At 39.6% G+C, this 72089-nt stretch overlaps 1 protein-coding gene across 1 annotated transcript; it reads left to right on the top strand.

The window, feature by feature from the left end:
- Positions 1-30875: 30875 nt before the first annotated feature.
- On the top strand, positions 30876-32942 carry LOC125379194. Its single transcript, XM_048395416.1, has 4 exons — positions 30876-30909; positions 31624-31754; positions 32110-32482; positions 32803-32942. Exons 1-4 carry the CDS (start codon positions 30876-30878, stop codon positions 32940-32942), a joined length of 678 nt encoding a protein of 225 aa, XP_048251373.1.
- Positions 32943-72089: the final 39147 nt, after the last annotated feature.

Genomic DNA, 72089 nt, shown 5'->3' with positions numbered 1-72089 from the left:
CTACTGTTAAGGTAGGTGATGTTGTGTTGGTCCGCAATGTCAACATTCGTGGGAAACAGAAGCTTGCCGACCGATGGGAGAAAGATTTCTATGTGGTGGAATCACAGCCGAATTCTAATGTTCCTGTGTTTAAAGTCCGCAAGGAAGGCACTAGGGAGCATCGTGTACTTCACCGCAATTTACTCCTTCCCATTGGTTCGGATGGCCGTCCCATTCCTAAACCTCGGAGCCCTCCGCCTTCTCTAGGAGCTTCCGCTGTACCTGGTGATACCTCCAACACCGCTTTGGAGATTTCTACAACCGACCTGGATGTGGAAATTCCTTTATCTCCAGTGCCTGGGGGTTCTCCATTGGGTCAGCCGGTTGAAACTCCTTCGTTTCCAAGGTCACCACCAGCTCAATTATCTGGTGTTCCCTCTTCAACGACGCCATCTATGATGTTGCCGTCACTCGAGTTGCCTGGAGGAATTTCGACTTCCCCAGTGCCTTCCAGCCCTTCCACTTCTGTTGTTCCAGAATTATCTTCTGTCACCCCACCAGTGGTTACAAGACCTGGCAGGTCACGCCAGAAACCAAAGTGGATGACTGACGGTCAATGGGTGGTGAAACAGAACATGGTTTGGGTATAGTTCTCTACTTAGTCCATTGTATATATGTTTGAGCACATGTTATTGCTTTCTCAGGTTTAATTTTCTGCAACCTTTTGTTATCCTGCTCCTTTCCTTGGCTGTTCGTCTGTTTTCAGCTGCGTATGGTGAGGGCACCATTCCCAAAAGGGGGGTGCGTGTAGCAGGGTACCTTATATTCTTCCTATAGTTATATCATTATTCATACATCATCATCATAATCATCTATATGTTCAATGTTTGTCTTGTCTACAGTTGAATATCAGTATCTAACTCTTTAAACAACTCAACACCCTTATTTTCAGTCTCTGGGAATCTCTCACCAGATCTTCCCCTTCAACCTTCTGTCTATCTTTAGACATTTTTTACACCTGTAGGGTTTCCCTCAGTCTATTTATATCTTGCATTAAGCACTTCCTTTGATGCTTAATGCAATCTGTCTTCTAATTGGCCACCCTGGTCCTCTACAGGTAGCTTCCTTCCATACCTGACTTCCTCCTCACTTCATGTGCTGCTGTTGAGGAGGAAGGACATTTTCTTTTCTTCAGGTATGGAATGGCCATATTTCAATCTGTTTTCATCTGCTTCTGTCAGAAATTAATATCTATGTTAGGGTGCTGAATTAAATTGAATAATATATATATAATATCATTTAAAGTAATATTAAATTAGTAAATGGAATATTGATATTATAAAACTTGCTTGTAAAATAATTAACCACATGGTCCATTTTGGACCATGTGCTTTCCAAGTATCCTATAATGAACATATAACAGTAATTTAACATTAAAGTTAGTTTTAGTATAGTTTATCAATGGCTTTTGTACTTTTATATTTAAGATAAATAATACCTGTAAACTTGCAAATATATGACTTCATGTGCTGCTGTTGAGGAGGAAGGACATTTTCTTTTCTTCAGGTAGTTCTTCAACAGCAGCCACCCCCCTTGAAATAAATCCATTATCACCATCTGCCTGTGTCTGTGTTTCCCAACGGCCCGAGCCGGATAAATACCACTACCCCGGCTACATACGTAAGAAACAACTAACCTTAAAAACTTCCGGGCCGCGTCTCAATCCAACCCTCCAATCCAAAACCTAATAAACAAAAAATATCTGCTTAGAAACCAAGCCCTAGCTCGGGAACACCCTCTTCTTACTCCAATATCCCAAAGAATAATCAATTACTTAAATGAACACCAAATAAACAATCTTAAACAAACCTTATAAACATTCAAATATCTTCACCCCAAAACTTAAAACACCCCAAATAGACATAACACTAGCTGGTACAATAAATAAGCCGACCCAAACATGGCTAAATCCACCACACTAGCACACATACACGAAAAATTGGCCAAATTGGTGTCTTATTTACACAGACGGATCCTCAGACCTGATCTCAAAACACACAGGTTTCGGAGTCCACATCGCACAAACAACTAAAACCACTCAATCCTAACGACTCCCAAACAATCAATCAATATTCGCGGCCGAACTAATGGGCATGGCCTCACCCCTTCATAATCAACAAAGGGAAGCGTGACTGGGTATGGCTGTGGAGTCAATTGGTGTAACAATAGGGAGGACAGGGGTAGCTTGGGCTTTGGGATCAGTTTAAATAGAGGGGCAAAGATCACAATACGCCAAGATAACTAACCGTCTCACCTGGGGAGCCTCCAAAGATATCCTAGTCTCACTCTATATATCCCTAATTAGGCTCTTAATTAATACCAGGCTCTAAATCTAATTACACGAACCCAACATGGCACCTCCTACACTTCACTCCAGGCCTTAACAGGAGAAATGCCACTAAATCTACGTAAGAAACAACTAACCTTAAAAACTTCCGGGCCGCGTCTCAATCCAACCCTCCAATCCAACACCTAATAACCAAAAATATCTGCCTAGAAACCAAGCCCTAGCTCGGAAACCCCTTCTAATTAACTACTTCAATGAACACCAAATGAACAATCTTAAACAAACCTTATCAACAATCAATTATCTTCACCCAAAACTTAAAACACCCAAAATAGACATAACACTAGCTGGTACAATAAATAAGCCGACCCAAACATAGCATAAACCACCACACTAGCACACATGTACATGGCCAAATTGGTGTCACATTTACACAGACGGATCCTCAGACCCGATCTCAAAACACACAAGTTTCGCAGTCCACATCGCACAAACATCAGAGATTCTTGAGTGTTTTGTATACAGCTGATGTGACAGTGGAGTGGCTTGTTTTTTTAGGGGTGTGTTTTTTGCTGTATATATGTACACCCACGAAGTCATTAATGTGTATTAGTTGTGCTATTTTTAGAACACTTGTATCCGTGTTGTGTTAGTATTGTTAGTAGAAGATATTTGTATTGTTAGTAATAAGATATTAGTATTAGTAGCAATAAGATATTAGTATTAGTAGTAGATGTTAGTACTGTTAGTAGTAGGACATTTTTAATAGAAGTAGGATAGGATAAGTTAAGCAAGTTTAGTTAGTTGTGTTAGTTAATTTGGTATTAGTTACTTTTCATTTAGATATTGTTATTGGGTTTTAAAGTATAGGTTGTATGATAATTCCATTGATATTGCTAATATTCTCAATAACTTCTTAGTGGACCAATCTCGCATGTTATCCTGATATGCACCTTCCACCCGAAGAATTATATAAAGTTGAAAATCCATTAGTAAATATAATTTTGATGGAAGATGAAGTTAGATATATACTACTGTCCGTGGACACCACAAAGGCAACTGGCCCTGATGGGATTGGAAATAAAGTACTTAAAACACAGCTAACAGTTTAGCCCCAATCCTTACTAAACTATTCAATTTCTCTCTTAAACGAGCAATATGTCCATCACTTTGGAACGAAGCTCTTATCATTCCTATTCCTAAGAAGAATAGCGTGAATGAATGTACAAATTACAGACCGGTTGCGCTCACAAGTTGTTTAGCAAAGATATTTGAAAAATGTATATTTAAACATGTGTACAGCACTTTATATTAAAATCTGGCAGATTTTCAGTTAAATGATTGTTTAAAATAAACTGCAAATAAATTTATTATATATGCACAACTAGCCTGGCATGTACAATTTATTTGTTACATGTACCCTTCATTTATGTATTCATTGTAAAATGTCCTATGTGTAATGGAGCAGTATTAACATAAGCGCTTCGCTTCTTTACCAATCCATATTCACACTTTTTTGAGTGAGTGAGTTGGTTGAACGCCGCTTTTAACAGTATTCCAGTTATATCACGGCGTGTCAGCTTAATGTGGGAGGAAAGCCCGAAGTGGTGCAGGTCTCGGACGTTTACCACATTCGGTGAAACCCACGGGCACGGGTATGGTGCTGACAAACCTAAAAACATAATCGGGGCGAACCGGGATTCGAAACCACAATCATAGGTTTCTGGCGTGCCCAAGGGACGCAACTCTGCACAGCGAATCGCGGCGCCTCAGACGACTGGGCCACACTCACACTTTTGTGAAAATAAATATGTTTAAACCAGATATTTGGGGATTTTACGAGCGCTTCAGCCGTTGGCTATGTCGCAGTCGTTGCCAGACGGGTTAAGTACAAAAATAATAGTTGGGGATAATAGGTAATCGGCTGGCCCCCAAAAATATAAATTAGGGGGGATAAAGGTAGAAAATAGTAAAGAGGGTTGAGTGGGATAAGACAGTTTAGTGGCAGTTGAGAGCTGTTGAGAGGCCTATTCTGTAACATAAGAAGCATAAGTAAAAAGAAGTGAGGTGAAATTGGGTTTAACGTCGCGTCCAAGATTATTGCACTTATATAGCGACGTACATGCACGTGTGTGTGTGTGGTTGCTTGTACTAGACCGGACTGGTGCCGATGTATAGTGCTAGCCCACTGAGATACTATGCCGCAGTTAGACATGAACACCCAACTCAGACACAGTATACTGACTCCGAACCGACCAGTCCTTGTTGCCGAGCGCCAGACGGGGTAACAACAAGTACCATCTTTTAACGTCTTTTGGTATGACACGGCCAGGGAGCTCTAGCACTAGCTATACTGCCAAAAATTAACTTTATTCTTGAAAATGTATAACAACCAATTCCCTTTGTGATTTGATCCCAAACTTTATCTCCGAAACTACAAACTATAATTTAAGAAACAGTTCTGAAATACAAGGAATATATAGCCGTACTTCCTCTTACGCCAAATCCTTTTTACCAGAAACAATACACTTATGGAATGCTCTACCAAAGTCCAAAGAGTCAAGTTGTCTGTCAGAATTTAAAAACCTAATTACAAAAACCGAAAATAAGACTTATTTTGACCTTAGCTATGACACTCGATTCTGTCAAATCGTTCACTGCCGCCTCAGACTCGGTTGTAGCGACCTAAACGCCGATAAGTACTTAACAGACATTAAATTGACAGTCCGTTTTGCTCCTGTGGATATCAGAGTGAAAACGCCCTACATTATTTTTTTTACTTGCTGTAACTTTACTCAGATAAGACTTAATATGCACTTTTACACTACCGGTTATAACCTGGATACTATTATGAACGGAAACAATGAACTTGCTCACTCTGAAAACCAGAAATTAGTTGAATCCGTCCATGATTTCATCATCAAGACAAAACGTTTCAGCTCTTCACAAAATAATAATTAAATTAACCGGACAATAACCTCATGATTGACTATTACTTTTGTTACAAACGACTTGTTAGACACACACAAGCTGTAACTTTCTATTTATGTTCACTTTGGATTTGTATTTGATGTAATATGTACAAACATAATAATGTCTATATCGATGACGTCACATCCTTCATTTCAATATGTAATATATGTTGTATAGGAGTGGTGTTAACATAAGCTGTAAAGCTTGTTCACCAATCCCAACCCACTTCAATGAATAAACATATGTTTAAACCACTATAAATTGGCATCAGTCCGGACTAGTACAAGCACGCACGCACGCACGCATGCATGCATGCAAGTGCAATAATCTTGGACGCGACGTTAAACCCAATCTACCTCACCTCACCATCTTCAGTTTGTACTCCAAGCTAACAAGACCTCTCCAGTCGCTGACCAGCCATCCAAGCCTCCGGAAGCCGGACACAGCATCGCTGATAGCCAGCCCAAGGAGAACCTCTAGGTAATTATCAAAACACACCCCAATCCTTTCATACATGTCAATTCACTACACAAACACCCAAGCCAAGCTCAAAACCTAAATCCTCTAAAACAAATACCCCACTCTCACCCCCAAAAAACTTAAAACAACAACACACCTAAATACCCATGCTCTCTTAAATCGCTTTAAACAAAACTCACAACTAAGCAAACCAAACCAGCTCCACCCAACCCCTAAAAACAACACTCTATTCACCCACAACTAACCACCACTCACTCCATCCAAACACAGGTCAGCCGAAATTGCTTAGGCAGAAGGCGACCTCTTAAACACTTAATGCAACAACATAGAAACCCCAACACCTGCAGAGGCCCACAACACCTCCCTCATTCAACACTGCATTGTCCCCCTGACAGGATATCCTAAGTCCCTGTCATTCAAAGAAAATTTACTTCTACCACGTGTTTAAACGTAGAATGTTTGTCATTTTAATTATAGCTAAAACTTGCGTACAATCGCCAATGACTGAAGAGATGGTGTAAATCCTGCTGGGGTCCATGCAGGTAGCAAAGGCACTGTAAGTCCCCATGGACCCTAGTATGGTGATCTACCTTCAGTGGTTGGCGATCTATAGCTCATTTTTATCTTGTATTGTTCGGTATGGTGTTCTATTTTTATGGTTATCTGCTAGTTTTACATAAAAATCTGTGATCAATCTAGTTATTTTACTGTCCTTTAAAGTCAGGCTTTTATAGTCTAAGCATATCTAATTTGAATATAGTACTTTCTCGCCACGATATGTCTGAAATAATGCCAATGTGACGTTAAATTTTAACTCACTCACTCACTCCTCACCTGCAGCCCTCATCACCACATGGACCCTTTACTTCTTTTCTGCCACCCCGGCAACCAGCCTAGCACCCACCCTTTCGGCCAACAAAATAGGAATTTGGTTAAGGCAACGCAAAATCCACTTCAATAACATCAAAAGCGCCTACAAAGGCTACCAAATTATCTTTCCAAATCAGGAATCATACATAGCAGCTACCAAAATTAAATAACCTTTTCAAATAACCGTAAATAGTACTATCCCAAACTGGCAAAATTCACTAGAGGCGTCATTCGAGTACACCCAAGGGAAACCGACAAGGATCTTGAATTATACGCCAATGGAGCTAACTCCAACAACTCTCAAACAGAAATAATAAGCACCTGTAGAATCAAATCAAATAGAAACGGAAAAACTACCCCTATCCCCATTGTAATAGTAAACATAAAACAATAACAAACTAAGCTAAAGCTAAACACACAGAAGCCCCAAAAACAATCACCTTCGGCGCACACTCTAACTTAGAAGACAAACCGTACATAAAACACGTAAAACAATGCTCAAATTGCCTTCAATACAATCATATCGCTAATCAATGCAAATTCCTAAAAAACAAATGTAAAAAATGCGCCCAAACCGACTGCCCAGGCACATGCTCACCCTGGTGCATCCACTTCAAAACCATAAACCATTCGTCACTCTCCAACCAATGCCCACACAGGCATACACTCACCCAACAGGCCAACAAACATATAATATTAAACACGGCCAAAATCCAAACCAAAAGACACATGCCGCAACCACCAAAACCACTCCTACCTACACCACAACCAAACAACAACCGCAGAAACACTCCTCCAAACCCCATATTCTGTATGGGCCATAACCCAGCAAGTCGCACCCACCGCACTCGAAACACCCCACATCCCCCGACGCTCCCTACCAACACACAACCACAACATCTACACCCGCAGGCAAAACCCAACGCAAAACAATCACTACACCACAAACCAGCAAACAAATCACCACAGCCTCCAGACCCGTGAAGATTCCGGGGTAGAATAGGTCTTCAGCAACCCATGCTTGCTGTAAAACGTGACTATGCTTGTCCTAAAAGGCGACTAACGGAATCGGGTGGTCAGGCTCGCTGACTTGGTTGATGCATGCCATCGATCCCAATTGCGTTGATCGATGCTCATGATATCAATCACTGGATTGTCTGGTCGTATGTGTGAGGGACACTACACTTACAAAAGTGTACCGGAAGCATTTTAGGACTGACATGTTAATGGAAGTTAAAAAGACAATATTTTGGTTTTGCTGATGAGCCTCAACAAATGCATAAGTATTCAATGAAACTACCACTAAAAGCTCAGGACAGCTAATTAAGAGCAAATGGTTGATTGATTACGCAACACATACGTAACTGCAGTTACAACAAGGGGCAATTAGGCAAGCTGAGTACAGGTCTAATTTTGGATTAATTTCACACTTAACGTGCATTTCACAATTTAAATTCAGTGTAATCGAATAATAAAATTAGCGTATTGTAAGACATTAATTTTTTTACATTTCTTACAAACTCAAAACACGTTTAACTAGATCATAGCTTATGACACCATATAAACATGCAAAAACGTCAACACATTTTACCTGTTGTTGAAATAGGCAGTTTAAGTTACTATTTATTCAGCAAAATAGATGCTAAACGTACACTACAACAAGATGAAACAATACATACAAGCTTTTATTAATCTCGTGAATGGGGAAGTCAAAGGCATTTACTCACTGAATTTGGGATGATGAATATAGTAATACTAATAACTTCAGGTTGGGCAAAGAGGGATGCGTTTGTTGTAAAACATGAAGTGGAATGGCATGTAGGAAATACATTGTACTAACAGTGTCACAATTAGAAGCCAACAACTTTTATGTTTTGTCCGGTCATCTCCCAAAACGCCTACATGCCAAAAAACCTACAACCCAGTACCCCTACACGTGGTAAAAACAACAAAGGGATTTCACCTGCTTATAATGGAACAGTCCCAAAGACGTATTCCTGGATCTACGCCAAAACATATAACAATAAATTACTGGGCCTCAACCCAACAAAACCAAAAAATCCAACATATCCTTAAAACTAACATAAGCCCCAGACTCCAAGCCCTAGCTCGCAAAAATCCTCAATTAACACCAATATCTCTCAACGTATTAAAAAGTACCTAAATACACACAACCTAAATAATTTACAATTAAACACAGCAGCAAATAACACATTCACACCCAAACTCCAAACCCCCAAAATCGCCATATCCCTCTTCACCAGACTATATAAAGAAAGTGATCCAAATACCGCTAAATCCATCACACATGCATACATTCACGAAAAATGGCCAAATTCGTGTCACATTTACACAGACGGGTCCTTTGACCCAGGATCAAAACGCACAGGATTCGGCATCCATATCAACAAACTCCAAAAAGAACCACAATCCTATAGGCTCCCAAATAATCAATCAATTTTCATTGCCGAATTAATGGGGATAGTAACAGCCCTGCACGGCGATCAAATAAATAGATACCAAAAACCCTAAGCCGTTCAGACTCATTAAGTGGGCTCAAGGCCATTAAAACACAAAAAAGCGCCCAAAACTAATACAACAGATTATTGAAAGCGCCAACAGTCTACGTAAACTAGGTAAAGACAAAGAAATAGTTTGGATCCCTTCCCAAGTCGGAGTGTTTGGCAACGAACACGCAGAAAATGCATCCAAATCAGCACTAAAATTAGAAAAAGTAAGTATCAACCTACCAATATAAAAACAAAAACGAAATTAAAAGTATCACAAAGGAGAAAATCTTCCAAAAGTGGCAAAATAACTATCAGAAATTGGATTGCAAAATAAAACACCTGCTACAAAGTCAGTTATGTCCATCGCTCCTCCAGAATCAAAGGCCGCCGACAACAGTCCGCCAGAGTCCTCGGTCCTGGGCTGCCCTCTCGAGTTGTTTCCAGGTGTGTCCCATGTTCTTGCTGTCTGCCCCGAGGTCCCTTCGCCAGGTGTTTCTTGGTCGTCCTCTTTTTCATCTCTTAATACTAAAATTTCCAGAACGTAAATAGAGATTACTACACTCGTGTCTGTCAGATACCTTTTATCTTACAACGAGTTGTTTCAAAACGTATCTAACGAGCGAAAGCGAGTAAGATACGTTTTGAAACAACGAGTTTATAAGATAAATGGTATCTGACAGACACGAATGTAGTAAACTGTTTCTTACATACCCTAAAATAGCACCAATTTAGGGTCAAATCGATGCGTATTTCGTCTATTCTCTTCTCTGCGGCGCATTAATATATAACACAACGTTTATGAATGAATGACGTCACTCGGCCTACTGTTTACAGGTCATACCTAGTGTGACCCTCCACTAAAAAGTTTCAGCCACATCTGTGCATAATCAAGGCCATAATGATAATGCAAACTAGATAACATCAAAGAATATTTATTAAACATTATTAAACCATGAAGTTGCAACGAAGATGTAGATGAATCTACGTCTCGCAAGTGAAACAAATTTAAAAGTGTGACGTCATATTAGTCTCGTTCTGGACATGTGCTGGTGCCGCTCATTCAATTTGAATGGAGTCATCGTCATCGGAGGATTGTTTGGATTTCTTTGCACATGGAGGATCTGCACTTGTGTAAAAGTTAATGTTAAATGTGCCCCCATAGACTGGAGCCGAAAATATTGAGGAGAGTTTGTCATTGAGTGTAACCCGTGTGCTGGAATGTGACCTTGCGGAGGTGACGTTCACTGACGAAGGGGGACTACTCTTCGTCGCCACAGCCTGCTTGTGTTCCCGCAGCCCGACACCGCCGCTAAGGATGTTACTGATGTTTCAGTGTTGTGAGGATGAAATGTGACTGTAGTTGTTGACACTCTGCATGTTACGATGACCGGAAATTTGCATAATATGCGTGGGAGGAATATTTTCATCAGAAAGTTTTTGGACAAGGAATTTTCTTGCTCAATGGTTAGTGAGTTTCCTGTTTTTGAAGCCGGCCTTTTTGGGACATTCGTCTCATGATAGAACTGAGTTTATTTACACCAGCTGGCTGCCGCTTAAACCAGGGGAATATGCTCGATGCTTCCTTGGTATTGGTAGCAATATAGAAAGGTGTGTCTGGACTGGTGTACCCTGCAGAACGCAAGCTTGAGTACAGCTTGTAGATGGATACCGGGCAACGCTCATCATTTGTCGCCCAAGCTTTGGGGTGAATGTTTCGGAAAGCCAATGGATTATCCCCTTGACATGTTTTAGACTGCCTCTCTGTAAATTTAAGAAATTCCCTACCTTCGGAGTCAGCTTGAAGGGGAACATGTTAAATGTTAATGTGTAATAGACTGGAGCCGACAATATTGAGGAGAGTTTGTCATTGAGTGTAACCCGTGTGCTGGAACGTGACCTTGCGGAGGTGACGTTCACTGTCGAAGGGGGACTACTCTTAGTCGCCACAGCCTGCTTGTGTTCCCGCAGCCGGCACCGCCGCTAAGGATGTTACTGATGTTTCAGTGTTGTGAGGATGAAATGTGACTGTAGTTGATGACACTCTGCATGTTACGATGACCGGAAATTTGCATAATATGCGTGGGAGGAATATTTTCATCAGAAAGTTTTTGGACAAGGAATTTTCTTGCTGAATGGTTAGAGAGTTTCCTGTTTTTGAAGCCGGCAAAACTTGACAACATTCCGCGAACTGTAGATGGTTCGTAATTGCTACCATCTTCCTTCCTGAGACTGATAAAAAATGTACATAAAATGTCACAAAGTTCTGCTGGTGGGATGGATTCGATACATTGTTTTACGAAGTGTGTTTTGGTTCTGATTGTCATGAACGAATTTGTCAATATCCGAATGATCATACAGTTGCTCAGTGGCTGGGGATGGATCTTCGTCTGTAGAATCATCATGTTCATGAGTGAAAAAGTCATCCTTCATCAGATCATCAATCAAATCACTAGGCAAATCGATCTCACCGTGAACAGGCATTCACGTTACCGTGTCAGGTAATTTGGCAAGCCGATACCTTGAAACTTGTCGCATCTCTCCAGTATAAGTGCGAATGTTGTACATCTTGTATGTCCCAATGGATATAACCCGCCCTTTGTCTTTACCGTCGATCTTCACATAATCGTTTACACAGATACTCGTATTACTGATTGTTGCAGCCATTTTGAAGTCGTGATTACAAGCCTAGCGGCAGCAATTACAATATCAGACGATAAACGGTATAAGAAAAGAAAAGTAGATAAATGTTTTTATTTATTCTATGTTTGTTTTATTGCATAAATACTTGCTTTCCATACAATCGCGAAAATGACAAGTAGGTAACAGGTAGGTATCAAGGGGCTTGGCATGAGTAACAGGTCTGCATTCGACTGAAGCACGAGAAACTTATCAATGAATTACTATAAGGAAAGTAGTCCGTCATAATCTGACCTCAGGTCATCACCATGGAGTAGCCAATCACGGGCCTGGAATTCGATCTCACACTTGTTTGATACCAGTTATCCCAAATGGGTTTCTCACCCACGGTCTGCGGAATAACGTTGTCATAGAGATACGCAATTCTTACTCACCCACGGGTGTGTAAGAATTGCGTATCTCTATGACAACGTTATTCCACAATGTAACAACTACGTTGCAAATTAACGTTGTGATAACGTTGTGCTTTGGACATTACAACATTTTTTGTAAATGATGTTTAGGAAACCACTTGTAGATCTACCATCTTAGTTTATTTTGTTTAAACAAATAAATCTATTAACGAAGTTATCTGTCTACTAAATGTTGTCACAAGCAATATTACAGTTAAAAGCAATTGGCGCCCATTTTTTTGCGGCGTGAGAGCGACTGCTGAAAAGTTTAGCCTGTTGCCTCGTGAAGTAACGTCAGAATGACGTCACATTGTCGCGGAAGATTTGTTGTCACCAGCCATCTTAGTTCAAGCTCACTCTGGACATATTACAACCAAGTGATTGTGCAGCAACTGGAACTGGACAGATGATCTGTGAATTCGGATGAGGTAAGTTAATTTTTCAACAGCAGTCTCCGCTTGTTGATATGTTTCTCTACATGCAGATCGTCAAATGATTTAAATGTATCGTATTATTCAGCAGTGGCAGGGTTTAGAATGCAGTTTGCCGGTCACTTTCAATGAGCGTGTTGATATTAATATTTGATACATAGAACATGATGTATATAGAGGTGAAGGAGGCCCAAGACTTTTTTTCCATATTATTATTTTATGGATACCAAGGGTAATTACCAAGGGCAAGCAGTATATGCTTGACCAGAATTCAGTCTGGCGGCGTTTTATGGCCGTCATATTCCGTTCGGTTGGTTGGTTGGTTTGTTGTTTAACGCCGCACTCAGCAATATTCCAGCTATATGACGACCTATTACGTTCGGGTTTCGATCGTAAGCGTGTAGATCTGTAAAAAGGCCTAACTTATGCATCGCCTACTGACCACTGAAAGTTATCGCCATTTCTTCCGTGTTATTTCTGAAATCATTACTATTTAAAGTTTACATGTACTAATCTTCTGACTTTGATTTTTTTGAAACAATGCGACTCATTCAGGCCTATGGAAAGGTTAAGTTGATTTTTCTTATACAGCGAAGAGAGGGAATCAAAACAATGGAAGTATTTTCAGATCGACTCTCTGTAGGCTGCTAGTTATAGCCTTAGTCTAAAGCGCTCAATGATGTTATGAAAAATTGTATTTTCGGGCAGAGACAGAAACATACTTATTGTTTCTGAAAATGCCTAATTAGCACTGACTGAAGTAGCCTAAATGTGGATCATCTGTTTGTTGGTGCTGTCTATAAAGTTTATTTTAGCAAGGCTCTTATCATGTGTATTTTTATTATTTCCAAAAAAGAATCAATTCATCATTTTCCGATAACTAGATCCGACTCCCTTCTTATGAAAACGAGCAAAAGTAATACGAGTCTCTCGTCGCGCTATAACGGGGTGTTTGCGGTATTGTCCTCGCTGGTGATGATAAGCTGGTCGATAGTCAAATATCACCATATATTGTCAGTGAGTTGGTCATCGTTTGTTGATTATTAAGGTGAGATAGGTGTAGCCAAGGTGCACCAATGAAAGATACAATGGAATTCATAGCAACCATATTCGTTCGGTTTTCGATCTCCATATGTTGCTACGTAGGCTACCATACTACAGAATTATATATTTAACAATATTGAACTGTATTATGTTAATAAACGTAGTAACAAATAAATTTCAAAAAAAATATTTAAAGAGCTGTTTCAACTTCGTCTGGTATTGTATAAGCTATTGCATTTTGCTAATTTTCCCATGTTTCTATCTTTGTAAATGTTAGAACATATATTAATATCCTGGCATATTAATATGGAAATTTTAAGGTTAGTATTAAAAATAATAATCACAATTTTAATCAGGATAAATACCCCAAAGTGTTAACACTTCTATTCATAATTCATATTCAACATTCATGCTTCAAATATGGGAACTATTTGTTTTATTTGGCAATATAAATTTATCATTTATGTATATATTTTTCAAATAAGGTTTTAGAAACTTGGCCAACATATTCACTTGAATCACTAGTTTGTGATGTACAGCAGAAAGGTAAAGTTACTGCTTTTGAACAACTACAGTTGATCTATTGACTGATAAGTAAGTGGGAAAAATAAAAAAATAAAAAAATCTGTCAATAGCAAAGGCACCACTACATAACCTGCTTGAAAGGTGTAAACACTTTTGAGAAGCTTAGTTGTATGGTTCGGGAGATATGGTCCTGACAAGAGCACTACCCTCAAATTTCCTAATTTCATAATATTTCCATGGAAACGACAAAAATATAAAATTCTAAAAAGATCTAAATAGCAAAAGGCACTCTTAAGGGGCCTGATTGTTAAGTGTACCAAGTTTTATGAAGCTAGGTTGTACGGTTTAGTAAATATGCTCCGGACAAGAGCACTACACTCAAATTTCCTAATTTCATCATAATTCCTTGGAAACGACAAAAATAAAAAAATAAAAAAATATATAAATAGCAAACGGCACTCTTACTGAGCCTGATCGGTAAGTGTACCAAGTTTAGTAAAGCTAGGTTGTACAGTTTAGGAAATATGCTCCGGACAAACAATGATTACATATGGACAGACGGACATACTGATGGCTATATCATAAAAAGTACAACAAACAAGCTGCCAATAAACCCTAAAATTCTAAACCTATAAAAACACACAAACTTCATTTAGCACACCTCTCCACCTTTTGCATGGCATATTTGAAAATTCCAAAAGTTTTCTCCAAATTAAGTAAGCAGCCCTAAAAGCCCCACCTAGGTTGCCTCACCTTTTCGGACATACACTAAATGGCCCGGCGGGCCCGTGCGCGAAATACGCATATGTCGGAAAGTGCACATTAAATTCACAATTTAAGTAAGTAAGTAAAGACGTATTAATCCATGAGAGTAAAGGATGAACCAAGTAAAGATAAGCTGGATTAACATTTGGAAAGATTGACTGAAACTGAGTAATAGTAATATTATGTTAATAAACTTAAAATTGGTTTGTTTCACACTGTTTCGGGAAATACAGAATTGTTTAAGCATGATTGTACCTAAAGTATTTACATAAACTAATTTCAACCAATTGTATCAAGAGTACGTTTGCTGTGGTATATAAGCGTTGTAAAAAAATGCCTGCATATCAACATGGCCGGTTTCCAGGGTTGAGGGTTTTTTTCACAGAAAGGAAGCGCACAAGTTTTGCTTAATGGATATGGTCACACCAAGAATGTAGAGAGACAGATTTGTATTCACTGGAAATATGTGAAAACCTTGGACCCAGACACCTGATGACCGTCCCTTCCTCCTATTCGCTGATGGTGATGTATGTCAAAAGATGCCCCTTTCATTACACCCAAGAGGAAGACGTAGGACTTGCTGTTCCATGCAATGTAGACCTTAAAGTGTGCAAGTGGATAAGAAGAGATGCTGGACTGCCTCTGCTTCTACAAGACACCTGGATCGAAGCCATGGATTACAACTGGATTGACGACGGAGCCCGATTCCCGCGGTCATTGTCATTGTGGAACCATCACTCAACGATAGGTCCGAGAACAAACAACAATCTGGGCGGATTCAAAGACAGATTGAACCGTGGACTACTGCCTCAATGACATCCCAACATCTACCGCTTCATTGAAGTCATCAAGAAGGTAGAACATGCAGATCGGACCAAGATTTCTCAGATCGACTTTGGTGCTGCCCCCAGGAGTAAAAAACGAGTCAACCGAGAAGTAGAGAATCGCTTGTGCCGCTTAAAAAACACTTTGGCCCAGGAATTACAAACACCCATCCATTACTTAGATGTGTTGGTCATCTTTTGAAACTTGGCTAGTGACTTATTGTAATTATCACTGACTGATTAGTTCTAAACTAATTTGATTGTTATGATTATCATCTGACTGATTAGTAAAATAAAATGTATATAAGTATTCTTGGGGTTATTCCATTAAAATGACAAAGATAACAGGCAGGGGATTAGGTGTGCATTCAACTGTGAACTTTGTTGTTATTAGCTGTTGGTATTTTGGCATGTAGGCATTTTCAGAAGACATCTTTTGCCCCGTCTACGGACCCTGAGAGTAACTAATTATTTGAATAGTCCTTTCCCGCGTTTCTTTCAATAAAACACGACTTATTTTATACGAAGGGGTATGTGATCTAAAAAGACAGTTTTTTTGTTTTTATAGACACGGACACACGTGTACATGTGGTGGTCTGGTCTGGTCAGTAACTGACCACCTGCTTATCACAATATACCGGGTCAGTAAACTGACCATTACAATCATCGAACGATGTGTGACGTCTACTACTAGTATTCATCGAACATTTGTAACATTTATACATCAAAGCATTCGTTTTCTGCCAAGGATTTAAGATTGGGAGGCCACTACACGCATAATTTATTTTTTTTTTACAAAAGAATAGGATTTCGATTAAAAAGTTACAGTTAAAATGACAAATACAACGTTCAATCACATTTAAATCTATAAGGTAACAGTGAATTTTGGCCAAGAGTGGATGTGGAGAGTATGCGAAAAAGGGCTTCACTTTGTTTAGATATAAATAAATTTGATGATACATGCGTGTTGAATTTGAATTTGACAGCCCGGGCCAAGTCGGAACGAAAACAAGCCAACACATGTTGATAATGTAGCAGGAAAAAGGCTTAACTTTGAGCACCTTGTTTTCTTTAAATACCGTGATCTGAGACACTATAAAGTGGTATATTGGTAGATACAATTATTTTCTATAGATGTAAACACATTTAAAGTTGATTTTGTCAACCCGGACCAAGTCGACCCGAACACAAGCCAAACACTTTTGATAGCGACTATGTTGAGAATGTAGCGGGAAAAAGGCTTCACTTTGAGCACCTTGTTTTCTTTAAATACCGTGATCTGAGACACTATAAAATTGTATATTGGTAGATACAATTCTATTTGATAGATGTAAACACATTTAAAGTTGATTTTGTCAACCCGGACCAAGTCGACCCGAACACAAGCCAAACACTTTTGATAGCGACTATGTTGAGAATGTAGCGGGAAAAAGGCTTCACTTTGAGCACCTTGTTTTCTTTAAATACCGTGATCTGAGACACTATAAAGTGGTATATTGGTAGATACAATTCTATTCGATAGATGTAAACACATTTAAAGTTGATTTTGTCAACCCGGACCAAGTCGACCGAACACAAGCCAAACACTTTTGATAGCGACTATGTTGAGAATGTAGCGGGAAAAGGGCTTCACTTTGAGCACCTTGTTTCCTTTAAATACCGTGATCTGAGACACTATAAAGTGGTATATTGGTAGATACAATTCTATTCGATAGATGTAAACACATTTAAAGTTGATTTTGTCAACCCGGACCAAGTCGACCCGAACACAAGCCAAACACTTTTGATAGCGACTATGTTGAGAATGTAGTGGGAAAAGGGCTTCACGTTGAGCACCTTGTTTTCTTTAAATACCGTGATCTGAGACACTATAAAGTGGTATATTGGTAGATACAATTCTATTCGATAGATGTAAACACATTTAAAGTTGATTTTGTCAACCCGGACCAAGTCGACCCGAACACAAGCCAAACACTTTTGATAGCGACTATGTTGAGAATGTAGCGGGAAAAAGGCTTCACTTTGAGCACCTTGTTTTCTTTAAATACCGTGATCTGAGACACTATAAAGTGGTATATTGGTAGATACAATTATTTTCTATAGATGTAAACACATTTAAAGTTGATTTTGTCAACCCGGACCAAGTCGACCCGAACACAAGCCAAACACTTTTGATAGCGACTATGTTGAGAATGTAGCGGGAAAAAGGCTTCACTTTGAGCACCTTGTTTTCTTTAAATACCGTGATCTGAGACACTATAAAATTGTATATTGGTAGATACAATTCTATTTGATAGATGTAAACACATTTAAAGTTGATTTTGTCAACCCGGACCAAGTCGACCCGAACACAAGCCAAACACTTTTGATAGCGACTATGTTGAGAATGTAGCGGGAAAAAGGCTTCACTTTGAGCACCTTGTTTTCTTTAAATACCGTGATCTGAGACACTATAAAGTGGTATATTGGTAGATACAATTCTATTCGATAGATGTAAACACATTTAAAGTTGATTTTGTCAACCCGGACCAAGTCGACCGAACACAAGCCAAACACTTTTGATAGCGACTATGTTGAGAATGTAGCGGGAAAAGGGCTTCACTTTGAGCACCTTGTTTCCTTTAAATACCGTGATCTGAGACACTATAAAGTGGTATATTGGTAGATACAATTCTATTCGATAGATGTAAACACATTTAAAGTTGATTTTGTCAACCCGGACCAAGTCGACCCGAACACAAGCCAAACACTTTTGATAGCGACTATGTTGAGAATGTAGTGGGAAAAGGGCTTCACGTTGAGCACCTTGTTTTCTTTAAATACCGTGATCTGAGACACTATAAAGTGGTATATTGGTAGATACAATTCTATTCGATAGATGTAAACACATTTAAAGTTGATTTTGTCAACCCGGACCAAGTCGACCCGAACACAAGCCAAACACTTTTGATAGCGACTATGTTGAGAATGTAGCGGGAAAAAGGCTTCACTTTGAGCACCTTGTTTTCTTTAAATACCGTGATCTGAGACACTATAAAGTGGTATATTGGTAGATACAATTATTTTCTATAGATGTAAACACATTTAAAGTTGATTTTGTCAACCCGGACCAAGTCGACCCGAACACAAGCCAAACACTTTTGATAGCGACTATGTTGAGAATGTAGAGGGAAAAAGGCTTCACTTTGAGCACCTTGTTTTCTTTAAATACCGTGATCTGAGACACTATAAAGTGGTATATTGGTAGATACAATTATTTTCTATAGATGTAAACACATTTAAAGTTGATTTTGTAAACCCGGACCAAGTCGAACCGAACACAAGCCAAACACTTTTGATAGCGACTATGTTGAGAATGTAGAGGGAAAAGGGCTTCACTTTGAGCACCTTGTTTTCTTTAAATACCGCGAACTGAGACATAAAGTGGTATTTAGGTAGATATAATACTAATCCATAGATGCGAATCCATTTGATGTTCCATCTGTGAAGTTTAATTTGACTTTGACAGCCCGGGCCAAGTGGGTCCGAACACTTCTGACAGATTTTCTTAGGAAAATACAGTAAAAGCGCTTGACCAGTTTTCTTTAAATGCGATACACTGTGACATTCTAAAGTGGCATATAGTAGATATAATACCCATCTATAAATGTAAACACATTTGAAGATTACATCTGTGTCTTTAAAGTTGATTTTTTGACAGCCTGGGCCAAGTTGGAATGTCACGACGTAAATTGTAATAATGCGGTAAATTGTAATAAACCGCGGTAAAATGTAATAACACTGCGGTTATTTGTAATAAAACGGTGGCAAATTGTAATAACGACTGCGGTAAATTGTTATAAAAGATTATTCATTTGCAAATACACAAAGAAACATGCATGAACTTTAAAATGTGCGACTAAGCTGTTGGGAAATCAAAATCCGGACCTCGAAACGACTGACTGATCAATACTAATGTACATTAAATTATTGATATTTATATTTACTCAGAACAGAATACCAGCTACAGTGTTTGTTCGACCTAAACCCGATCAATTCCAACCTCCAGCATGTTTAAGGAAATAAAAAAGCGATTTTGTTTCAATTTCTGGTATTCCTGTTGTGAGGCTGATGCGGCAAATTGTAACAAACTGCGGCAAATTGTTATACCAAGTGCGGTAAAATGTAATAACATATCTTAATCCTTCCGATTTGAAACAAAATTCGAGTTACAGTGTTTGTTCGACCTACACCAGATCAATTCCAACCTCCAGCATGTTTAATTAAATAAAAAAAGTGATTTCGTTTCAATCTCCAGTGTCATCCCTATTAAGAGACAGGTGCGGCAACTTGTAAATAAAACTGTATTGAAAATGACATGTCTGTTGTTTTATATCATTTTTATTATTCAGTGTGGGGAAAAAAACCTATTCTTGAAATGTCAGTGTGGTGAATTGTGGGTACATGTCCTCCACTCGTGATCAAACATCATAATTAAGCAAAGATATCTATTTACTGGAAGAGAAATTTGTTTTCTATCCATACCGGTCATTAACGACAGAGATCTACATAGATTATGTCTAATATACTCTCAAATCTTAAACCTTACATTGTCCACTCTTACCATTGGTAATTACATTTGTGAAAACAGAAGTAATAATATAAACACGCTTTTGTAATACACTTTCAAGGACGATGCAGTTATTATTTGTTCAATAACCTGAGCTTTTAGTGATACAATATATACTGAACCAAATTAAAATCTTCACAATCCGAAAAATTTAACATTTTTAACCAGTTATTATTGTGGGCCCTTTTTGTGTATTTAAACGGTAATGGCCACGTATTGTCTTCAGATAACAGGCGTTTTTGTTCAGGTGAATCGATCAAAATCATGTGCACAGCACATAGTGGCAAAAGTGTTTTTTCACGTGCAACTGGTCACGTGGCCATAATACCGCACGTGTTTTCAGCCATACTTGTTAGCAGTCATTAACAAAAAAAGAAAAACACAAGAAAACAAAAGTCTTTACGGATATTTGTCATGACACGCCTTTTAAATGTGCAACGTGAACGTGCTATCAGCATGTTGCAGACAGGAACGTCCGCAGCTGAAGTCGCAAGGACGATGGGTTGTAGTCGACGGACTGTTTATGATTTACAGACGCGTCTACAGCAAACGGGTACCACCGCTGATCGCCCTCGGCCAGGTCGACCACGTGTGACGTCAAATGCAGAGGATCGTCAGATTGTCTTACGTCACCGACGGCTACATCAACCAGAAATGAACTGTTTAGGGGTAGACTGAGTGCGCAAACTGTTCGAAACCGTCTGAGATCTGCTCACCTTCAAGCACGACGGCCATACTGCGGGCCGATTCTGACTCAATTACACAGACGTCATCTTCAATTGTGGGCACAGCGACACTTACGATGGACTCAGAGGAATTGGAATCAAGTCGTCTTCAGTGACGAATCCCGATTTAATCTTCGATTTGCTGATGGTAGGGTAAGGGTGTGGTGGCGCCGTCATGAACGTTACGCCCAGTGTTGTGTACAGGAAGTTGAGAGATTTCGAGGCGGAAGTGTCATGTTGTGGTGTGCTTTCTGTGGCAATGCACGTTCCAGGCTTCTTGTCATCCGTGGCAGCCTCAACGCTGCTGCTTACCGCGACCAGGTACTGGCACCAGAACTTCTGCCTTTTATGGCAGCACATGGACCCGGTTTCATCTTCCAACACGACAATGCCAGACCCCACACAGCAATTTTGACAAGGAATTTCCTTCAGAATGCGGGAGTCAACGTCATGGACTGGCCGTCAAGGTCTCCCGACCTCAATCCCATCGAACACGTCTGGGATGCTCTTGGCAGAAGTCTGCGCACTCTCCAGAACCAACCACAGAATTTACAAGATCTTGGCACCATTTTGCAGCAACAATGGCGTCGTCTTCACAATCATGTGTTCACAAGCATCCCAAGGTCCATGCGGAGGCGTTGTGTGGCAGTTGTCAACGCACATGGTGGCCATACACGCTACTTAACTTGTGTGCCATCAGATTCTCGTGCTTGGGACTTATGATTTAAACTGTTGATGTTATTACCGAATACCGTATCTTCTTGGAACAAATTATGGTTACCACCGTTAATTAAAATCCTTCTTTGGACATTAATGATTAAAAATTACCTTCTCTGATACATTTGTCCGTTGTATATCATATATGGGATTACTTTTAAAATGTGAAGTTTTTAATTTACCTCAGTTTATTTGTATATTTTGGGTTGATAATAGTCGGCGAAGAGCATGTTCCCTTCAAACAAGCAAAGGCATATTTTGGTAAATAGAATCCCAAATGTCTACTTCGTGTGCAGAAACCATCCCAACTATAAAAAAAATCTGTCAACGCGTTCCACGTGCACATGCATTTTACACCTGGTAACCTGGCCATTGATTTACATTGTTTCGTTTCGCCGCTATTTCTTTTCCTCATGCGCCAAATGGATTTTTGTTTTGTTGGAAAATCGAAACAGGTTATGCTCCAACCAGCTGTTAACATTTAATAAAATTTAGATATAGTTGTTTACGACATGGGTATTGGTTGATAACTTCATCTCGTGTAACAGAACACAAAAACATATGTGTTTGACCGTAATGTGTGGTTGGTTTGTTCTTTTACGCCGCACTCAGCAATATTCCAGCTATATGACGGCGGTCTGTAAATAATCGATTCTGGACCAGACAATCCAGTGATTAATATCATGAGCATCGATCCACGCAATTGTCCTTGACGCGGATATTTGATATTGTTGTCCGAACCACACAATTCACCAAGGGACAAGCTAATGTGGTTTAAATAATATGCATTCAGGAAACAATATTTAAAACTTGTTACCTGAACAGACAACAAAACATTGATATGTCCCTTTTAAATAACACGACTTATAACACACAAATATGTTCAACAAAAATGTTAACCGTTATACTTGCCTTGAGAGCAAGACGCAAATTGTTTTTAATTAGCCCATGTACATGAAAAAAAGATACATTTTGTGTCCAGTACTGTGTGGAATTGTTGTTTAACGCCGCACTCAGCAATATTCCAGCTATATGACGGGGGTCTGTAAATAATCCAGTCTGGACAACACAATCCAGTGATTAATACCATGAGGATCGATCCACGCGATTAGGATCGATGACATACATCAAGTAAGTCAGCGAGCCTGACCGCCTGATCCCGTTAGTCGCCTTTTACGACAAGCATAGTAACTTTTTACGGCAAGCATAGTAACCTTTTACGGCTGTGTGGAATTGAATACGATATTGAAAAAATGAACGTTAGGCGAGACATTTTCAAAACAATATGCAATATAAGATGTTTAAGATCTTCTTTAGTTGCAGCAAAATATAGTTTTACGTGTGCACATATCTTTCGCTTCATCATAAATTATAAAAAAATCACATTATTTTGTGATCTTTGAATACCCATATCGAAAATCAATCAATAGACACAACAAGACATACTAATCATTTCATAAGAACTGTTTGTATTCGGACTATTTCATATGAAAAATGAATTCTTTCGTTAGACGACACGGGGATCAGACAGAAGACTGAAACTACAGTCCGTACCTGATAGGACCCGTGAAGATTCCGGGGTAGAATAGGTCTTCAGCAACCCATGCTTGCCGTAAAAGGCGACTAACGGGATCGGGTGGTCAGGCTCGCTGACTTGGTTGATACATGTCATCGATTCCAATTGCGTGGATCGAGGCTCATGATATCAATCACTGGATTGTCTGGTCCAGACTCGATTATTTACCTGATAATGGGCAAACACGACACAAGTGTGTTGATTTGACATGTGTACGAGTGGTATGTAAAGCGCATACAGTGTTCAATTGTTATATCCTCGGAATTCTAGTGTCGTGAAATCCAAATCAAATATTATACAGTAAACTACGGTTATAACGAACTCAAAGGGACCACTAATTTTAGTTCGTTATAACCGTAGTTCGTTAAAAGCAAATATACAGCATAACTACAGCAAATAGTCGGGACAAAAATGTTAGTTCGTTATATCCGTCAGTTCGTTGTGAGCGTGTTTGTTATAAACGTAGTTTACTGTATTCCCGAAAAGAAGATCCCGGGTAAATACATAGAGCATTATTCTCGTGAAACATTTCCCCCGTCACAAGAAACATGAAATTTCACGAGACACATGGAATATTTTATTTATTATCCTTGAAACGTACATTCGCCACACCTAACACTCTGGGACGTTTCACCACCCCTTGTAATTGCGACCATAACATTAGTTCCGAGTTTGCAAAGTCTTGAAAAATATAATCAAAAGTATTAAACTTACTTGATGGCACTAACATTGTAAATTATACGTTTGGATATGATTATATACAACAACAACTTTAAGAAAATATTCTTGAAAGCTACGAGACCGCTGTTGACAGCGACGGAATACACGCTGGTCAAGTAAGAAAAATGGTGCTTTGCAAAACAACCAGTCTCGATTGACGAGTTATTTAAAAACAATACAGTTTATAACGAAACATGCTCAAGAGAATAACAAACAGCAAGATGTGTTTGTTTGTTGTTTTACGCCGCACTCAGCAATATTCCAGCTATATGACGGCGGTCTTTAAATAATCGAGTCTGGACCAGACAATCCAGTGATTGGGATCGATGCCATGCATCGTCCACGTCAGTGAGCCTGACCACACGATCCCGTTAGTCGCCTTTTACGACAAGCATATAGTCGCCTTTTACGGCAAGCATGGGTTGCTGAAGACCTATTCTACCCCGGATCTTCACTGGTCAACTTTCATTGGGGATTTAGTGGATGACAAAGGTTAGATTTATGTATTTGATGATTTTGTGCATATGTATGGAATCGAAACAAATTAACGAATATTATGGAGTTGTTAATGCAGTCAAACAATTTTGTAAGGTAAAGGAATACAATGTTTTCAATTTAAGCATGCCACTCAATATATCACATCTGCTAAACCAAAATATAGGTGGAAAAGAATTTTACAAGATTTTTTTCAGAACAGCAGTTTGTTAAATTTCATGGCATTGAACAATGGGAAAGTATACTAAATAAGACATTTAGTGAAAGGGATTGGCAAGTACATATATTGATGGGAAAAAAGATGCACTCAAAGTGAGGATAGTAGATGGTTTCAGTTTAAGATTATTCACTACATTCTTACAACTAACAAATATTGATATACAATTTGATATGTTAATTCTCCTATGTGTTCTTTCTGTACAAATCAACCTGAAACCTTAACCCATATGTTATATGATTGTGAACATGTAAGAAAGATTTGGGAGAAACTGTACATTTGGGTGAGTGAGTTTGGTTTAACGCCGCTTTAAACAGTATTCCAGTTATATCGCGGCGTGTCAGCTTAATGTGGGCGGAAAGCCCGAAGTGATGCAGGTATCAGACGTTAACCACTTCGGTGAAACCCACGAGCACGGGCATGGTGCTGACAAACATAGAAACATTTTGTGTCCAGTACTGTGTGGAATTGTTGGTTGGTTGTTTAACGCCGCACTCAAAAATATTCCAGCTATATGACGGCGGTCTGTAAATAATAGAGTCTGGACCAGACAATCCAGTGATTGACATCATGAGCATCGATCCACGCAATTGGGATCGATGACATGCATCAACCAAGCCAGCAAGCCTGACCACCCGATCCCGTTATTCGCCTTTTACGGCAAGTTCCTGCATTGACCCCAGAAGGGTTTACATCATCCCTTCTAGTGTTGACGATTATTGATGAAGTTAGCCTAACACATATTCTACGATTAATATAAAAACGTGGTAGTTCTGAATTTACTTTCAAAGATGTGGAACTTACGTATCCTCTCAGGGGGACAATAATTTTGTGTTACCAGTTATTCCAACATGGCTGGGTAACCAACAGAAAACGTTGTCGTATTGGCCAGTCGCAAGATTATTATTTAATTCAATAATTTCGATTAAAAGTGGATGTGTACATGTCATATTTTGAATAGCCTGAAGACAAGAAAGAGTATCTGAAAATATTATGAACTGCTTATGCTTAGATTGATTTTGAATATGTTTAAGAGCTGTTAAGATGGCGTGTGATTCTGAGGTGAAAATTGAACTATTATATGGTAACCTGAACGAGATAGTTCTGGATCCAGTGATAGTAGCGCTAGCAACTGCGTCACCATCCTTGGATCCATTAGTAAATATGGATTTGTATGTGTCATATTTATTTCGCAGTTGGTCATATTCTTGTTGACAAATTAGTGGATTAGTTTGTGATTTCTTTAATGTTGTTAAAGTCAGGTCTACTTTTGGCCTTATCAGTTGCCAAGGAGGTGAAGACAAAAGACGATAAGGAGAAATATTAGCAAGGTTTATAGATGCAGCTGAAATGGCAGGTGTTATTCTTATTCCAAGCGGGGGAATAAGAGAGGATTTCATCTGGTAAAGTTTCTCATAGAGAGGATGAAAAACGCAGTCGTATGTAGAATTAGATCGGTTTGAAGATAATTTAGTGATATACTGTAAAGATAATTTTATACGTTGGAGTCTAGGCGATGGTTCGTCAGCCTCTACTTAAAGACTATTTATAGGAGATGTTCTGAAGGAGTCTTAGTCCTTGATGATATACGACCAGTGAAGATTCCGGGGTAGAATAGGTCTTCAGCAACCCATGCTTGCCGTAAAAGGTGACTATGCTTGTCGTAAAAGCTAACTAACGGGATCGTGTGGTCAGGCTTGCTGACTTGGTTGATGCATGTCATTGATCCCAATTGCGGTGATCGATGCTCATGATATTAATCACTGGATTGTCTGGTCCAGACTCGATTATTTACAGACCGCCGTCATATAGCTGGAATATTGCTGAGTGCGGCGTTAAACAACAAACCAACAACAACACTATTTAGTATTAAGATAAATAGCCTCTCTAAGGTTTTAAATGATTTTATAGACGGATCGCTTTTCGTTGATGATTTTAACATATCTTGTCGTTGTAAAAATATGCATTCATTAGAAAGATAATTACAATTATATCTGAATAAAATTTTAAAATCGTCACTAGAAAATGGCTGTAAATTTTCTAAATCAAACACCAAAACCCGTGTTTCCAGGTGGTGTCATATGCTTTTTCTAAATCGAAAAAAGATAGGCACTGCATACTGGTTAGTAAGTACTGCATTTTTTTACAAATGACTCGAACCCAACTAAATGGTCAACAGTACTTCGATTCTTTCGAAAGCCACACTCACAAATTTTAAGTACCATGTTAATCTATTTTTGACCATGCGTTCCATGGTTTTACAAAAGCAACTGAAAACATCTCTCTGCAAATTTGTTATATGGTTTTACAATTTTGAACGAACTTACCTATGCCAAGACTTAAATCTGCAACACACAATATCGCGATAGCCAACTTCACACTGGAAAGTCTTAGATATAAGTGGCCCGTCGTTTAAACGTTAACAAGATTACAAATATTTATTGTCTCGTTGTATGATTTCAACAGCCTGGGTCAACGAATGACCGTCCACGTTCCGGCCGACCAAGATCGGTGCATCCAGGCGCTGAATTTACGTGATCCGATTGTCACGGCCGAAAACCAAGCTGGTATACGTTATCCGACTGTCACGGCCGAACAAACAGTTGGTTTTATTCCTAAATACCTGCGAGACAGCCTGCAATAATGTTTGTACCAATCTTGTTAATCTCTCTCTCTCTTCTCGCAGGGTACCTCAGGATAGTTTGAAATAGGATCACGAAAAAAAGATGTTTTTAAATACATGTCCAAGAAGGTTATATAATATTTATTTTTCTAAAACAACTTTAAAGGCTATGTGCAAATTGTTCACAAATGTTTCAACACAATTAAAAGGTATTTTCTCACGATGTTTGCAAATTAAAAGTGAGTGAATGAGTTCACATTTTACATCGCATCGGCAATATGAACAGTAAAACAGTGATCTTAGGTAGAAAACAAACCAGATGACAATTAAAACAAAGATATTTTCAGTAGATTAGGTAGTAGAAAATACAACCACTGGGATCACGGGGACTTACTGTACTTTTGCTTCCTGCAGGATTTATGTCATCACTTTGGTCACAAGTGGCCATATTCAATGTTAACCAATCGTAAAATATCAAATAACAGTCAGGTAAATACATTTATTCTACTGTAACCCCCCTGAGTGGCGCCGCCTTAAATAATATCAGTTGTTAATAATATCACACTAATTTAAAACAATTCAAAATTTATCAAATAATTTTATTTCTTTAAAAAAAAACGAGAGTTAGACGAACGTATATATTATTAAAAATATCCTTTAAAGACATTAAATGATAGTAAGTATCCCTTGTGAGAGAAAAAAATCAATACAGTCAAGCAAAATATGTTTGACTGTAATTCTCTCATCAAAAGGGACGCCAAACGGAGGATCTTCACCTTTTAGCAAATATTCATGGGTATAACGGCTATGACCAATGCGACATCGTCATCAAACAACTTCATCGTGTCGTGACTGGCAACCCAAGTAGGTATATCCTAGAGTTGGTTTTATTTCATGAAGTTTGTTTATACCTGACTGGGTATTCCACTTTGTTTGCATTAAATGTTTGATATAATATTTTATACAAGATTTAAAATCAGAGTGTGGAATCAGAATGTTAGAGACTTTTCAAGGGCAGCCTTAGCTGCAGCGTCTGCTTCTTTATTGCCCACGATGCCAACATGGCTTGGTAAAATATGATGTCCTATTGGCCAGTAGACAGATCATTGTACAATTCTTAAATGTCAAGGACATATTTTGTTTGTTTGTTTGTGGTTTAACGCCGCCCTCAGCAATATTCCAGCTATATGACAGCGGTCTGTATAATAATAATCGAGTCTGGACCAGACAATCAAGTGATTAACATCATGAGCATCAATGAACGTAATTGGGATCGATGACATGTTTGAACCAAGTCAGCGAGCCTGACCACCCGATCCTGTTAGTCGCCTTTTACGACAAGCATAGTCACCTTTTACGGCAAGAATGGGTTGCTGAAGACCAAGGATATATTGATGATTTAGAGAGACATTATTTAGTGCTTGAAGCCATGAACGAGAATCGGAAAACATGTTAAAATGTTTACTGTTAGACTGATGTTGAATGAAGTCCAAGGCTGTTTTATGGCGTTTGCCTCAGGCGTGAAAATAGAGCAATTGTCTGGGATACTAGTGGATATGATCTTTTGATCCAATGACAGTGGCACTGGAAACTTTGCCAGTATCCTTGGATCCTTCCGCGAAGATTGAACGATGGGAATCATATTTTCGTCGTTATTGTAAATATTCCAGTTGGTGCAAATTAAAACCCATCTGACAATAAAATAAGCCCTGCCCAATTTGAAACATTTATATTTTCTTGGTTACCCGTGAATGGTTAGAATAGATCTTCAGCAACCCATGCTTGCCGTAAAAGGCGACTATGCTTGTCGTAAGAGGCGACTAACGGAATCGGGTGGTCAGGCTCGCTGACTTGGTTGATGCATGTCATCAAATCCCAATTGTGTGGATCGAAGCTCATGATGTCAGTCACTGGATTGTCTGGTCAAGACTCATTTATTCACAGATCGCCGTCATATAGCTTGAATATTGCGTACGATGTTAATAGATACATACATAAATAAAAAAATAATATATAAAAAAATAAATAAATAAATAAGATAAATAGTACACGTTCTAGTATACCAGGATATGAAATAAAAAGTAACAGTCATTGTGCAATGCAGATATCTGTTGGTGTAAAGAGAAAAAAGAATAACATTAATAATTTGTTTGTGGGAATTTGAAACATCAGTTTAAAATAAGGAAACATCAAAAGCAAGGCCTGATGAAATGTAGAATGAGCTTGATCAGTCAATCATCTGATGATTGTCAAAGGAAACTGGATGTAGACAATACAATGTTGAGACAATCATCATTATAGAGACCGAAAATTAGTATGAGTATATTGTTTTACTTTATAAAATGAAAAATTGTAGTTGGCATAAGTACCCTTGAATATGTATTTTAACTAATTTATAGGATGAAAAAAATACAATTTTCTCATTTTTAAAATACAAAAAGGTCATAATAATATATATCTTTTATTTATCATATTGAAATGTAATCATGGTAGTATTTGGCACCATTCACCAATGAAATCTTTTTTATGTAACATGCACCAATTAACCTTTAAATATCAAAATAGATTTCAGTGATTTCCATTTCTTTTTTATTGAGCGTTGTCCTATGATATCTAGTTGTAACATAATATGTCAGTGCCTGTTTCTTTTACAATATCTTGAAAACATTTCTCACTTCTCTCGGCTATATACCTTATAAATAGTTAAATGTGTTGCTGTGAAAATTCACAACATTGAGGCTACTGGTATCTTTACGGTGCATAAGACCTTCATATTTTGTGTAACGCATCGCCTAAACACTGTACTGACATACATCCATATGATGTAGCCTGCTCGGCGATACTACAACATAAATATGCAATGCAATGACAATCTACTTCATTTTTAAAAGTATGATATTCAAACATCAAGGGTATTACTTTCAGCACCGATTGCAAAACGTCAACAAAGCGACAGTTGTGGTCATCCCTTATGAATCATTGAATCACGGAACATGTATTTCCGGACATGACAATATATACGTTCAGGCGAAAAGATATTTTGTCCACACACCAGTGTTGCCGTTGCAGATAGAGGTGAAGGCTATACGGGTTTACTGTCTATAGGTGTGATAGTACGTATACCGCTCGTATCACGCCAATCTCATTAAAATCGGTAGTTCTCGCTACCGCTAAACAAAGATCTGAGGACATCCCATTAGAGGTCACGTCAGAACGACCTTTCATCCGACCAATCAGAGCGTCGCTTACCAAATCGTGAAAGTGACAATCAGAATTCGTTTCATAATCATGCAATCTTGTAAATATAATTACGGGGTATTCCGAACGACAGTTTCGGGCGGTACGACTGATTCCGAATGCTAGACATGGAGGCAGCCATTGTTGACACAGGTTAGACAAATGCATTGGAAAGTTGTTTCATGAATTATTTTGCACGATTTCGTCGCTTGAAATATATGACAAGTCATAAGCCATGTCCGCTGAGACTCCAAAACGGATATACTGCCGAACAAGTATATGTGTAACGTGTGTGTCCTTCGTGGAAACGTCGGTGTTGCCTACGGGAGAAAAAGTGGTGTTGAAACATTTCAGTAAGAAACTTTAACTCAGCGTCAAACGGGTGAATAACATTAGGTCAGTCATACCCGACTTTGTCGAATCTTCAACTGACGACTCTAACGGCGTGTGCGTGAAATGCTACAGGCGTGTTGTAAATATTCATAAAATGACAAAAGAAATTGAAAATCAAACCACTTCACTGAGACTGTCATGGAAGACTGTCATTGCAATAAATAATGTATTCAATAATACTTATACTACATGTATCAACTCACAAATAAATATCACTTTGTCATAGCACATGTGACACATGATTTATGGTTAATATGACATTACTGAAACAATTACGTGAGAAATATAATCTGTTGATCTGTAAATTATGCACATAAAGATTTTAAACTTGAAATAATTAATGTTTTATGTATCAGGTACATTATTGCACAAAAATTACTTTTTTTAAAAATATTTAACCTGTCCTGGACGTAAAGTTTGAATACAAACGATTGCTGTGTCCGATGTGTTATGCACGTTTGTTTATGTTGACAGGGGACAGACTGACAAACGAGAGAGTGCAGGGGGCACAAAATGCCATGAGAAATGTCCCAACAGCAAAAGAGAAATTGGTAGGTTTCCTCTCCAAAACAGAAGACTTTCACAGACTAATGAACTTTTTGGAGGTAAATATAAGGCACAATATATAATTGACAGCATCATCTTGTTTCTGTCTGGAAATACTTATCTCCACATATCTGGTTTACATTTTTACCAGAGAAATATTCTTGTCTAGCCTTTTTGACAATAGGTCATTACATAACATTGGAGGGACAATATATATAGTGCATACAAAAATGTAGAAGCAACCAACTGAAAAAAAACTTGGTGCCAATCTCAACCATGCCGGACGATTTTAACTTGATATTTCATGAATATTTCATGTATATCATTTGTTTCATATGCTAATTATTGTTCGAAAAAAATCATGTTTCTATCAGTAAAAAATATGTTTTTGCTTCCTTGTTTTGTTGCATTTAGGCAGTGACCAAAATGACCTACAGCACGAAAAGTGTCAATGACAGAGGCACTATGCATTACTATAGAAATCTCTTGAATGCAAGTAACGTCAAGGGCAAGGTCAAGAATGCTTATCGACCCTACGGGATACTATATTACACAGTATTGGAAGGTTTGTGCCTTGCCCTCTTCCTGCGACATTTTGGTATTGAGGATTTGGATGCTGATATACCATTACCTGATGGTTTTTCTGACATGTCAGAGGAGGACAAGATCGGATGGTTGAACGAAATCTGCAGCACAATTCTGAGGAAGTGGTTCTTCGACAGCACACAGGATGTATTTCATTACCTCAGAGAAGTGATTACTGACAAAGTTCATCCAGAAAACTATTGTTGGCAAATCTTGACCAAGACACTGGCCGAATCCATTATCATTTTTGTGACAAATCATATGCATATGTTGGATCTTTGATGTCCATGAAGTCTTTGAAGTCCATAATGTTGGAATTGGAAAGCCCCGAAAAAAATCAAACGGTACAGGTTGTGATCAACTACACAGCTACATCCTCATGCTTTTCAAACTTTTGCTGTTGCACAAAAACATGGGTGATGGCGAGAGGTCAGTGAGATCAGCAAAATATGAAATGCCAATCTACAAGAGAACCAACAAGGTACTGCATTGGGTCCATTCATTTAACATCACTGTCTTCAGGGTTGTTGCCCAAGGAGCAGACAGAAAGGTTAGTTGCTAACCGATTCATCAATTTGCAAGGTGGCAGAAATAACAATATTGCCCCAGATGAGTTCATCGATATGCTAAACAGAGACAGCAAGATTGCCTGTTCTGTGTAGAAAACAAAGGAGAGCACCATTCGCCATTCAAGGGAGTACCTCCATCTTACAAACTCAATCAGACATTTCGATTCCTTGTGTGCTGTACGAAAGAGTAAAGGATTCCACCACTTGCCATCCTTCAAGGAAGATGTTGCAAAAGTAGTAAGGATTTTTTTTTAAATTGATGCTCTGATCCCTCAAAATCAGCGAACTCTTCACTGCAAGGAGCTTGTGACAGAAAGAACGCCTTTTGACAAGTGTTTTCATGGACTGTCAACAATGGTCCACAGACACAAGCCTTCTGTGCCATTTAGGAGACTCAGAGACTGACACTTTTAACAAGATATGCTGTTCGGGCAAAAGTGCTAACTGACACTTGTTGGTATGATGATGGCATTATAACTAACTGTTATATACCGGTACTCAAGGATAATAGACATGCTTTGTAAGTCATCACTCCAAAAGAAAGATCACTCCTTTCTTACTGATGATACATAGAGACTGTATATCATAAAGATATGAGTCTATGTATTTATTGTAGTTTACAGTGGCCTAAACATTTTGTGGAAAATTTGCACATTGTTTAAAACAGAAGTTTCCCTATACTCAAGATACCTACTACGCTAATGTCTTACAGAGTAAGGGTGTGGTGATTCCATTCTGCAACTTTATCCTCTAGTCTGAAGCCAGAGTCCAGTACAATTCTGTTCGGTATAGTTATCTCAGCCAATAATCGTCCATAATAACATTAAAATCCAATGAAGATGGTGTTAAGAGACATGTCCAGGCTAGTAGGTGTGTTGCATGTCAGTGGCTAAGATACTATTACTTCTTATAAATGAAAATGAACATAATCAGCTCTTATTACAAAAAACATGTATTGCATTCAATGCATTGATATGTTATGTTTCTATTGTGTATCCAAAGAAAACGATTCATGTGTGAACTTTGACAAAAAAACCCTGTTGTTTCAGTTACCTATAGGCTGAATAGGTAGAAAAAAACACTTCTGATATTAGTGATCGTGGACTATTGTCACAACTCCTGTGCTCCTTCAAATTATGTAGACTGATGTTAACGTTTCAGATTTATGGAGTTCCATTCATATGTAATAAGTTTCCTGTTGTCACTTGAGAATAATATACACCCTTACTAGTACAACATTAAATGAAAGTAAGTGAATGTTCATGTATTAAACTTCTTTATGTCACTTGGCATGATACAACGAAGTTTTGTTATTTTTTAATCAGAATCAGATAAAACTGTTATTTGCTATCTAATCTGAAAATATGAATGCCGAATAATTAAGACAAATATATGTTTTCACGCCACTTTGGGCAATATTGTGTGTAATCGAACCCGGGTCTTTGGTGTTATTAGCCATCGCTTTAACCACTACCCTACCCCCCACAAAATAGGACTGACTGGTCCCGACTTGATTAATTACAGACTGCCCGACTTGATTAATTACAGACTGCCGTCATATAGCTGAAATATTGCTGAGTACGGCGCTAAACAACAAACAAACAAACCAAACAACAAAATAGACATATTCTTAAATGTTCTTAAAAGTCCCGATCTCCTACTGCAAAGCCCATTTCTGGTGTCCACCTGTCGTGATATTGCTGGAATACTGCTAAAAGCAGCATAAAAAAAACATTTCTCATTCCTCATTCGGGGGCCACGGGTGGCCCAGTCGTCTAAGGCGCCGCGATTCGCTGTGCAGAGTTGCGTTCCTTGGGCACGCCAGAAACCTATGATTGTGGGTTCGAATCCCGGTTCGCCCCGATTATGTTTCTAGGTTTGTCAGCACCATACCCGTGCTCGTGGGTTTCACCGAAGTGGTAAACGTCTGACACCTGCATCACTTCGGGCTTTCCTCCCACATTAAGCTGACATGCCCCTGTATATAACTGGAATACTGTTAAAAGCTGCGTTAAACCCAACTCACTCACTCATTCCTCATTCGGACTGCTAAAAGTGTTTAGATTGCCAAAGACTGGAAGAGTGCAACAGTCAGATCTGATTTTAATCGTGGCAATAAGACACACATACAGATGTGTCAATGCAGTTACAAATCAATGTCAAAACTATCATACAAGTCTGAAATGCATTGGTAATCGATGGTGACGTCACTGTCTGCACTGTCATTTGCTTCCTCACAACCATCTGTTGAATGAAACATGTCTTCAATTGGCAGAGAAGTGCACACACCACAAGCACAATGTGTTGCACAAGCATCACAACATGCATGGACTCGAGTAGTTTCCTTCAGTTTCTCCATGTCTTCAGGGTTTAAGAAGGATGCCATGATTGCTTCTCTTCTGCACTCTGTACACATAGTAATTTCTTTAACTTCCTTCCCAACACTTCGTAAATGGTAAGAATTGTACAATATTTGGGCTGAAGAAGGTTTGCCATCTCTTCCAACCCGCCCGATTTCCTGGAGTAGGTCAACAAGTGAAGAGCTGAGAGCCATAAGGGCCAATGTCATGTGGAGCGTGTTTTGAGAAAAGTGATGAAAACCATAACCATATGCTTGCAAATGAACATTTTTTATTCAACAAGAAATTCCAAAACTTTAACACATTCTGGCAGCAGACATATTAATGTTGCTAACAAAACATTCGAAAAAAGAATATAAACTGACGTTTTAAATTTGTGTAAGGGTCGAAAGGGCCAATGTATTTTGGCCCATTTTGTTCTGAGCCATTTGCTTTTGATTTAACATGGGATTTAACATAAAAATACTACTGAAAGTATAAACACATGCTTATAAAAATCTTTTTAAAGACTTAAACTAATGTCAACATTGATAAAATAGTTGAAACGTAATAATAGTGATTTCACAATTTCAAAATCTCTTCAATCAGTCTCAACCATTAGGTTAATCAAGTCTCATTTAACATTGAACAGTAGAATCAACTGCAAAATTGCTTGCTGGTCAGCAAAAAACATTAATCATAGTCCAAATCACTGTCACTGTCATTGTCTCCTATGGATGGCAAGCTTCCTTCATTCATTAGGTTGTTATAAAACGACAGACATTCCCGTGGAAGCAGCTGTGCGATCTTCTGAAGATCATCCCATTTGGCCTTAGAGATTGGTAGCTTGCCTTTATATTTTGGTTTGATTTCAGCCCTGACTGTATTTCTCCTTACACAGTGACACTTTGTCGGGGGTTCAGACTGAGAAAGTGTGGATTTCGTCCATATTTCTCGAGGATGGTGGACTGTTTCTTTTACACCCGTTTCAGTGTTGAAAACATCTGACTGACCATAACTGAACCAGCGCATTTTGGAAACCTTAATTTTGTCACCATTCTGATCAACATAGCTTGACTTAAGTACATGTTTTGAGTACACATCATAATCCTTGAATGAACTCTGCTCAGGATAGAAAGCTGTAAACTTGTTTTTCACTCGTGCATTTTGGATAAGTGCACCGTACTGCTCAGGCAGCAAACACAGCTCCACTTTCTGGCGTTGTTCGACAAGACCACCGTCAGTATCGTTTGGCATTCTTGTGTGTCCAGGCAATAGAATTTTGTGATCAATTTGCTCAAAGACATGTTCATTGTCGGTTAGGCTAAGCATGCAGCTCATCACCATCCTGTTTCTATTTTGACCATTGCAGCCATCGCTATACAGAACACATTTTCGGGCACCTGTTTGAGCATATGAAAACACTTGCTGAAGCAATGAACTGACTTCTCACCTGCCACGTTTTGCGTCGGCTTCACTATAATAATACATTATAGCAGTATTTTTCACATGGTCGTGAACAATGAAATTGTACATTGATAGCTGTCTTTGATTAAAAAAAACTTGTCCATGTGTGAGATTGGGAATTGGGAAGTTTGGTTGATAGTCGAAACTGTAAGCATCAGTTGCATCTACACTACATGATGGATTTCCATGCCTCTGTGCATAGCTTGACCACGACGATCTAGCTTAATCAGTATCAGCTTTCCGGGAAGTGTAACCTTCCTCAGCTAGTTAGAGATGGTGTTGATGCTGTTCTGTTCTCGCTTGTGAATCGGAAGAACCTTCTGTGTCAGAAGTTTGAATGTTTAGTCTGTCACATGTCTCGCAAGTGTCAGATCTTGGTGCACCGAATGCCAGATTAAAGTCAGCATTGAATATGCGACGGAAAAGCCACAATTTGTATTTACCATTGTAGGACTTTCCACCAAGTACGGCATTTTTTCCAGATCTGTCGTTTTTGTCAAGAAACATTATCCACATCTGCCTGGTACTGAGACTTTGATGCAGATAGCGTCTATGTGGGTTCTTTTTGCGTGAGTAATGGGAGGAACGACAAGGGAAACTATGTGTGAACTGCCTCATTTCAACTATTACAGAATCATCTGTTGCATTTTTTGCCTTCTTCCCACGATTTCCTCGCTTATCTATGATGTCACTATCCCCTGTGTGATGCTGTAGGTGACGAAACTGCTTTCTGGTAAGGCCATATATACTGCAAAATGCAGTATGACAAACGGAATATGATATTCCTTCCGGACTTTTCACAGAATATGCAAACGAATGTTCACGTTTTCTGGTACCATCCCGTGGTCGAGTTGTGATCTTTTTTTATTAGACCATACAGGTATGTGTCTTGAATGTTCTTGTTGCCAATATCCAAAAAAGATGAAAATATCCTAGTCTTGTCATCTCTATCTACATTTGTCAGACATCCCTTGCCACAGGAACACTTAATTGTTAATTTCTTTTCTGGGACTGTCCTGCCATGACAATCAACGTAATCTTCTCCTTTGGCCTTTTTAGACTTTCTAATATTTTTCTCCGATTCATTTGGATTCGTACTCCTTTTTCTAGCTTTTAGTTTGCACATAGTGATTCCCTCATGGTCGTTTGTGCTCACTACTGCAGGCACATATTGGTCATCAACATCTGCATTTGAAACAGAACTGTCATCACCAACAGTATTAGCTGTCTGGTCACTATGATCATCATATTCTTCAGAACAAACACTATCCTCTGGACAGTCATTGCTACTGGGGTGATATTCGTCTCCATCATCAGTCTCTGACATACTGCTTTCAAGCGAACCATCAAGTGTTTGATGTGCACTTCTCAAAAGCTCACAAATATCAGGTGCTGTTTTCAAAATACTCTCATCAGTGGTCTCAATGGACGTGATTTCAGTGTCAAATGATGCTGAATTCTCAATGTCCTGTAACAGCACTGAAAATGAGGTATCCATGTTGATTACTGCGTCTGAATCAGTCGAACACATCAAGTCAGTATATGTGATTATTTCATTTTCATTGTATGATGTATGATTGAATGATGTAACTTCTGTTTCCTCCTGGAGATTTTATGTATGATTGAATGATGTAACTTCTGTTTCTTCCTGGGGATTTTCTGTATGATTAAAAGATGTAACCTCTGTTACTTCATAAGTACTGTTTGCAACGACCAATTTGTCACTGCTCTTGGCGGCTGAAATATGTTGTAAATTCACAACAGTAGAGTTACCAACAGATTCACTGTGCAACATAGCAGGAGGCACTGTCGTCTCTGACATGAAACTCACATCATTATTGTCACAGTTCTCCGATGAATCAGATGAATCATCATCAAGGAGGCTAGACAACAATTTTGATGCTTCAACAACGTTGAATCTTTTAGAAGGCATTGTAGAAGTTATTTAAGAATACTTCACAGAAACAATATGTCTCCTGCGTTCGTCTTTAAGATACAAAAGTTCGTTATTTAAGTAACAGACTTCCTGTGCCCATTCACGAAAACGCTGAGTCCCTTCTTCCACGAAGAGATGCAGAAGATAATATAAACGTTCCTGTACTTGACTAATTAATCTTTCACATTCCAAAAGATCCTTTATTGTCGTTTCGGGCCAAACAAAGTTAATCTGAAATCATAATCATAAAAATATTCTGACATATTTGTGACAGCAGAAAGGGCCAAAGTGAAAAACAAGGCAATTATGACATAATTAACACTATAAATGTGAAATTAATATGACATTTGCATATGTTCATATTTTACCACGTTATGGCATTTCCAGCTGTTAACAGATGTTTTGCAAACATTGTTTATTAAAGAAACAGGTACTTTTTTATACAGTTATTATGGACTGAGCAAAAAGGGCCAAAGTCCGTACGTTGGATTTATGCCATTTGTAAAAGTTACCTTCAATAAAATGCATTCTTTCACTATAAAAAACATTTCTTAATCATTCATAAATTATTGTGAGTTACCATCTGACATAAATGAGAGCTCTTTCAAGGAAAACAAGACATACCTTTGGCAGCATACTTGGCAACCGCTTCTGCAACCACGATGAAGTCCTGCCCTGTGTGGCAGACAGAATAAAAAATAATGAAAGTCAAATGCGAACAAAACATGTCATACCTTGACGCGAAAAAGCTGGTTAAAAACCAGTCCACAACTCCCTCAACCTTGAATTATTCCGCAGCTGTCTCTCAACCCGTCTCTACTTCTTCTATCCAATGTCAGACAGATATGTCTTGGATTCTTTCTGATCAGCCTGTCCTCACCAAGTCTATCTCTCCAACAAAGTCATCTGAAAGTCAGCCCTATTCATCAATCAGCCAAAATACACTCCAAACTCAAACTGTGCGTCCATCTGAACCAGTCGTCACAGAAACAGCTGTTGACATTGTTCATTTAACAAAACAAGAAAAGAAAGAAAGGAAAAAACTTAATCGACAAACTGCCAGGATACCCTCTCCATCAGAGTTACCGGTTCTCAACTCCTTTGAGCTCCTGGACATGGAAGTAACCCCATCTCCAGAGACTAGAAGGAGTTCTTCTTCCTCACATTCTCGTGAGCGTTCACCAATTGAGCCACCGTGACTCAATCATCACATTTAATACAGTGGAACTGTAGAGGACTTAGGAATAATTATAACGATTTACAACTCTTAATTCACGATTTTAAACCATCAGCGCTATGTTTACAAGAAACATACTACAAAGAAACTGACACATTTGATATACGAGGTTTTTCCTCCGACAACGTCTTTTCACCTCCTGGTGCTAAGGCCACTGGGGTCTCTTCAATCTTAATAAAACAAGGTGTTATCCATAGCTCCGTCCATCTTGCAACCCCCCTTCAAGCTGTAGCCGTCCGTGTGACTTTGCACATTGTTTTTACATTGTTGACGCTCTATATTCCACCATCTTCTTCTCTCCGACAGTCTGAACTTCAAACTCTCTATGATAAACTCCCAAAGCCCTGTATTATCATGGGCGACTTAAATGGACACAATCCACTTTGGGGTAGTAATCAGACTAATAACAAGGGGAAACTTTTGGAAGATTTCATTTCCGGCAACGACTTGTGTATCCATAATGAAGGTTCAAATACAATAATTTCAAGTCCGCGTGGGTATAACCCTGTCTGATCATTTACACCAGGATCAGGGCGTCCCACAAGGCAGTATTTTGTCTGTCACTTTATTTAGTATAAAAATAATAATCTTTCAAAGGTTTTAAGTGATACAGTTGATGGTTAACTTTTCGTGGATGATTTTAACATTTCTTGTCGTGGTAAAAATATGCATACAATAGAGAGACAGTTACAAATCTGTCTAAATAAAATTCAAAAGTGGTCACTTGAAAATGGTTTTTAGTTTTCCAAATCAAAAACTAATTGTATTCATTTATGCAGAAACTGTAAGCCGCATAAGGACCCTGAACTCTTTTTAAACGACACCCATATCAAAGTGGTAAAGGAGGCCAAGTTCTTGGGACTTATTTTCGACAGCCATCTAACTTTCTTACCGCATATAATATACCTTAAAACTAAATGTCTGAAGGCACTCGATTTATTGAAAGTAGTTTCAAATTCTAAGTGGGGAGGGGATCAAACAACCCTCTTACACTTGTACAGGTCACTGATCCGTTGCAAACTCGATTACGGCTCCATTGTCTATGGTGGAGCCTGCAAAAGTAATCTTAAAAAAAAACTAGATACTATCCATCATCAGGGCCTGAGGCTTTGCCTTGGAGCCTTTAGAACATCTCCAATTCACAGTCAGTATGTAGAAGCGGATGAACCTTCTCTTAAACAACGCCGTCTGAAATTATCTTTACAACACCTCACTAAATTATATTCTAATCAGTCCAATCCAGCTTTTAATTGTCTCTTTAAACCGCTTTACCAAGATATTGACAATAGAAAATCATCTCTTGTTCCACCACTCGGAATCAGAATCAAGTCTGCCATGGTTGCTTCCAATATTAAACTGCAAGATATAGCTCCCTCTCAACTGTTTTCATCACCTCCTTGGCAAATGGTAAGACCAGTGGTAGACCTCACATTAACCAAATTAAAGAAATCAGATACTAATCAACAAATTTACCAACAAGAATACCATCAATTACGAAACAATTATGACACTTATAAATTTATATTTAATGATAGATCCAAGGATGGTGGTGCAGTTGCTAGTGCTACTGTCATTGGATCCAGAACAATATCTTCACGATAACCTGATAACAGTTCCATATTTACAGCAGAAGCAAACACCATTTTTACTGCACTGAAATATATCAAAAACCAATCTAAACAGAAACAGTTCATTATTTTTCCAGATTCAATTTCATGCCTTCAGGCAATTAAAAATTTGTCCTTTAAACATCCACTTTTAATCCAAATTCTTGAATTATTTAATGATCTTGCTACTGGCCAATATGGCATCGTCTTTTGTTGGTTACCAAGCCATGTTGGTATCATTGGTAACACAATGGCCGATGCTGCTGCAAAAGCAGCACTCAACAAATCTGTGACACCACTTCTTATCCCATACACTGATTATAAACCTGTTATTAGATCTTACATCCGTGATCTGATGCAAAAGAAGTCGGACACCCAAGTAGGTATCAATAAATTACATGAAATTAAACCAAATATCGGTTACTCCCACTTGGGCTGTCTGTCCAGATTTGAATCGGTCATTATGCGACGATATCGTATTGGCCACAGCAGATACACAAATGAATATTTATTAAAAGGTGAGGATCCTCCGTTTTGTATCCCTTGTGATGAAGGAATCACGGTCAAGCATGATAAGGACCTTTTTAATGATGTTAACTCTCGCTTAATATTAAGTTTTTAAAAGAAATAGAACTTGTCCATAAATTTTGATGAGCTTAATGTATTATTTTATAAATTGGTAGTGCTAATTTATAACTTAGTTTGTGAGTGGCTGTACCCTCGAGGGGGGTTGAAGCAGCGTAATGTCCCAAATCATTCGAAATATTTTTATGCATACCAGACTTTTAAATCGTAGTACATTTGTTAGTTTAATCAATGGCTAAACTTGCATTTAATCGCCAGCGACTGAAGGGATGGTGTAAATCCTGCCGGGGTCCATGCAGGAAGCAAAGGCACTGTAAGTCCCCATGGTCCCTTGTATAGTGATCTCCCTTTAGGTACTGACGATCCCTAGCACATTTTTATATTGTGTTGTTCACTGCTACTTATGGCTTTTATATATTCTCAACTAGTTTTAAATCGAATCTGTGATATCCTAGTTATTCTACTGTCCTTCGTTGACAGCTTCTTATTTAGTCTAAATCTATGTATTTTTAATGTACTTCTCGTCACGATATGGCTGAAATACTGCCGATGTGATGTTAAATCTTAACTCACTCACTCAGTATCTGCTTTCAAATTCAAAACTTTTTTCACTCTTTTCCTGATTTTTAGAGTGCATGTGGCCAAAACGGGCGTCAGTATTTAAGGACTGGTCATTTATTATCCCTTATGCCAATGTATGGGTTACGTCATTGCAGTGTATGCTGTCTGAAAAAAAACACCCGATTTTAGTGATAGTAGATCTAGACATTATTTTAATCACAATGGAAACTTTATTTATTTGAATAAAAAAGTATTTGTCAATACCTACTTTATAGGCTGCTGTAATATCATCGACATGTGTCAGTTTTTCCACTTGATCTTGCATCAGAGAAACCAGCGGTGAACAAACAAGAAACTTCTCGTCAAAATGATCATCTACATTTACTCCAAAAACAAAAATTAGCGCATTTCTCAAACACACAACTCTTGAAAATCTGAGACGTTTGATACCAAATCCGACAGACATATAATGGGTCGTTAGGGAAATACAACCGTTTGAAGGTGTTCAAATTGACGTCAGAAGGACTCTGTTAGAGTGCTACCGCACGCGCATGCGCGACACCATCGTTGTTATTTCAACATAGTTGGATAGCCAATGTAACCCTTTCAAGGTTTCCAAAAGATTTCAAAAGATTTGGTCTCTGCAAAGTGTTTCAAAAGACCTGCACATTTACTCCAAAAACGAAAATTGGCGCGTTTCTCAAACACACAAGGCAGAACAATGTCTTGTCCAATTGCTGACTTGGAAGTCCTTTTTCTGGACAGGTGAAAAACACAGTTTTCTTAAATATTAAGCGATTTTAGTGTATGATGGCTCGTTGGAAAGCTCTTGAAACTCTGAGACGTTTGATACCAAATCCGACAGACATATAATTGGTCGTTAGGGAAATACAACCGTTTGAAGGTGTCCAAATTGACGTCAGAGGCCTCTGTTAGAGTGCTACCGCACGCGCATGCGCGACACCATCGTTGTTATTATAACATAGTTGGATAGGCAATGTAACCCTTTCAAGGTTTCCAAAAGATTTCAAAAGATTTGGTCTCTGCAAAGTGTTTCAAAAGACCTGCACATTTACTCCAAAAACGAAAATTGTGGCGTTTCTCAAACACACAAGGCAGAACAATGTCTTGTCCGATTGCTGACTTGGAAGTCCTTTTTCTGGACAGGTGAAAAACACAGTTTTCTTAAATATTAAGCGATTTTAGTGCATGATGGCTCGTTGGAAAGCTCTTGAAATTCTGAGACATTTGATACCAAATCCGACGGACATATAATGGGTCGTTAGGGAAATACAACCGTTTGAAGGTGTCCAAATTGACGTCAGAGGCCTCTGTTAGAGTGCTACCGCACGCGCATGCGCGACACCATCGTTGTTATTTTAACATAGTTGGATAGCCAATGTAACCCTTTCAAGGTTTCCAAAAGATTTCAAAAGATTTGGTCTCTGCAAAGTGTTTCAAAAGACCTGCACATTTAATAGAAAAACGAAAATTGGCGCGTTTCTCAAACACACAAGGCAGAGCAATGTCTTTTCCGAGTGCTGACTTGGAAGTCCTTTTTCTGGACAGGTGAAAAACACAGTTTTCTTAAATATTAAGCGTTTTTAGTGCATGATGGCTCGTTGGAAAGCTCTTGAAATTCTGAGACGTTTGATACCAAATCCGACAGACATATAATGGGTCGTTAGGGAAATACAACCGTTTGAAGGTGTTCAAATTGACGTCAGAGGCCTCTGTTAGAGTGCTACCGCACGCGCATGCGCGACACCATCGTTGTTATTTTAACATAGTTAGATAGCCAATGTAACCCTTTCAAGGTTTCCAAAAGATTTCAAAAGATTTGGTCTCTGCAAAGTGTTTCAAAAGACCAGCACATTTACTCCAAAAACGAAAATTGGCGCGTTTCTCAAACACACAAGGCAGAACAATGTCTTGTCCGATTGCTGACTTGGAAGTCCTTTTTCTGGACAGGTGAAAAACACATTTTTCTTAAATATTAAGCGATTTTAGGGCATGATGGCTCGTTGGAAAGCTGCTGAAATTCTGAGACCTTTGATACCAAATCCGACAGACATATAATGGGTCGTTAGGGAAATACAACCGTTTGAAGGTGTCCAAATTGACGTCAGAGGTCTCTGTTAGAGTGCTACCGCACGCGCATGCGCGACACCATCGTTGTTATTTTTACATAGTTGGATAGCCAATGTAACCCTTTCAAGGTTTGAAAAAGATTTCAAAACATAAGGTCTCTGCAAAGTGTTTCAAAAGACCTGCACATTTACTCCCAAAACGAAAATTGGCGCGTTTCTCAAACACACAAGGCAGAACAGTGTCTTGTCCGATTGCTGACTTGGAAGTCCTTTTTCTGGACAGGTGAAAAACACAGTTTTCTTATATATAAAGTGATTTTAGTGCATGATGACTCGTTGGAAAGCTCTTGAAATTCTGAGACGTTTGATACCAAACCGACGGACATATAATGGGTCGTTAGGGAAATACAACCGTTTGAAGGTGTCCAAATTGACGTCAGAGGCCTCTGTTAGAGTGCTACCGCACGCGCATGCGCGACACCATCGTTGTTATTTTAACATAGTTGGATAGCCAATGTAACCCTTTCAAGGTTTTTAAAAAGTTTTCAAAACATAAGGTCTCTGCAAAGTGTTTCAAAAGACCTGCACATTTACTCCAAAAACGAAAATTGGCGCGTTTCTCAAACACACAAGGCAGAACAATGTCTTTTCCGATTGCTGACTTGGAAGTCCTTTTTCTGGACAGGTGAAAAACACATTTTTCTTAAATATTAAGCGATTTTAGTGCATGGTGGCTCGTTGGAAAGCTCTTGAAATTCTAAGACATTTGATACCAAATCCGACGGACATATAATGGGTCGTTAGGGAAATACAACCGTTTGAAGGTGTCCAAATTGACGTCAGAGGCCTCTGTTAGAGTGCTACCGCACGCGCATGCGCGACACCATCGTTGTTATTTTAACATAGTTGGATAGCCAATGTAACCCTTTCAAGGTTTGAAAAAGATTTCAAAACATAAGGTCTCTGCAAAGTGTTTCAAAAGACCTACACATTTACTCCCAAAACGAAAATTGCCGCATTTCTCAAACACACAAGGGAGAACAATGTCTTGTCCGATTGCTGACTTGGAAGTCCTTTTTCTGGACAGGTGAAAAACACATTTTTCTTAAATATTAAGCGATTTTAGTGCATGATGGCTCGTTGGAAAGCTCTTGAAATTCTAAGACATTTGATACCAATTCCGACGGACATATAATGGGTCGTTAGGGAAATACAACCGTTTGAAGGTGTCCAAATTGACGTCAGAGGCCTCTGTTAGAGTGCTACCGCACGCGCATGCGCGACACCATCGTTGTTATTTTAACATAGTTGGATAGCCAATGTAACCCTTTCAAGGTTTCCAAAAGATTTCAAAAGATTTGGTCTCTGCAAAGTGTTTCAAAAGACCTGCACATTTAATCCCAAAACGAAAATTGGCGCGTTTCTCAAACACACAAGGCAGAACAATGTCTTGTCCGATTGCTGACTTGGAAGTCCTTTTTCTGGACAGGTGAAAAACACTGTTTTCTTAAATATTAAGCGATTTTAGTGCATGATGGCTCGTTGGAAAGCTCTTGAAATTCTAAGACATTTGATACCAAATCCGACGGACATATAATGGGTCGTTAGGGAAATACAACCGTTTGAAGGTGTCCAAATTGACGTCAGAGGCCTCTGTTAGAGTGCTACCGCACGCGCATGCGCGACACCATCGTTGTTATTTTAACATAGTTGGATAGCCAATGTAACCCTTTCAAGGTTTCCAAAAGATTTCAAAAGATTTGGTCTCTGCAAAGTGTTTCAAAAGACCTGCACATTTAATAGAAAAACGAAAATTGGCGCGTTTCTCAAACACACAAGGCAGAGCAATGTCTTTTCCGAGTGCTGACTTGGAAGTCCTTTTTCTGGACAGGTGAAAAACACAGTTTTCTTAAATATTAAGCGTTTTTAGTGCATGATGGCTCGTTGGAAAGCTCTTGAAATTCTGAGACGTTTGATACCAAATCCGACAGACATATAATGGGTCGTTAGGGAAATACAACCGTTTGAAGGTGTTCAAATTGACGTCAGAGGCCTCTGTTAGAGTGCTACCGCACGCGCATGCGCGACACCATCGTTGTTATTTTAACATAGTTAGATAGCCAATGTAACCCTTTCAAGGTTTCCAAAAGATTTCAAAAGATTTGGTCTCTGCAAAGTGTTTCAAAAGACCAGCACATTTACTCCAAAAACGAAAATTGGCGCGTTTCTCAAACACACAAGGCAGAACAATGTCTTGTCCGATTGCTGACTTGGAAGTCCTTTTTCTGGACAGGTGAAAAACACATTTTTCTTAAATATTAAGCGATTTTAGGGCATGATGGCTCGTTGGAAAGCTGCTGAAATTCTGAGACCTTTGATACCAAATCCGACAGACATATAATGGGTCGTTAGGGAAATACAACCGTTTGAAGGTGTCCAAATTGACGTCAGAGGTCTCTGTTAGAGTGCTACCGCACGCGCATGCGCGACACCATCGTTGTTATTTTTACATAGTTGGATAGCCAATGTAACCCTTTCAAGGTTTGAAAAAGATTTCAAAACATAAGGTCTCTGCAAAGTGTTTCAAAAGACCTGCACATTTACTCCCAAAACGAAAATTGGCGCGTTTCTCAAACACACAAGGCAGAACAGTGTCTTGTCCGATTGCTGACTTGGAAGTCCTTTTTCTGGACAGGTGAAAAACACAGTTTTCTTATATATAAAGTGATTTTAGTGCATGATGACTCGTTGGAAAGCTCTTGAAATTCTGAGACGTTTGATACCAAACCGACGGACATATAATGGGTCGTTAGGGAAATACAACCGTTTGAAGGTGTCCAAATTGACGTCAGAGGCCTCTGTTAGAGTGCTACCGCACGCGCATGCGCGACACCATCGTTGTTATTTTAACATAGTTGGATAGCCAATGTAACCCTTTCAAGGTTTCCAAAAGATTTCAAAAGATTTGGTCTCTGCAAAGTGTTTCAAAAGACCTGCACCTTTAATAGAAAAACGAAAATTGGCGCGTTTCTCAAACACACAAGGCAGAGCAATGTCTTTTCCGAGTGCTGACTTGGAGGTCCTTTTTCTGGACAGGTGAAAAACACAGTTTTCTTAAATATTAAGCGATTTTAGTGTATGATGGCTCGTTGGAAAGCTCTTGAAATTCTGAGACGTCTGATACCAAATCCGACGGACATATAATGGGTCGTTAGGGAAATACAACCGTTTGAAGGTGTCCAAATTGACGTCAGAGGCCTCTGTTAGAGTGCTACCGCACGCGCATGCGCGACACCATCGTTGTTATTTTAACATAGTTGGATAGCCAATGTAACCCTTTCAAGGTTTTTAAAAAGTTTTCAAAACATAAGGTCTCTGCAAAGTGTTTCAAAAGACCTGCACATTTACTCCAAAAACGAAAATTGGCGCGTTTCTCAAACACACAAGGCAGAACAATGTCTTTTCCGATTGCTGACTTGGAAGTCCTTTTTCTGGACAGGTGAAAAACACATTTTTCTTAAATATTAAGCGATTTTAGTGCATGGTGGCTCGTTGGAAAGCTCTTGAAATTCTAAGACATTTGATACCAAATCCGACGGACATATAATGGGTCGTTAGGGAAATACAACCGTTTGAAGGTGTCCAAATTGACGTCAGAGGCCTCTGTTAGAGTGCTACCGCACGCGCATGCGCGACACCATCGTTGTTATTTTAACATAGTTGGATAGCCAATGTAACCCTTTCAAGGTTTCCAAAAGATTTCAAAACATAAGGTCTCTGCAAAGTGTTTCAAAAGACCTACACATTTACTCCCAAAACGAAAATTGCCGCATTTCTCAAACACACAAGGGAGAACAATGTCTTGTCCGATTGCTGACTTGGAAGTCCTTTTTCTGGACAGGTGAAAAACACATTTTTCTTAAATATTAAGCGATTTTAGTGCATGATGGCTCGTTGGAAAGCTCTTGAAATTCTAAGACATTTGATACCAAATCCGACGGACATATAATGGGTCGTTAGGGAAATACAACCGTTTGAAGGTGTCCAAATTGACGTCAGAGGCCTCTGTTAGAGTGCTACCGCACGCGCATGCGCGACACCATCGTTGTTATTTTAACATAGTTGGATAGCCAATGTAACCCTTTCAAGGTTTCCAAAAGATTTCAAAAGATTTGGTCTCTGCAAAGTGTTTCAAAAGACCTGCACATTTACTCCCAAAACGAAAATTGGCGCGTTTCTCAAACACACAAGGCAGAACAATGTCTTGTCCGATTGCTGACTTGGAAGTCCTTTTTCTGGACAGGTGAAAAACACTGTTTTCTTAAATATTAAGCGATTTTAGTGCATGATGGCTCGTTGGAAAGCTCTTGAAATTCTAAGACATTTGATACCAAATCCGACGGACATATAATGGGTCGTTAGGGAAATACAACCGTTTGAAGGTGTCCAAATTGACGTCAGAGGCCTCTGTTAGAGTGCTACAGCACGCGCATGCGCGACACCATCGTTGTTATTTTAACATAGTTGGATAGCCAATGTAACCCTTTCAAGGTTTCCAAAAGATTTCAAAAGATTTGGTCTCTGCAAAGTGTTTCAAAAGACCTGCACCTTTAATAGAAAAACGAAAATTGGCGCGTTTCTCAAACACACAAGGCAGAGCAATGTCTTTTCCGAGTGCTGACTTGGAGGTCCTTTTTCTGGACAGGTGAAAAACACTGTTTTCTTAAATATTAAGCGATTTTAGTGTATGATGGCTCGTTGGAAAGCTCTTGAAATTCTGAGACGTCTGATACCAAATCCGACGGACATATAATGGGTCGTTAGGGAAATACAACCGTTTGAAGGTGTTCAAATTGACGTCAGAGGCCTCTGTTAGAGTGCTACCGCACGCGCATGCGCGACACCATCGTTGTTATTTTAACATAGTTAGATAGCCAATGTAACCCTTTCAAGGTTTCCAAAAGATTTCAAAAGATTTGGTCTCTGCAAAGTGTTTCAAAAGACCAGCACATTTACTCCAAAAACGAAAATTGGCGCGTTTCTCAAACACACAAGGCAGAACAATGTCTTGTCCGATTGCTGACTTGGAAGTCCTTTTTCTGGACAGGTGAAAAACACATTTTTCTTAAATATTAAGCGATTTTAGGGCATGATGGCTCGTTGGAAAGCGGCTGAAATTCTGAGACCTTTGATACCAAATCCGACAGACATATAATGGGTCGTTAGGGAAATACAACCGTTTGAAGGTGTCCAAATTGACGTCAGAGGTCTCTGTTAGAGTGCTACCGCACGCGCATGCGCGACACCATCGTTGTTATTTTTACATAGTTGGATAGCCAATGTAACCCTTTCAAGGTTTGAAAAAGATTTCAAAACATAAGGTCTCTGCAAAGTGTTTCAAAAGACCTGCACATTTACTCCCAAAACGAAAATTGGCGCGTTTCTCAAACACACAAGGCAGAACAGTGTCTTGTCCGATTGCTGACTTGGAAGTCCTTTTTCTGGACAGGTGAAAAACACAGTTTTCTTATATATAAAGTGATTTTAGTGCATGATGACTCGTTGGAAAGCTCTTGAAATTCTGAGACGTTTGATACCAAACCGACGGACATATAATGGGTCGTTAGGGAAATACAACCGTTTGAAGGTGTCCAAATTGACGTCAGAGGCCTCTGTTAGAGTGCTACCGCACGCGCATGCGCGACACCATCGTTGTTATTTTAACATAGTTGGATAGCCAATGTAACCCTTTCAAGGTTTCCAAAAGATTTCAAAAGATTTGGTCTCTGCAAAGTGTTTCAAAAGACCTGCACCTTTAATAGAAAAACGAAAATTGGCGCGTTTCTCAAACACACAAGGCAGAGCAATGTCTTTTCCGAGTGCTGACTTGGAGGTCCTTTTTCTGGACAGGTGAAAAACACAGTTTTCTTAAATATTAAGCGATTTTAGTGTATGATGGCTCGTTGGAAAGCTCTTGAAATTCTGAGACGTCTGATACCAAATCCGACGGACATATAATGGGTCGTTAGGGAAATACAACCGTTTGAAGGTGTCCAAATTGACGTCAGAGGCCTCTGTTAGAGTGCTACCGCACGCGCATGCGCGACACCATCGTTGTTATTTTAACATAGTTGGATAGCCAATGTAACCCTTTCAAGGTTTTTAAAAAGTTTTCAAAACATAAGGTCTCTGCAAAGTGTTTCAAAAGACCTGCACATTTACTCCAAAAACGAAAATTGGCGCGTTTCTCAAACACACAAGGCAGAACAATGTCTTTTCCGATTGCTGACTTGGAAGTCCTTTTTCTGGACAGGTGAAAAACACATTTTTCTTAAATATTAAGCGATTTTAGTGCATGGTGGCTCGTTGGAAAGCTCTTGAAATTCTAAGACATTTGATACCAAATCCGACGGACATATAATGGGTCGTTAGGGAAATACAACCGTTTGAAGGTGTCCAAATTGACGTCAGAGGCCTCTGTTAGAGTGCTACCGCACGCGCATGCGCGACACCATCGTTGTTATTTTAACATAGTTGGATAGCCAATGTAACCCTTTCAAGGTTTCCAAAAGATTTCAAAACATAAGGTCTCTGCAAAGTGTTTCAAAAGACCTACACATTTACTCCCAAAACGAAAATTGCCGCATTTCTCAAACACACAAGGGAGAACAATGTCTTGTCCGATTGCTGACTTGGAAGTCCTTTTTCTGGACAGGTGAAAAACACATTTTTCTTAAATATTAAGCGATTTTAGTGCATGATGGCTCGTTGGAAAGCTCTTGAAATTCTAAGACATTTGATACCAAATCCGACGGACATATAATGGGTCGTTAGGGAAATACAACCGTTTGAAGGTGTCCAAATTGACGTCAGAGGCCTCTGTTAGAGTGCTACCGCACGCGCATGCGCGACACCATCGTTGTTATTTTAACATAGTTGGATAGCCAATGTAACCCTTTCAAGGTTTCCAAAAGATTTCAAAAGATTTGGTCTCTGCAAAGTGTTTCAAAAGACCTGCACATTTACTCCCAAAACGAAAATTGGCGCGTTTCTCAAACACACAAGGCAGAACAATGTCTTGTCCGATTGCTGACTTGGAAGTCCTTTTTCTGGACAGGTGAAAAACACTGTTTTCTTAAATATTAAGCGATTTTAGTGCATGATGGCTCGTTGGAAAGCTCTTGAAATTCTAAGACATTTGATACCAAATCCGACGGACATATAATGGGTCGTTAGGGAAATACAACCGTTTGAAGGTGTCCAAATTGACGTCAGAGGCCTCTGTTAGAGTGCTACAGCACGCGCATGCGCGACACCATCGTTGTTATTTTAACATAGTTGGATAGCCAATGTAACCCTTTCAAGGTTTCCAAAAGATTTCAAAAGATTTGGTCTCTGCAAAGTGTTTCAAAAGACCTGCACCTTTAATAGAAAAACGAAAATTGGCGCGTTTCTCAAACACACAAGGCAGAGCAATGTCTTTTCCGAGTGCTGACTTGGAGGTCCTTTTTCTGGACAGGTGAAAAACACTGTTTTCTTAAATATTAAGCGATTTTAGTGTATGATGGCTCGTTGGAAAGCTCTTGAAATTCTGAGACGTCTGATACCAAATCCGACGGACATATAATGGGTCGTTAGGGAAATACAACCGTTTGAAGGTGTCCAAATTGACGTCAGAGGCCTCTGTTAGAGTGCTACCGCACGCGCATGCGCGACACCATCGTTGTTATTTTAACATAGTTGGATAGCCAATGTAACCCTTTCAAGGTTTTTAAAAAGATTTCAAAACATAAGGTCTCTGCAAAGTGTTTCAAAAGACCTGCACATTTACTCCAAAAACGAAAATTGGCGCGTTTCTCAAACACACAAGGCAGAACAATGTCTTGTCCGATTGCTGACTTGGAAGTCCTTTTTCTGGACAGGTGAAACACACATTTTTCTTAAATATTAAGCGATTTTAGTGCATGATGGCTCGTTTGAAAGCTCTTGAAAATCTGAGACGTCTCATACCAAATCCGACAGACATATAATGGGTCGTTAGGGAAATACAACCGTTTGAAGGTGTCAAAATTGACGTCAGAGGCCTCTGTTAGAGTGCTACCGCACGCGCATGCGCGACACCATCGTTGTTATTTTGACATAGTTGGATAGCCAATGTAACCCTTTCAAGGTTTCCAAAAGATTTCAAAAGATTTGGTCTCTGCAAAGTGTTTCAAAAGACCTGCACATTTACTCCCAAAACGAAAATTGGCGCGTTTCTCAAACACACAAGGCAGAACAATGTCTTGTCCGATTGCTGACTTGGAAGTCCTTTTTCTGGACAGGTGAAAAACACATTTTTCTTAAATATTAAGCGATTTTAGTGCATGATGGCTCGTTGGAAAGCTCTTGAAAATCTGAGACGTCTGATACCAAATCCGACAGACATATAATGGGTCGTTAGGGAAATACAACCGTTTGAAGGTGTCAAAATTGACGTCAGAGGCCTCTGTTAGAGTGCTACCGCACGCGCATGCGCGACACCATCGTTGTTATTTTAACATAGTTGGATAGCCAATGTAACCCTTTCAAGGTTTCCAAAAGATTTCAAAAGATTTGGTCTCTGCAAAGTGTTTCAAAAGACCTGCACCTTTAATAGAAAAACGAAAATTGGCGCGTTTCTCAAACACACAAGGCAGAACAATGTCTTTTCCGAGTGCTGACTTGGAGGTCCTTTTTCTGGACAGGTGAAAAACACAGTTTTCTTAAATATTAAGCGATTTTAGTGTATGATGGCTCGTTGGAAAGCTCTTGAAATTCTGAGACGTCTGATACCAAATCCGACGGACATATAATGGGTCGTTAGGGAAATACAACCGTTTGAAGGTGTCCAAATTGACGTCAGAGGCCTCTGTTAGAGTGCTACCGCACGCGCATGCGCGACACCATCGTTGTTATTTTAACATAGTTGGATAGCCAATGTAACCCTTTCAAGGTTTGAAAAAGATTTCAAAACATAAGGTCTCTGCAAAGTGTTTCAAAAGACCTGCACATTTACTCCAAAAACGAAAATTGGCGCGTTTCTCAAACACACAAGGCAGAGCAATGTCTTTTCCGAGTGTTGACTTGGAGGTCCTTTTTCTGGACAGGTGAAAAACACAGTTTTCTTAAATATTAAGCGATTTTAGTGTATGATGGCTCGTTGGAAAGCTCGTGAAATTCTAAGACATTTGATACCAAATCCGACGGACATATAATGGGTCGTTAGGGAAATACAACCGTTTGAAGGTGTTCAAATTGACGTCAGAGGCCTCTGTTAGAGTGCTACCGCACGCGCATGCGCGACACCATCGTTGTTATTTTAACATAGTTGGATAGCCAATGTAACCCTTTCAAGGTTTCCAAAAGATTTCAAAAGATTTGGTCTCTGCAAAGTGTTTCAAAAGACCTGCACATTTACTCCAAAAACGAAAATTGTCGCGTTTCTCAAACACACAAGGCAGAACAATGTCTTGTCCGATTGCTGACTTGGAAGTCCTTTTTCTGGACAGGTGAAAAACATAGTTTTCTTAAATATTAAGCGATTTTAGTGTATGATGGCTCGTTGGAAAGCTCGTGAAAATCTGAGACGTTTGATACCAAATCCGACAGACATATAATGGTCGTTAGGGAAATACAACCGTTTGAAGGTGTTCAAATTGACGTCCGAGGCCTCTGTTAGAGTGCTACCGCACGCGCATGCGCGACACCATCGTTGTTATTTTAACATAGTTGGATAGACAATGTAACCCTTTCAAGGTTTCCAAAAGATTTCAAAAGATTTGGTCTCTGCAAAGTGTTTCAAAAGACCTGCACATTAACTCCCAAAACGAAAATTGTCGCGTTTCTCAAACACACAAGGCAGAACAATGTCTTGTCCGATTGCTGACTTGGAAGTCCTTTTTCTGGACAGGTGAAAAACACAGTTTTCTTAAATATTAAGCGATTTTAGTGCATGATGGCTCGTTGGAATGCTGTTGAAATTCTAAGACATTTGATACCAAATCCGACGGACATATAATGGGTCGTTAGGGAAATACAACCGTTTGAAGGTGTTCAAATTGACGTCAGAGGCCTCTGTTAGAGTGCTACCGCACGCGCATGCGCGACACCATCGTTGTTATTTTAACATAGTTGGATAGACAATGTAACCCTTTCAAGGTTTCCAAAAGATTTCAAAAGATTTGGTCTCTGCAAAGTGTTTCAAAAGACCTGCACCTTTAATAGAAAAACGAAAATTGGCGCGTTTCTCAAACACACAAGGCAGAGCAATGTCTTTTCCGAGTGCTGACTTGGAGGTCCTTTTTCTGGACAGGTGAAAAACACAGTTTTCTTAAATATTAAGCGATTTTAGTGTATGATGGCTCGTTGGAAAGCTCTTGAAATTCTAAGACATTTGATACCAAATCCGACGGACATATAATGGGTCGTTAGGGAAATACAACCGTTTGAAGGTGTTCAAATTGACGTCAGAGGCCTCTGTTAGAGTGCTACCGCACGCGCATGCGCGACGCCATCGTTGTTATTTTAACATAGTTGGATAGCCAATGTAACCCTTTCAAGGTTTCCAAAAGATTTCAAAAGATTTGGTCTCTGCAAAGTGTATCAAAAGACCTGCACATTTACTCCAAAAACGAAAATTGGCGCGTTTCTCAAACACACAAGGCAGAACAATGTCTTGTCCGATTGCTGACTTGGAAGTCCTTTTTCTGGACAGGTGAAAAACATAGTTTTCTTAAATATTAAGCGATTTTAGTGTATGATGGCTCGTTGGAAAGCTTGTCAAAATCTGAGACGTTTGATACCAAATCCGACAGACATATAATGGTCATTAGGGAAATACAACCGTTTGAAGGTGTTCAAATTGACGTCAGAGGCCTCTGTTAGAGTGCTACCGCACGCGCATGCGCGACACCATCGTTGTTATTTTAACATAGTTGGATAGACAATGTAACCCTTCCAAGGTTTCCAAAAGATTTCAAAAGATTTGGTCTCTGCAAAGTGTGTCAAAAGACCTGCACATTTACTCCAAAAACGAAAATTGTCGCGTTTCTCAAACACACAAGGCAGAACAATGTCTTGTCTGATTGCTGACTTGGAAGTCCTTTTTCTGGACAGGTGAAAAACACATTTTTCTTAAATATTAAGCGGTTTTAGTGCATGATGACTCGTTGGAAAGCTCTTGAAATTCTGAGACGTCTGATACCAAATCCGAAAGACATATAATGGGTCGTCAGGGAAATACAACCGTTTGAAGGTGTCCAAATTGACGTCAGAGGCCTCTGTTAGAGTGCTACCGCACGCGCATGCGCGACACCATCGTTGTTATTTTAACATAGTTGGATAGCCAATGTAGCCCTTTCAAGGTTTCCAAAAGATTTCAAAAGATTTGGTCTCTGCAAAGTGTTTCAAAAGACCTGCACATTTACTCCAAAAACGAAAATTGGCGCGTTTCTCAAACACACAAGGCAGAACAATGTCTTGTCCGATTGCTGACTTGGAAGTCCTTTTTCTGGACAGGTGAAAAACACAGTTTTCTTAAATATTAAGCGATTTTAGTGCATGATGGCTCGTTGGAAAGCTGCTGAAATTCTAAGACATTTGATACCAAATCCGACGGACATATAATGGGTCGTTAGGGAAATACAACCGTTTGAAGGTGTTCAAATTGACGTCAGAGGCCTCTGTTAGAGTGCTACCGCACGCGCATGCGCGACACCATCGTTGTTATTTTAACATAGTTGGATAGCCAATGTAACCCTTTCAAGGTTTCCAAAAGATTTCAAAAGATTTGGTCTCTGCAAAGTGTTTCAAAAGACCTGCACATTTACTCCAAAAACGAAAATTGGCGCGTTTCTCAAACACACAAGGCAGAACAATGTCTTGTCCGATTGCTGACTTGGAAGTCCTTTTTCTGGACAGGTGAAAAACATAGTTTTCTTAAATATTAAGCGATTTTAGTGTATGATGGCTCGTTGGAAAGCTCGTGAAAATCTGAGACGTTTGATACCAAATCCGACAGACATATAATGGTCGTTAGGGAAATACAACCGTTTGAAGGTGTTCAAATTGACGTCCGAGGCCTCTGTTAGAGTGCTACCGCACGCGCATGCGCGACACCATCGTTGTTATTTTAACATAGTTGGATAGACAATGTAACCCTTTCAAGGTTTCCAAAAGATTTCAAAAGATTTGGTCTCTGCAAAGTGTTTCAAAAGACCTGCACATTAACTCCCAAAACGAAAATTGTCGCGTTTCTCAAACACACAAGGCAGAACAATGTCTTGTCCGATTGCTGACTTGGAAGTCCTTTTTCTGGACAGGTGAAAAACACAGTTTTCTTAAATATTAAGCGATTTTAGTGCATGATGGCTCGTTGGAATGCTGTTGAAATTCTAAGACATTTGATACCAAATCCGACGGACATATAATGGGTCGTTAGGGAAATACAACCGTTTGAAGGTGTTCAAATTGACGTCAGAGGCCTCTGTTAGAGTGCTACCGCACGCGCATGCGCGACACCATCGTTGTTATTTTAACATAGTTGGATAGCCAATGTAACCCTTTCAAGGTTTCCAAAAGATTTCAAAAGATTTGGTCTCTGCAAAGTGTTTCAAAAGACCTGCACATTTACTCCAAAAACGAAAATTGTCGCGTTTCTCAAACACACAAGGCAGAACAGTCTCTTGTCCGATTGCTGACTTGGAAGTCCTTTTTCTGGACAGGTGAAAAACACAGTTTTCTTAAATATAAAGTGATTTTAGTGCATGATGACTCGTTGGAAAGCTCTTGAAATTCTGAGACGTTTGATACCAAATCCGAAAGACATATAATGGGTCGTTAGGGAAATACAGCCGTTTGAAGGTGTCCAAATTGACGTCAGAGGCCTCTGTTAGAGTGCTACCGCACGCGCATGCGCGACACCATCGTTGTTATTTTAACATAGTTAGATAGCCAATGTAACCCTTTCAAGGTTTCCAAAAGATTTCAAAAGATTTGGTCTCTGCAAAGTGTTTCAAAAGACCTGCACCTTTAATAGAAAAACGAAAATTGGCGCGTTTCTCAAACACACAAGGCAGAGCAATGTCTTTTCCGAGTGCTGACTTGGAGGTCCTTTTTCTGGACAGGTGAAAAACACAGTTTTCTTAAATATTAAGCGATTTTAGTGTATGATGGCTCGTTGGAAAGCTCTTGAAATTCTAAGACATTTGATACCAAATCCGAAAGACATATAATGGGTCGTTAGGGAAATACAACCGTTTGAAGGTGTTCAAATTGACGTCAGAGGCCTCTGTTAGAGTGCTACCGCACGCGCATGCGCGACGCCATCGTTGTTATTTTAACATAGTTGGATAGCCAATGTAACCCTTTCAAGGTTTCCAAAAGATTTCAAAAGATTTGGTCTCTGCAAAGTGTATCAAAAGACCTGCACATTTACTCCAAAAACGAAAATTGGCGCGTTTCTCAAACACACAAGGCAGAACAATGTCTTGTCCGATTGCTGACTTGGAAGTCCTTTTTCTGGACAGGTGAAAAACATAGTTTTCTTAAATATTAAGCGATTTTAGTGTATGATGGCTCGTTGGAAAGCTTGTCAAAATCTGAGACGTTTGATACCAAATCCGACAGACATATAATGGTCATTAGGGAAATACAACCGTTTGAAGGTGTTCAAATTGACGTCAGAGGCCTCTGTTAGAGTGCTACCGCACGCGCATGCGCGACACCATCGTTGTTATTTTAACATAGTTGGATAGACAATGTAACCCTTCCAAGGTTTCCAAAAGATTTCAAAAGATTTGGTCTCTGCAAAGTGTGTCAAAAGACCTGCACATTTACTCCAAAAACGAAAATTGTCGCGTTTCTCAAACACACAAGGCAGAACAATGTCTTGTCTGATTGCTGACTTGGAAGTCCTTTTTCTGGACAGGTGAAAAACACATTTTTCTTAAATATTAAGCGGTTTTAGTGCATGATGACTCGTTGGAAAGCTCTTGAAATTCTGAGACGTCTGATACCAAATCCGAAAGACATATAATGGGTCGTCAGGGAAATACAACCGTTTGAAGGTGTCCAAATTGACGTCAGAGGCCTCTGTTAGAGTGCTACCGCACGCGCATGCGCGACACCATCGTTGTTATTTTAACATAGTTGGATAGCCAATGTAGCCCTTTCAAGGTTTCCAAAAGATTTCAAAAGATTTGGTCTCTGCAAAGTGTTTCAAAAGACCTGCACATTTACTCCAAAAACGAAAATTGGCGCGTTTCTCAAACACACAAGGCAGAACAATGTCTTGTCCGATTGCTGACTTGGAAGTCCTTTTTCTGGACAGGTGAAAAACACAGTTTTCTTAAATATTAAGCGATTTTAGTGCATGATGGCTCGTTGGAAAGCTGCTGAAATTCTAAGACATTTGATACCAAATCCGACGGACATATAATGGGTCGTTAGGGAAATACAACCGTTTGAAGGTGTTCAAATTGACGTCAGAGGCCTCTGTTAGAGTGCTACCGCACGCGCATGCGCGACGCCATCGTTGTTATTTTAACATAGTTGGATAGCCAATGTAACCCTTTCAAGGTTTCCAAAAGATTTCAAAAGATTTGGTCTCTGCAAAGTGTATCAAAAGACCTGCACATTTACTCCAAAAACGAAAATTGGCGCGTTTCTCAAACACACAAGGCAGAGCAATGTCTTTTCCGAGTGCTGACTTGGAGGTCCTTTTTCTGGACAGGTGAAAAACACAGTTTTCTTAAATATTAAGCGATTTTAGTGCATGATGGCTCGTTGGAATGCTGTTGAAATTCTAAGACATTTGATACCAAATCCGACGGACATATAATGGGTCGTTAGGGAAATACAACCGTTTGAAGGTGTTCAAATTGACGTCAGAGGCCTCTGTTAGAGTGCTACCGCACGCGCATGCGCGACACCATCGTTCTTATTTTAACATAGTTGGATAGCCAATGTAACCCTTTCAAGGTTTCCAAAAGATTTCAAAAGATTTGGTCTCTGCAAAGTGTTTCAAAAGACCTGCACATTTACTCCAAAAACGAAAATTGGCGCGTTTCTCAAACACACAAGGCAGAACAGTCTCTTGTCCGATTGCTGACTTGGAAGTCCTTTTTCTGGACAGGTGAAAAACACAGTTTTCTTAAATATAAAGTGATTTTAGTGCATGATGACTCGTTGGAAAGCTCTTGAAATTCTGAGACGTTTGATACCAAATCCGAAAGACATATAATGGGTCGTTAGGGAAATACAGCCGTTTGAAGGTGTCCAAATTGACGTCAGAGGCCTCTGTTAGAGTGCTACCGCACGCGCATGCGCGACGCCATCGTTGTTATTTTAACATAGTTGGATAGCCAATGTAACCCTTTCAAGGTTTCCAAAAGATTTCAAAAGATTTGGTCTCTGCAAAGTGTATCAAAAGACCTGCACATTTACTCCAAAAACGAAAATTGTCGCGTTTCTCAAACACACAAGGCAGAACAATGTCTTGTCCGATTGCTGACTTGGAAGTCCTTTTTCTGGACAGGTGAAAAACATAGTTTTCTTAAATATTAAGCGATTTTAGTGTATGATGGCTCGTTGGAAAGCTCGTGAAAATCTGAGACGTTTGATACCAAATCCGACAGACATATAATGGTCGTTAGGGAAATACAACCGTTTGAAGGTGTTCAAATTGACGTCCGAGGCCTCTGTTAGAGTGCTACCGCACGCGCATGCGCGACACCATCGTTGTTATTTTAACATAGTTGGATAGACAATGTAACCCTTTCAAGGTTTCCAAAAGATTTCAAAAGATTTGGTCTCTGCAAAGTGTTTCAAAAGACCTGCACATTAACTCCCAAAACGAAAATTGTCGCGTTTCTCAAACACACAAGGCAGAACAATGTCTTGTCCGATTGCTGACTTGGAAGTCCTTTTTCTGGACAGGTGAAAAACACAGTTTTCTTAAATATTAAGCGATTTTAGTGCATGATGGTTCGTTGGAAAGCTCGTGAAAATCTGAGACGTTTGGTACCAAATCCGACAGACATATAATGGGTCGTTAGGGAAACACAACCGTTTGAAGGTGTCCAAATTGACGTCAGAGGCCTCTGTTAGAGTACTACCGCACGCGCATGCGCGACACCATCGTTGTTATTTTAACATAGTTGGATAGCCAATGTAACCCTTTCAAGGTTTCCAAAAGATTTCAAAAGATTTGGTCTCTGCAAAGTGTTTCAAAAGACCTGCACATTAACTCCCAAAACGAAAATTGGCGCGTTTCTCAAACACACAAGGCAGAACAATGTCTTGTCCGATTGCTGACTTGGAAGTCCTTTTTCTGGACAGGTGAAAAACACAGTTTTCTTAAATATTAAGCGATTTTAGTGCATGATGGCTCGTTGGAATGCTGTTGAAATTCTAAGACATTTGATACCAAATCCGACGGACATATAATGGGTCGTTAGGGAAATACAACCGTTTGAAGGTGTTCAAATTGACGTCAGAGGCCTCTGTTAGAGTGCTACCGCACGCGCATGCGCGACACCATCGTTGTTATTTTAACATAGTTGGATAGCCAATGTAACCCTTTCAAGGTTTCCAAAAGATTTCAAAAGATTTGGTCTCTGCAAAGTGTTTCAAAAGACCTGCACATTTACTCCAAAAACGAAAATTGGCGCGTTTCTCAAACACACAAGGCAGAACAGTCTCTTGTCCGATTGCTGACTTGGAAGTCCTTTTTCTGGACAGGTGAAAAACACAGTTTTCTTAAATATAAAGTGATTTTAGTGCATGATGACTCGTTGGAAAGCTCTTGAAATTCTGAGACGTTTGATACCAAATCCGAAAGACATATAATGGGTCGTTAGGGAAATACAGCCGTTTGAAGGTGTCCAAATTGACGTCAGAGGCCTCTGTTAGAGTGCTACCGCACGCGCATGCGCGACACCATCGTTGTTATTTTAACATAGTTAGATAGCCAATGTAACCCTTTCAAGGTTTCCAAAAGATTTCAAAAGATTTGGTCTCTGCAAAGTGTTTCAAAAGACCTGCACCTTTAATAGAAAAACGAAAATTGGCGCGTTTCTCAAACACACAAGGCAGAGCAATGTCTTTTCCGAGTGCTGACTTGGAGGTCCTTTTTCTGGACAGGTGAAAAACACAGTTTTCTTAAATATTAAGCGATTTTAGTGTATGATGGCTCGTTGGAAAGCTCTTGAAATTCTAAGACATTTGATACCAAATCCGACGGACATATAATGGGTCGTTAGGGAAATACAACCGTTTGAAGGTGTTCAAATTGACGTCAGAGGCCTCTGTTAGAGTGCTACCGCACGCGCATGCGCGACGCCATCGTTGTTATTTTAACATAGTTGGATAGCCAATGTAACCCTTTCAAGGTTTCCAAAAGATTTCAAAAGATTTGGTCTCTGCAAAGTGTATCAAAAGACCTGCACATTTACTCCAAAAACGAAAATTGGCGCGTTTCTCAAACACACAAGGCAGAACAATGTCTTGTCCGATTGCTGACTTGGAAGTCCTTTTTCTGGACAGGTGAAAAACATAGTTTTCTTAAATATTAAGCGATTTTAGTGTATGATGGCTCGTTGGAAAGCTTGTCAAAATCTGAGACGTTTGATACCAAATCCGACGGACATATAATGGTCATTAGGGAAATACAACCGTTTGAAGGTGTTCAAATTGACGTCAGAGGCCTCTGTTAGAGTGCTACCGCACGCGCATGCGCGACACCATCGTTGTTATTTTAACATATTTGGATAGACAATGTAACCCTTCCAAGGTTTCCAAAAGATTTCAAAAGATTTGGTCTCTGCAAAGTGTGTCAAAAGACCTGCACATTTACTCCAAAAACGAAAATTGTCGCGTTTCTCAAACACACAAGGCAGAACAATGTCTTGTCTGATTGCTGACTTGGAAGTCCTTTTTCTGGACAGGTGAAAAACACATTTTTCTTAAATATTAAGCGGTTTTAGTGCATGATGACTCGTTGGAAAGCTCTTGAAATTCTGAGACGTCTGATACCAAATCCGAAAGACATATAATGGGTCGTCAGGGAAATACAACCGTTTGAAGGTGTCCAAATTGACGTCAGAGGCCTCTGTTAGAGTGCTACCGCACGCGCATGCGCGACACCATCGTTGTTATTTTAACATAGTTGGATAGCCAATGTAGCCCTTTCAAGGTTTCCAAAAGATTTCAAAAGATTTGGTCTCTGCAAAGTGTTTCAAAAGACCTGCACATTTACTCCAAAAACGAAAATTGGCGCGTTTCTCAAACACACAAGGCAGAACAATGTCTTGTCCGATTGCTGACTTGGAAGTCCTTTTTCTGGACAGGTGAAAAACACAGTTTTCTTAAATATTAAGCGATTTTAGTGCATGATGGCTCGTTGGAAAGCTGCTGAAATTCTAAGACATTTGATACCAAATCCGACGGACATATAATGGGTCGTTAGGGAAATACAACCGTTTGAAGGTGTTCAAATTGACGTCAGAGGCCTCTGTTAGAGTGCTACCGCACGCGCATGCGCGACACCATCGTTGTTATTTTAACATAGTTGGATAGCCAATGTAGCCCTTTCAAGGTTTCCAAAAGATTTCAAAAGATTTGGTCTCTGCAAAGTGTTTCAAAAGACCTGCACATTTACTCCAAAAACGAAAATTGGCGCGTTTCTCAAACACACAAGGCAGAACAATGTCTTGTCCGATTGCTGACTTGGAAGTCCTTTTTCTGGACAGGTGAAAAACACAGTTTTCTTAAATATTAAGCGATTTTAGTGCATGATGGCTCGTTGGAAAGCTGTTGAAATTCTAAGACATTTGATACCAAATCCGACGGACATATAATGGGTCGTTAGGGAAATACAACCGTTTGAAGGTGTTCAAATTGACGTCAGAGGCCTCTGTTAGAGTGCTACAGCACGCGCATGCGCGACACCATCGTTGTTATTTTAACATAGTTGGATAGCCAATGTAACCCTTTCAAGGTTTCCAAAAGATTTCAAAAGATTTGGTCTCTGCAAAGTGTTTCAAAAGACCTGCACATTTACTCCAAAAACGAAAATTGGCGCGTTTCTCAAACACACAAGGCAGAACAGTGTCTTGTCCGATTGCTGACTTGGAAGTCCTTTTTCTGGACAGGTGAAAAACACAGTTTTCTTATATATAAAGTGATTTTAGTGCATGATGACTCGTTGGAAAGCTCTTGAAATTCTGAGACGTTTGATACCAAATCCGAAAGACATATAATGGGTCGTTAGGGAAATACAGCCGTTTGAAGGTGTCCAAATTGACGTCAGAGGCCTCTGTTAGAGTGCTACCGCACGCGCATGCGCGACGCCATCGTTGTTATTTTAACATAGTTGGATAGCCAATGTAACCCTTTCAAGGTTTCCAAAAGATTTCAAAAGATTTGGTCTCTGCAAAGTGTATCAAAAGACCTGCACATTTACTCCAAAAACGAAAATTGGCGCGTTTCTCAAACACACAAGGCAGAACAATGTCTTGTCCGATTGCTGACTTGGAAGTCCTTTTTCTGGACAGGTGAAAAACATAGTTTTCTTAAATATTAAGCGATTTTAGTGTATGATGGCTCGTTGGAAAGCTCGTGAAAATCTGAGACGTTTGATACCAAATCCGACAGACATATAATGGTCGTTAGGGAAATACAACCGTTTGAAGGTGTTCAAATTGACGTCAGAGGCCTCTGTTAGAGTACTACCGCACGCGCATGCGCGACACCATCGTTGTTATTTTAACATAGTTGGATAGCCAATGTAGCCCTTTCAAGGTTTCCAAAAGATTTCAAAAGATTTGGTCTCTGCAAAGTGTTTCAAAAGACCTGCACATTTACTCCAAAAACGAAAATTGGCGCGTTTCTCAAACACACAAGGCAGAACAATCTCTTGTCCCATTGCTGACTTGGAAGTCCTTTTTCTGGACAGGTGAAAAACACAGTTTTCTTAAATATTAAGCGATTTTAGTGCATGATGGCTCGTTGGAAAGCTCGTGAAAATCTGAGACATTTGATACCAAATCCGACGGACATATTATGGGTCGTTAGGGAAATACAACCGTTTGAAGGTGTCCAAATTGACGTCAGAGGCCTCTGTTAGAGTGCTACCGCACGCGCATGCGCGACACCATCGTTGTTATTTTAACATAGTTGGATAGCCAATGTAACCCTTCCAAGGTTTCCAAAAGATTTCAAAAGATTTGGTCTCTGCAAAGTGTTTCAAAAGACCTGCACATTTACTCCAAAAACGAAAATTGGCGCGTTTCTCAAACACACAAGGCAGAACAATGTCTTGTCCGATTGCTGACTTGGAAGTCCTTTTTCTGGACAGGTGAAAAACACAGTTTTCTTAAATATTAAGCGATTTTAGTGCATGATGGCTCGTTGGAAAGCTGTTGAAATTCTGAGACATTTGATACCAAATCCGACGGACATATAATGGGTCGTTAGGGAAATACAACCGTTTGAAGGTGTCCAAATTGACATCAGAGGCCTCTGTTAGAGTGCTACCGCACGCGCATGCGCGACACCATCGTTGTTATTTTAACATAGTTGGATAGCCAATGTAACCCTTTCAAGGTTTCCAAAAGATTTCAAAAGATTTGGTCTCTGCAAAGTGTATCAAAAGACCTGCACATTTACTCCAAAAACGAAAATTGGCGCGTTTCTCAAACACACAAGGCAGAACAATGTCTTGTCCGATTGCTGACTTGGAAGTCCTTTTTCTGGACAGGTGAAAAACACTGTTTTCTTAAATATAAAGTGATTTTAGTGCATGATGACTCGTTGGAAAGCTCTTGAAATTCTGAGACGTTTGATACCAAATCCGAAAGACATATAATGGGTCGTTAGGGAAATACAGCCGTTTGAAGGTGTCCAAATTGACGTCAGAGGCCTCTGTTAGAGTTCTACCGCACGCGCATGCGCGACACCATCGTTGTTATTTTAACATAGTTGGATAGCCAATGTAGCCCTTTCAAGGTTTCCAAAAGATTTCAAAAGATTTGGTCTCTGCAAAGTGTTTCAAAAGACCTGCACATTTACTCCAAAAACGAAAATTGGCGCGTTTCTCAAACACACAAGGCAGAACAATCTCTTGTCCCATTGCTGACTTGGAAGTCCTTTTTCTGGACAGGTGAAAAACACAGTTTTCTTAAATATTAAGCGATTTTAGTGCATGATGGCTCGTTGGAAAGCTCGTGAAAATCTGAGACATTTGATACCAAATCCGACGGACATATTATGGGTCGTTAGGGAAATACAACCGTTTGAAGGTGTCCAAATTGACGTCAGAGGCCTCTGTTAGAGTGCTACCGCACGCGCATGCGCGACACCATCGTTGTTATTTTAACATAGTTGGATAGCCAATGTAACCCTTCCAAGGTTTCCAAAAGATTTCAAAAGATTTGGTCTCTGCAAAGTGTTTCAAAAGACCTGCACATTTACTCCAAAAACGAAAATTGGCGCGTTTCTCAAACACACAAGGCAGAACAATGTCTTGTCCGATTGCTGACTTGGAAGTCCTTTTTCTGGACAGGTGAAAAACACAGTTTTCTTAAATATTAAGCGATTTTAGTGCATGATGGCTCGTTGGAAAGCTGTTGAAATTCTGAGACATTTGATACCAAATCCGACGGACATATAATGGGTCGTTAGGGAAATACAACCGTTTGAAGGTGTCCAAATTGACATCAGAGGCCTCTGTTAGAGTGCTACCGCACGCGCATGCGCGACACCATCGTTGTTATTTTAACATAGTTGGATAGCCAATGTAACCCTTTCAAGGTTTCCAAAAGATTTCAAAAGATTTGGTCTCTGCAAAGTGTATCAAAAGACCTGCACATTTACTCCAAAAACGAAAATTGGCGCGTTTCTCAAACACACAAGGCAGAACAATGTCTTGTCCGATTGCTGACTTGGAAGTCCTTTTTCTGGACAGGTGAAAAACACTGTTTTCTTAAATATAAAGTGATTTTAGTGCATGATGACTCGTTGGAAAGCTCTTGAAATTCTGAGACGTTTGATACCAAATCCGAAAGACATATAATGGGTCGTTAGGGAAATACAGCCGTTTGAAGGTGTCCAAATTGACGTCAGAGGCCTCTGTTAGAGTTCTACCGCACGCGCATGCGCGACACCATCGTTGTTATTTTAACATAGTTGGATAGCCAATGTAACCCTTTCAAGGTTTCCAAAAGATTTCAAAAGATTTGGTCTCTGCAAAGTGTTTCAAAAGACCTGCACATTTACTCCAAAAACGAAAATTGTCGCGTTTCTCAAACACACAAGGCAGAACAATGTCTTGTCCCATTGCTGACTTGGAAGTCCTTTTTCTGGACAGGTGAAAAACATAGTTTTCTTAAATATTAAGCGTTTTTAGTGCATGATGGCTCGTTGGAAACCTCTTGAAATTCTGAGACGTTTGATACCAAATCCGACGGACATATAATGGGTCGTTAGGTAAATACAACCGTTTGAAGGTGTCCAAATTGACATCAGAGGCCTCTGTTAGAGTGCTACCGCACGCGCATGCGCGACACCATCGTTGTTATTTTAACATAGTTGGATAGCCAATGTAACCCTTTCAAGGTTTCCAAAAGATTTCAAAAGATTTGGTCTCTGCAAAGTGTATCAAAAGACCTGCACATTTACTCCAAAAACGAAAATTGGCGCGTTTCTCAAACACACAAGGCAGAACAATGTCTTGTCCGATTGCTGACTTGGAAGTCCTTTTTCTGGACAGGTGAAAAACACAGTTTTCTTAAATATTAAGCGATTTTAGTGCATGATGGCTCGTTGGAAAGCTCTTGAAATTCTAAGACATTTGATACCAAATCCGACGGACATATAATGGGTCGTTAGGGAAATACAACCGTTTGAAGGTGTCCAAATTGACGTCAGAGGCCTCTGTTAGAGTTCTACCGCACGCGCATGCGCGACACCATCGTTGTTATTTTAACATAGTTAGATAGGCAATGTAACCCTTTAAAGGTTTCAAAAAGATTTCAAAAGATTTGGTCTCTGCAAAGTGTTTCAAAAGACCTGCACATTTACTCCCAAAACGAAAATTGGCGCGTTTCTCAAACACACAAGGCAGAACAATGTCTTGTCCGATTGCTGACTTGGAAGTCCTTTTTCTGGACAGGTGAAAAACACAGTTTTCTTAAATATTAAACGATTTTAGTGCATGATGGCTCGTTGGAAACCTCTAGAAATTCTGAGACGTTTGATACCAAATCCGACGGACATATAATGGGTCGTTAGGGAAATACAACCGTTTGAAGGTGTCCAAATTGACGTCAGAGGCCTCTGTTAGAGTGCTACCGCACGCGCATGCGCGACACCATCGTTGTTATTTTAACATAGTTGGATAGCCAATGTAACCCTTTCAAGGTTTCCAAAAGATTTCAAAAGATTTGGTCTCTGCAAAGTGTTTCAAAAGACCTGCACATTTACTCCCAAAACGAAAATTGGCGCGTTTCTCAAACACACAAGGCAGAACAATGTCTTGTCCGATTGCTGACTTGGAAGTCCTTTTTCTGGACAGGTGAAAAACACAGTTTTCTTAAATATAAAGCGATTTTAGTGCATGATGGCTCGTTGGAAAGCTCGTGAAATTCTGAGACGTTTGATACCAAATCCGACGGACATATAATAGGTCGTTAGGGAAATACAACCGTTTGAAGGTGTCCAAATTGACGTCAGAGGCCTCTGTTAGAGTGCTACCGCACGCGCATGCGCGACACCATCGTTGTTATTTTCACATAGTTGGATAGCCAATGTAACCCTTTCAAGGTTTCCAAAAGATTTCAAAAGATTTGGTCTCTGCAAAGTGTTTCAAAAGACCTGCACATTTACTCCAAAAACGAAAATTGGCGCGTTTCTCAAACACACAAGGCAGAACAATGTCTTGTCCGATTGCTGACTTGGAAGTCCTTTTTCTGGACAGGTGAAAAACACAGTTTTCTTAAATATAAAGCGATTTTAGTGCATGATGGCTCGTTGGAAAGCTCGTGAAATTCTGAGACGTTTGATACCAAATCCGACGGACATATAATAGGTCGTTAGGGAAATACAACCGTTTGAAGGTGTCCAAATTGACGTCAGAGGCCTCTGTTAGAGTGCTACCGCACGCGCATGCGCGACACCATCGTTGTTATTTTAACATAGTTAGATAGCCAATGTAACCCTTTCAAGGTTTCCAAAAGATTTCAAAAGATTTGGTCTCTGCAAAGTGTTCAAAAGACCTGTACATTTACTCCAAAAACGAAAATTGGCGCGTTTCTCAAACACACAAGGCAGAACAATGTCTTGTCCGATTGCTGACTTGGAAGTCCTTTTTCTGGACAGGTGAAAAACACAGTTTTCTTTAATATTAAGCGATTTTAGTGCATGATGGTTCGTTGGAAAGCTCGTGAAATTCTGAGACGTTTGATACCGAATCCGACGGACATATAATTGGTCGTTAGGGAAATACAACCGTTTGAAGGTGTCCAAAATGACGTCAGAGGCCTCTGTTAGAGTGCTACCGCACGCGCATGCGCGACACCATCGTTGTTATTTTAACATAGTTGGATAGCCAATGTAACCCTTTCAAGGTTTCAAAAAGATTTCAAAAGATTTGGTCTCTGCAAAGTGTTTCAAAAGACCTGCACATTTACTCCCAAAACGAAAATTGGCGCGTTTCTCAAACACACAAGGCAGAACAGTGTCTTGTCCGATTGCTGACTTGGAAGTCCTTTTTCTGGACAGGTGAAAAACACAGTTTTCTTAAATATTAAGCGATTTTAGTGCATGATGGCTCGTTGGAAAGCTCGTGAAAATCTGAGACGTTTGGTACCAAATCCAACGGACATATAATGGGTCGTTAGGGAAATACAACCGTTTGAAGGTGTCCAAAATGACGTCAGAGGCCTCTGTTAGAGTGCTACCGCACGCGCATGCGCGACACCATCGTTGTTATTTTAACATAGTTGGATAGCCAATGTAACCCTTTCATGGTTTCCAAAAGATTTCAAAATATTTGGTCTCTGCAAAGTGTTTCAAAAGACCTGCACATTTACTCCAAAAACGAAAATTGTCGCGTTTCTCAAACACACAAGGCAGAACAATGTCTTGTCCCATTGCTGACTTGGAAGTCCTTTTTCTGGACAGGTGAAAAACACTGTTTTCTTAAATATTAAGCGATTTTAGTGCATGATGGCTCGTTGGAAAGCTCTTGAAATTCTGAGACGTTTGATACCAAATCCGACAGACATATAATGGGTCGTTAGGGAAATACAACCGTTTGAAGGTGTCCAAATTGACGTCAGAGGGCTCTGTTAGAGTGCTACCGCACGCGCATGCGCGACACCATCGTTGTTATTTTAACATAGTTGGATAGCCAATGTAACCCTTTCAAGTTTTCCAAAAGATTTCAAAAGATTTGGTCTCTGCAAAGTGTTTCAAAAGACCTGCACATTTACTCCAAAAACGAAAATTGGCGCGTTTCTCAAACACACAAGGCAGAACAATGTCTTGTCCCATTGCTGACTTGGAAGTCCTTTTTCTGGACAGGTGAAAAACATAGTTTTCTTAAATATTAAACGATTTTAGTGCATGATGGCTCGTTGGAAAGCTCTTGAAAATCTGAGACGTTTGGGTACCAAATCCGACGGACATATAATTGGTCGTTAGGGAAATACAACCGTTTGAAGGTGTCCAAAATGACGTCAGAGGCCTCTGTTAGAGTGCTACCGCACGCGCATGCGCGACACCATCGTTGTAATTTTAACATAGTTAGATAGGCAATGTAACCCTTTCAAGGTTTCCAAAAGATTTCAAAAGATTTGGTCTCTGCAAAGTGTTTCAAAAGACCTGCACATTTACTCCCAAAACGAAAATTGGCGCGTTTCTCAAACACACAAGGCAGAACAATGTCTTGTCCCATTGCTGACTTGGAAGTCCTTTTTCTGGACAGATGAAAAACACTGTTTTCTTAAATATTAAGCGATTTTAGTGCGTGATGGCTCGTTGGAAAGCTCTTGAGAATCTGAGACGTTTGGTACCAAATCCGACGGACATATAATGGGTCGTTAGGGAAATACAACCGTTTGAAGGTGTCCAAATTGACGTCAGAGGCCTCTGTTAGAGTGCTACCGCACGCGCATGCGCGACACCATCGTTGTTATTTTAACATAGTTGGATAGCCAATGTAACCCTTTCATGGTTTCCAAAAGATTTCAAAATATTTGGTCTCTGCAAAGTGTTTCAAAAGACCTGCACATTTACTCCAAAAACGAAAATTGTCGCGTTTCTCAAACACACAAGGCAGAACAATGTCTTGTCCCATTGCTGACTTGGAAGTCCTTTTTCTGGACAGGTGAAAAACACTGTTTTCTTAAATATTAAGCGATTTTAGTGCATGATGGCTCGTTGGAAAGCTCTTGAAATTCTGAGACGTTTGATACCAAATCCGACAGACATATAATGGGTCGTTAGGGAAATACAACCGTTTGAAGGTGTCCAAATTGACGTCAGAGGGCTCTGTTAGAGTGCTACCGCACGCGCATGCGCGACACCATCGTTGTTATTTTAACATAGTTGGATAGCCAATGTAACCCTTTCAAGTTTTCCAAAAGATTTCAAAAGATTTGGTCTCTGCAAAGTGTTTCAAAAGACCTGCACATTTACTCCAAAAACGAAAATTGGCGCGTTTCTCAAACACACAAGGCAGAACAATGTCTTGTCCCATTGCTGACTTGGAAGTCCTTTTTCTGGACAGGTGAAAAACATAGTTTTCTTAAATATTAAACGATTTTAGTGCATGATGGCTCGTTGGAAAGCTCTTGAAAATCTGAGACGTTTGGGTACCAAATCCGACGGACATATAATTGGTCGTTAGGGAAATACAACCGTTTGAAGGTGTCCAAAATGACGTCAGAGGCCTCTGTTAGAGTGCTACCGCACGCGCATGCGCGACACCATCGTTGTAATTTTAACATAGTTAGATAGGCAATGTAACCCTTTCAAGGTTTCCAAAAGATTTCAAAAGATTTGGTCTCTGCAAAGTGTTTCAAAAGACCTGCACATTTACTCCCAAAACGAAAATTGGCGCGTTTCTCAAACACACAAGGCAGAACAATGTCTTGTCCCATTGCTGACTTGGAAGTCCTTTTTCTGGACAGATGAAAAACACTGTTTTCTTAAATATTAAGCGATTTTAGTGCATGATGGCTCGTTGGAAAGCTCTTGAGAATCTGAGACGTTTGGTACCAAATCCGACGGACATATAATGGGTCGTTAGGGAAATACAACCGTTTGAAGGTGTCCAAATTGACGTCAGAGGCCTCTGTTAGAGTGCTACCGCACGCGCATGCGCGACACCATCGTT

The sequence above is a fragment of the Haliotis rufescens genome, unplaced genomic scaffold, assembly GCF_023055435.1.
Source record: "Haliotis rufescens isolate VD_foot unplaced genomic scaffold, xgHalRufe1.0.p SCAF_14, whole genome shotgun sequence".
NCBI lineage: Eukaryota > Metazoa > Mollusca > Gastropoda > Lepetellida > Haliotidae > Haliotis > Haliotis rufescens.
The sequence above is the reverse complement of the archived record's forward strand: the minus strand, read 5'-3'. Positions and strand labels throughout refer to the sequence as shown.

Bases quoted from the DNA above. Each gene is read 5' to 3' on its own strand.
- LOC125379194 (XM_048395416.1), top strand. From the start codon at position 30,876: ATGCTAGACATGGAGGCAGCCATTGTTGACACAG. The intron at 31,755-32,109 runs GTAAATATAAGG...TGTTGCATTTAG, and splicing joins GACTAATGAACTTTTTGGAG to GCAGTGACCAAAATGACCTA. The intron at 32,483-32,802 runs GTTGGCAAATCT...CACTGTCTTCAG, and splicing joins AGTTCATCCAGAAAACTATT to GGTTGTTGCCCAAGGAGCAG.